Genomic DNA, 72,089 nt, shown 5'->3' with positions numbered 1-72,089 from the left:
TGAATTTGGTCGAAATTTCTAGTGTGACATTGCCAATACCACCCGTCGCACCCGCTTATGCGATTACACGGTCCATGCTTCAAGGGCCAGGACATATCCTCGAAGAGAGAGATACCGCGTCAGTTATCCAAGCAAAGAAAAAGAAGACACGAAGGAAGAAGTCGCAGAATACGGAAAATTCAAAGCCTAGTTCCAAAACAAACATAGGAACAGGAGATGACCCCGTGTATATGAATGACCTCGAGGATGATTCAGATTCAGTCGAGACAATGGAGACTAGAACCAATACCACAAAGGGAAAGACCGACAAGGAAAACCGTAACATGGGACCAAATGAAAACCGAATAAGAGAAAACCATAAAGAGCCTCTGAAAACACCACAAGTGTTTCCAAATCCAATCCAAGACCCCCAAGAAAAACCGCAGGGGCAAAAAGGGAAGAATCGTAAAAAGAAGATTGGGACGTACCCAAACCCAGTAGACGAGATTGAGCAGGTGAAACATCTAAGAGGTTTAGTGGAGGAGACTCAAAGGAAACTAGAACCAGAACCCATTCATATCAAAATTCATGACACAGTGTTTCCCACGCAAGTTCATCCACCCCACATGAACCATAGACCGTTAGCCATATCTAGTATCATCCAAGAAGGGAGTGAGGACAGGACATCAGAAAGTGAGCATACACCCTTCTTGTTGGGAAGGATTTTTAACGAAGGAATACCTGATCCCATTGAGGAATATGAGATTCCATCCTCACCAGTTCCTAGTCAAGGACCTACACCCTGCAAAACGCCAATGAATGTTGCCAAACTAGTGGACTTCATGTCTTCTGAGGTCCGAACCACGATCATAGCAAAGCTGTATGGAGATCCTGAGTTATTCCTTGCACTTCGAGCATTCCTTAACGGAGAGCTACGAACGGGATTACCGCAGTTTGCGCAACCAAATAGGCCTGACTCGATTATGATTGATGAGGAAAATCATGTGCAATCACTTGACTTAGATGGACACGAGTCTGTGATCGAGGTACCCATTAACGAATTAGGGCAGTATTTTGAAGGCGACGAGTCTAATGCGACCCTACCCATCACTACCAAGGGATTAACTATAAAGGGAATTCTTGATGGTGGTGCGGGAGTTAGCATCGTTACAAAAGATTGTTGGGAATCCATGGGAAAACCCCGCCTCAGTGTTACTAACATTGTGGTAAAGATGGCAAATGGTACCATAGCCAAACCTATGGGGATGCTCAAGGATCTTAAGATCAAAGTTCTAGGACACAAGGTACGACATACGTTCATTGTAATGGATTTCTCTAAACACCTTATGTCATATGAAATGATTTTAGGATGACCATTCATGAGGGAAGCACAAATGGTTCACGATTGGTCTAAAAATCATGTCTATTTGCAATTCCAAGACTCTGTCCTTAGAGTGGATTTGGTGACTGGTAAGGTACACCCCTTAGGGAGTAAAACCATTATTGATCATTGCTCTGACACCACAGTTCACTCGGCCCCACTACAATATTGTTACACTTGTAAGAAGGATACAGACATTGGCCAAGATTCTCCTTACATGGATGTGTTACCGGGTATGACGGAATCAGACAATGTGGATTGGGTCCACCTAGCATCAACCATAGATACCTGGGGAAATAGGGGGACGACCTGGGTAACACCTGAGGGGGATGAAATGCATGTACCCTTAAATATGCTACAAGCAATGCATATCGCTTCTGACAAGACTCATCCTAATGTAACGAAGAAAACATACAAGTGGGTCCCTAAAGCTTCCTTAGTGACCATAGCTAGTGCTAAAAAACAGAAGCCTTGTAAGAAACGTACCACTCGCTCCAAGAAAAGTAAGAAAATTTTGCGATGGATCCCTAAACGACTATTGGAAGCCCAAGGCTACTATCACGGAAATGATCAAATCTGGGTGCCGAAACGTAGATTGTGCTCTTACCTATCACCTGACCCAAGTGAGCCCAATCCCGTAGCTCCAAAACGAATCAATGATCGTGGAAAGAAAAAAATCATAGAATGCTACACACCCGCTCCCGAGCTAGTTTGGGTACCAAAGAAAGAACGATTTGTTCCACCTAGCTCAGGAAGGGGGGAGTCCCATGAAGATTCTAGCTCCTCATGTAATACATCCATAGAGGTAAAAGCTTCTACACAGCCTCCATCTATAGTAGTGGACCTCCATGAAGCTACAAAAGAATCCACACCTCCCAGTGTTCAAGAATCACCTAATGAACCACTTCAAGTTCGATCCTGGGAGAGTACCTTACCACCCTTGCAACTTGACGAGGCACCTAGGGTAATAGAAAACTACTGGCAAAAATCCTCACATATTACCAACTGGAACAATTGGTTTCAAAGGGTGACAAGCTCATTTCAAACGGTATGATCTACCCAAGGAAGGGGGGAGTGTTTGGTGACAGTCATCATTCATTTGTTTCCCTCTCAACCTTTTTCCCTGACCTCTCAATTCCAATCTTAGGGAATGTACATATAAAGCTTTATACTCACAAAAAAAAAAAAGAAAGAGCAAGAGCAATTAGCAAACGAGTATGCACATTAAAAGTCAAAACATTGACTCAGACCTACACATGTCACATTTGGTACAGTGAAACAGAAACCTATGCCATAAAACACCTTTGATCCTCATCACTTGAGTGATGGAGGGTAGGTAAGATTAGTACGATAGGAGTGTTTCTGTTTTAAAGTTGAGTGATTAGCAAAGTTCTCTTTTCCCACTGATGTGCCTCCTAGAGGTATTGTTTTTGTTTCCTAGTGTGTACAGGAACGTGTTGCTAATGATAGGATTTGGACGTTCATGGAACCTTCAGATCAAGCGCGACCATCAACACAAACAGGTGTTTCTTGTCCATTAGCATTGCTGTTATCTTTTTGCATCTATGTTTGTCTGCTTTGATTGTGATTGGTAGCATAATATTCAGCGCATTGGCTTAGTATCAAACATTTAATTCAATGTAATGTTTTGTCATAATCACTTGTCTAGGTTTAAAAATCAAGCAGTCCGACTAAGCTAGTTTGACCAAGCTAGGTATTAGAATCTTCTTTTAATACCATGGGGAATGCCTTCCTAATAAACAATGGTTACTTAGGTTCTTAATCCGATTTAGGCAGCATTGTATGAAATGTACTAGGGCTTTCTAGTGGGCTTAACACTAGTGACCTTTAGCTTAAGTATTATAAAGGGAGTTTACTAATGTGATGAGCCTGGGGAGTGTATCAGTGTTATATGACCCCCCAAAGTTACAAAATTAAAATGCTGAAAATGAACAAACAAAAAATCAAAGTGCCACAATGTAAAATTTTAAGCTGGAAGAGAAATCTCAACTTGATTTGGTACTTCACTCACTTGATTGCCTATGGTACTAGAGCCCTAGAGGTTCCCAGTGTGGGCGCTTTTCCTTGAAAAGCAAAAAACCCAAGGCATACAAAATAAGCACCCACATCATAATTGAATCACTGTGAAAAGACCTTGGGGGGTCAAAGAAAAAGTAATCAGTCAGGCGATGATTTCATGAGAAATTCCTTTTATGGTAGCTTAACTACAAAGTCTTCTAGATATAGCCTCTAGTCAGCCCTTGAACATGAATACTTGGCTCTCGTGATTAAACAACTTAATTGACCACAGAAAATTAAGAAGCTTACTCATGGTATTAATATTCGATCTCTAGTGCTTTTCGACCGTCAAATTAGCGACCCCAGACTTGTTTAATTTTTTGCCTTTACATCTGTTTATGCATTTGATTACATTGCAATTTAATGTTCATTGCTAACAAATTGTTTGAAATTCTTTGACCAATCAATGTGTCTACCTAAAACTGCATATGCTTTTTAAGAGAATGCCATTACTGTGCCAATGTTGTTTGATTTTGCAGTGACTGAAGAAGGCTAAGGACATTCATCTCAAATGCTCTTCCACCTCGACGAACCAACTTCAACTCAATAGCTTCCGAGGACGGAATCTACATCAGGAAGGGGGGCATGTTAACCCTCACGGCACACGGACACCCATCACCTACGATGGACGCGTATTATGTATATGGTAGAGTCAGGTACCGGGCTTGTCGGTCCAATAGGGAAAGGTAGAGTGATCGCCAATGAGAGGCGCACTTTAACTTGGACATTCAAGGGATTAGTTGGTTAAGCATGGGCGCCCAAGTGTGAATGGGGTGAGCTCCTATAAAAGCCAACTAAACCTAATTTTTACTCATTCTCTCATTTGTGCAATTGAAGAGTGCTCTTGCTCCATCTCCATCTTCTTCTTCTTCACCTCCTTGTGTGTGTGTGTGTGAGAGAGAGAGAGAGAGAGGGAGAGTGTGTGTGCGATCGAGCATTACGAAGGCACGACGGCGGCGAAGCGGTTGAGCACGGCACGACTGTAGCTTCTTCTTCATCGCGGCGAGGAATCCACCACGAAGGCGAGCGTAGAGCGGTGAGTGACACACCCTTTGTTTTCTTGAGCTTGCTAGTTTAGGCTTGTTGTGTGCTTGGAGCCGTTTGTGGCTCGCATACGGTGTATTGGCAAGTCCCTTGCTTCGACAGTGCGGCAAGGAGCGCACACACTCGTTTGATCCACTAAATTTAGGTGTCTGGTGTTGATTTGTTTTCCCAATCTCAAAAACATGAAGAAAGTGAGATTTACTGACTGAATCCAAACCTCTTACTTGGAGATGGAAAGATCTTCCAATTCCGGTGACTGCATGGACTGTTACTTGACCGATCTCTGCAAATGAATACATTGGATGGCTATGAGATCACTGTATCATTCCAACTGTCAGCAGATTCAACACTTCAAAATGATCTCAACACAATTTTGCTTGCAGATTATTGACAGTATGTCCAATTTGAGTTTTGACAACTCCTGGTATCTTGTATAACCTAGGTCTATGGGCAGGTCAAAATTGAGCTAGATATGGGCCAGAGGTACACCGATCGCGATTGTACTTCTGAGCCCAAATCAGATGAAACTTCATCAGCTTGTTCACTAGGCTATTTTAAGACTACTTGCCAGACACTTTTGTATTTGGACTCAAAAAAGTCAAGTTTTTACCAATTATTGGTTGGATGTGCCTGTTTTCCCAAATTTATCAGTTCGACTGGATTTTGATGTTTGATTTGGGATTTGAGAGATACCAGGGTTTGGCCTGTGTATGGTTTCTTCCCAGTTTTGATGTGTTTTGGTTTACTGGAAGTCAATTTCTAAGTCAGTTTAGCAATTTTTGACTTGGACCTGTGTTCCGATGGTTTGACTGATATTTTGAGGTTTTTGGCTATAGGTCCTTTAGACTTTTATGTTTGTAGACACCTGGGGATCCCACATATGAAATCTGGTCCAATTCTGGCACTTAGGTACATCGATCGCGATCGTACTTCTGAGCCCAAATCAGACCAAATTTGGCATGCTTGTAGACACTGATGTTTTAAGGCTATCCCCAAAGTCTTTTTGCATTTGGATCACCAAAAGCCAATATTTTGCAGTTTCTGGGTCTGTCAGGCTAGTTTTACCCAAGTGGCATGATTTTCTTGGTTTTTGATGTTTTTTGGGTGTGGTTGCTTTACACAAAGTTGTTTGGAATCTTATCAGGAAGGCACATGTCAAATCTAGTCCAATTCTGGCACTTAGGTACACCGATCGCGATCGTAGTACCTGGGTCAAATCTAATGAAATTTTGTCTGCTCCCTCTGACAAGTGTTTCCTAGTGTTTTGTGCTACCACTTTGTGATTTGAATCAATATCAATCCTGTTTGGTCAGATTTTCAGAATTTCAGAATTTCAGAGTCTTATGGCTTTTTTGGCCAAAGTTATGGTTTTCTGGTTTCTCGACTCTAACTTTTGCCCCAAATCTGATTGGAATGTGATTTGCTTATCCTACTCCTAAGTACAGAATTGAAAAAACATAAGAAAATGAATCAAACAAAACAAACACAACAAATTTCGGGTGAGATTTCAGTACTCAATCGAATTAGAGAAATTGAAGAGCAAAAATGCTTTAACACATTCACTCACAACTCCCTAAATCTCCTAAGAGAGGATCTAGCCGGTCCACTCGCTCTAGACTCCACTAGGCTCTAAACCCTTGTCTAGCAGCCTAACTGAGGTGTAAAATTGGATTTGTGGATTGATCTTTTTTAAGGAGTTTAACTGCGCACTCGGTCACTCATCACCTAAGGTGCATTCCCCGGCAATGGCGTCAATGTTTGCGGGTCGCCGCGACGGACGTCCATAGCATAGCTCTCAAGCATCAACATATTTATCAATACAGGGGAAGCGACTCGGATGAGGCATGGAAACTCACTAGGGTGTCAATCCTAATGAAGTGAACTCGAAGAGACGCACTTTACTAGCTCCACAAGAAAATCAAATGCATTACCGCCAAGTAATCTGCTTATGTCCTCCTACACCGTTCTTCAGTCATCGCGCCCGTTTACAATGCAAATCATATTGGAATCGCACGAAACTTGAAGGGAAGCTTCAGGAGATTATCAGGAACCTATCCTATCACTGTCATAGCATTCTAGAGAGGTACAACAATTGCGATCGTTCACCCCAAAGTCAACAAAAACAGCGAACAGACGATCCTAATGGGTCGTTCTAAGGTCCCTAAAGCCTCTCCTAGGGTCAAAACACGCATATAGACACTCAAAAAAACGATTTAAGGCCTCAAAATTGTATTCCAAAACCTACACCGAATCTTGAATGATTACACTTGAATGAAGGAGCAAGAGGAGAGGAACATAATGCAATAATCGAATCTGAATTTGGATTACCGTAGCCGCAATGGCGAAGATTACAAGTTTGAACGAGAAGGAGCTCTCAAACGTACGTTGTCTTCTCAGTTCTCCATTAAAAAGATTACCCTCAAACTTACAAAAAATGACCTTTATAGATTAGGTCTTTACAAAATGGCTTGTCCGGCCATAAGCCCCTAATCTTAAAACTGGGTCTCTAATATACAATTGCTCCCATAAGAATAATCATACATCCTTGACAATTTCCCGGCTTAGAGATGCTTCTTTACAAAAGAATTTTAGAATGGTTTCTCAGAAAAATATGGTCCTTCTGGCCATGGCCGCCTGTTGCTTCGTCCCCCAAACATGGTGGATCAGGGGTCAACATACTTTCGGAATCGAAATTTCTAAGTGTTACCATATACATGTGGTAGTGATGTGTGTGAACACACTAGGACCGCCGGGGCATTTTTTCCCTCTTTAGGAGGTTTTTTTCCCCGTGCATTGTATATACGCCCATCACTCTAGGGCTATCTATCTTTCCATTGCACACTAAGTAACACACTCTCTATTGTGTGCCTTGAGCTTCTTTCGTCTTCCCCAAGCTGTGTGTGTTTCTCTACAACCCTAATTCCAACAATTGGTATCAGAGCAGGTCACGTCCTCCCGGGCTTAGTCGCCAGCTGCTCCAGCACACGCCTGCTCACTTTCTCCGATTTCAGTGAGCTTTGGCAAGCGTTCGCAGGTCGACAAATATTTCGAGAAAGCTCGAGGAGCTTGGTCTGCTCAGAATTTTGATTTGGGCTCATTTCGGCCTCCGTTTCCACTACGGGCAGTACTGCACAGGCTATTTCGTCATTTTGTGCAGATTTTCTGTCAGTGCCATTTTCTGCATAACATGTGCCTTATAGTCTTCTACGGTTTGTGCTATATAGCACAAGTTGTTCCCGCTCCATTTCTCCTGTTTTCGGGTAGTTTTCACATCAGGTGCAGCATTTACCATGGCTGACAACAACAACACAGATGTGTTCAAGATGTTTGCTGCTGAGGACAGGTTGGATGGGGACAACTACCCTATGTGGGCTTATATGATGCAACATGTTCTTGTGTCAAAATGTGTCTGGAACATTGTGCAGGGCATTGATGTACGTCCTGGTTCTGAAGATGTAGGCGATGTTGAGGATGTTGCAGGTCTTGCTGCAAGGATTGCAGTTGTTAGAGTTGTTTTGCCTACGGCAGAACAAGCTCGTTGGGATGTTAAGGATGCACAGGCTCATGCATTGATTGCGTTGTGTGTGAAGCGCACCATTATTCCTCACATCCGTTCAGCAAAATCTGCAAAACAAGCTTGGGATATTCTAGCAGGTCTTTATGCAAGCCGCAATGAGGCTAAAATTGCTTTGCTGCATAAAGAGCTAGAGTCGAAGATTATGCATGAGGAAGATGATATGGACACTTTCCTTGCTAGTGTCAAGGATATCAATGAGCAACTCATTTCTGCAGGTGAAGTCATTTCGGACAGTTCCCTTGTGCAGACTGTTCTTGATGCCTTACCAGATTCCTACCAGACTTTTGCTAGTACTTGGAGACTCGTGACCCAAGGAAATCCTGAAGTTGTCAAGTTTGATGCATTATGCACATTGATGTTGCAAGAGTCACTTTCTAGAAAAAACAGGACTAGGCAGCGTGCAGTTGAACAGGCTTTTATTGCTTCTCAAAGAAAGGGTGGTAACAGTAATGCAGCCACTTCTTATGGTTCTGCTGCGAGTGGCAAAAATTCTGTTCCTAATGCTTTTGGTGGTAGCACTTCGTCTGGCAATTCTGGTGATAAGGGCAAAAAGAAGATGCGTTGCCATTATTGTAAAGCCAATGATCACTTGATCAAGTCGTGTCCTAAGTTGAGGCCAAAGAGGCTAAGAAGAAAGAGGGTGGTTCCACTGCAAATGCTGGTTCCACTACAAATGTAGCCATTGTTGAGTCTTCTGTGAAAGGAGATTGTGATGCTGATGTTGATGCAGAATGGGCTTTTAGCGCAGAGTGCACTTACAATCCTGCTGTCCATGATGCATGCTTGTCAGTTGCTGCAGATTCACATGTGTGGTATTTCGACAGTGGTCCTACAAAGCATATTACCTCACATCGTGAATTGTTTACCTCTCTCGAGTCTGTCCCTCATGGGAATTCAGTCACTTGTGCCAACAATGCCTCTTATCCAGTTCAGGGAGTTGGAAAGATTGTGCTCACTGCTGCTAATGGCAGTTCCTTCACGCTTGTTGATGCACTTTATGTACCTGGGATCAAGAAGAATCTCTTGTCTGTATCCGCACTTGCTAGACTTGGACTTGTAGTCAAATTTGTGGATGACAGATGTACAGTTCATGATCTCAGTTTTGGTGATGAAATTGTTGCATCTGGGCTTTTGTGCCGTGGGCTGTATAAGCTCACTTTGTATGACAAGTGTGGACAAAATTTTGCAAATGCTGTTGCAGATTCAAGGGCTATTTCAGATGCAAAACTTTGGCATGCACGTTTTGGTCATCTAAATTTTGCAAGTTTGCTGCGTTTGCAGAAATCTGATATGGTTGCTTCTTTGCCGCCTCTTGAAGCACCTGTCAAACATGTTTGTGAAGGCTGTATTCTGGGTAAAATGCAGCGTTCTAAGTTTCCAAAGGATGGTTCAGTTAGGGCCACATGCAGGTTGCAGCTTGTGCATAGTGATGTTTGTGGGCCCATGCAAACTCCGTCCTTGGGCAATTACCTGTACTTTGTGACTTTCATTGATGATTACTCCAGGCATGCATGGGTATTTCCGCTTAAAGCGAAGTCCAAAGTTTTTATGTGCTTCAAACAATTTTTGGCTATGGCTGAAAATGTCTCAAAATGTACTATGGGCACCCTCCGTTCCGATCGAGGGGGGGAGTATATGTCTCATGAATTTAATGCATTTCTGGCTAGTCGTGGGATAAAACACCAATGTACAGTGCCTTATACACCTCAGCAAAATGGTGTTGCTGAGAGGAAAAACAGGTCACTAACGGAAATGGCACGATGTATGGTCAAAAGTCAAGCTTTGCCGCATTCTTTTTGGCTTGAGGCCATCATGTGTGCCACTTATGTACTTAACAGGTGTCCTACGAAAGCTTTGCAGTCTATTACTCCATATGAAGCATGGCATGATAGAAAACCTTCTATTGAGCACATGCGTGTTTTTGGCTGTTTGGCATATGCTTTGGTGCCACAAGTGCAGCGCAGAAAATTGGATGATAAGGCTGTCAAATGTATTTTGTTGGTTATAGTGCTGAAAGCAAGGGTACAGGTTGTATCATCCGCAGACAAAACGTATTCTGGTTTCACGGGATGTAGTGTTTGTGGAAGACTCTGTTCAGCCCTTGCTGTCATGTACTAGAGACAGTAATGTAAGCTCACAGGACATTTATGACACTTTTTTGCCTCTTTCAGTGGTGGAAATACGAATGTAAGTTCCAATGAGGCAAATGTACAGCCTATGGGGGTTTCTGAAAATGTTTTAGAACATCCTATTACTGATGCAGATGTACATGATGTACTTGATGAGGAAAGGGCTGAAAATGAGCAGGCTAGAGGTATGCCAAAATGGCTGGTGCACACTTTGCGTGACAGTAAATTGGATGCACCTTTATCTAGTCGTACTCGTTCAGGCTCTCACCATGCATCTTATGCATCAGATTGTTATGCTTTGGCTGTGTCTAGTTTACATGATGTTGAGGAGCCTCTGTCTTTTGATGAAGCACAGAATTCAGAAAATTGGATTGCTGCCATGAAATCAGAATATGACGCACTTATAGAGAATGACACATGGACTTTATGTGATTTGCCTCCTGGCAAAAAGGCCATTGGTACGAAGTGGGTTTACAAGTTGAAACGCAAGCCGGATGGTGAGATCGATCGTCATAAGGCTCGACTTGTTGCAAAGGGTTATGCACAACAAAAAGGCATAGATTATGAAGAGACTTTTGCTCCCACTTGTCATATGACTACTGTGCGTTTTCTATGTGCATTGGCAGCTCATTTTGGTTGGGATGTACATCAATCAGACATTGTTACTGCTTTCTTGAATGGTGACATATTTGAGGAAGTTTATGTAATGCAGCCTCGCGGTTTTGTCATAAAAGGACAAGAGGACAAAGTGTGCAAATGTAAGAAGGCTTTGTATGGGTTGAAGCAATCTCCTCGTGCTTGGTATGAGAAAGCTGACACTCATTTGGTTAAACGAGGATTTCGTAACAGTCCAACAGAAAGCACATTGTATGTAAAGCGTGAGGATGATGTATTTCTCATTGTGGTTCTTTATGTTGATGATTTGCTGATCACTGGACCAAATGAGAGACATATTGCTGAATTTAAGGCTGATTTGAATGCTACTTTCAAGATGAAAGATTTGGGGCTGTTGCATCATTACTTGGGTATACAGTTTAAGCAGTGTGATGGTGGTATTGCCTTGTGTCAGAAAAGTTACATAGAGACATTGCTACAAACCTATTGCCACTCCCATGGAAACATGTTTGAAGTTGAGTCTACATGATGCTGGCGATCCTGCTGATGTCACTCTTTACCAAACTGCTGTTGGCTGCCTCATTTATGTATGCAACACGAGGCCAGATATTCAGTTTGCAGTCTCGCAGGTCAGCAGATTTATGCATAGCCCAGGGTCTAAGCATTGGCAGGCTGTCAAGAGGATTTTCCGCTACCTTAGTGGCACTTTACATCTTGGCTTGTTTTATCCCAAGGGGGGATCATTGCCGCCAGACTTACATGCTTTTTCGGACTCAGATTGGGCTGGTTGTTTTGACACGCGAGTGTCCACAAGTGGTTTTTGTTTCATGCTTGGCAGTTCATGTATATCATGGTTGAGCAAGAAGCAACCTACTGTGGCCACTTCGAGTTGTGAGGCTGAGTACAGGGCAGTCTTCACAGCTACGGTTGAGTGTGTATGGCTCAGACGCCTTATGGCTGACTTGGGTGTTGGACAGGACACTGCCAACACTATCTACACTGACAGTCAGAGCGCATTGGCAGTTGCGAGGAACCCAGTTTTTCATGCTCGCACAAAGCACATTGAGGTGCATTACCACTATGTCAGGGAGAGGCTCTCAGCAGGAGAGATCAGCTTGGCTTATGTGTCAACACAGGACAACCTTGCAGATCTTTTTACAAAGGCATTGTCTCGTGAGAAGCTTGAAGCTTTCCGCAAAGCTTTGGGCTTACTCCCCTTTGTGGATTGATCCTGTCCTCAGGGCATGGCACTTCCCTTTACTCATGTGCCAGCTCTCGTTCACCGCATCACTCCAGGGGGGATTTGTTACCATATACATGTGGTAGTGATGTGTGTGAACACACTAGGACCGCCGGGGCATTTTTTCCCTCTTTAGGAGGTTTTTTCCCCCCGTGCATTGTATATACGCCCATCACTCTAGGGATATCTATCTTTCCAGTGCACACTAAGTAACACACTCTCTATTGTGTGCCTTGAGCTTCCTTCGTCTTCTCCAAGCTGTGTGTGTTTCTCTGCAACCCTAATTCCAACACTAAGGATGCAAGATGTCCGGTTGGAACCAGCTCCCTTTCAAGTGCGTATGGCTGATCAGAGCAGAGTTCAACCAGTGGGGATGCTAAGAAGGCAAGGAATTATCATTCAGGGATTGCAGTTTATGGTGAATTTTGTAGTCATCAAGATGAACGATTCAAAAATACCTATTCAATGTTGTTTGGGAGGTCATGGTTTCGCACGGCTAAACTGAAACAAGATTGGGGAAAGAATGAAGTGACGGTTAAGAAAGGAAGGAGAGAAGTCACATTACCAATGGGGCCGAAGAAGGAATTGTCAGAAGCGACGAAGCCAATGTTGGCACAAGCAATTAACATGTCTGAAGGATTGGAGGATGATGAAGAAGCATATTTTCTGGTAGCAAATCCAACAATTGTTCCGGTATTTGAGGTAGATGTGGAGCAGATTATTGACAAATATGTACAAAAAGAGAACAATTTGGGAATTGATCAGTTTGCAGGGGAATACAGATGGTGGAGAACAGGAAAATTTAGAAGAGAAGAAAATCCGAGAGGAAACAGTGATTGAAGATTTAGAATTGGAGCCAAAGGAGGCAATTCAGAGAGCGGAAGCTCTGTATGATAAGATGATATAGAAAGTTTCTCGAGTAAAGGAGGATGATTTACAGGATTTGAATTTGGGAACGAAGGATCATCCGAAGATGGTAAGAGTTAGTGTTCATTTGGAAGAAGGCTTCAAGGAGGATTTGAAGGAATTACTGTTGGAATATATTGATTTCTTTGCGTGGGATTATTCTGATTTGAAAGGCATGGATCCTCAAGTAATTTTTCCATCAATTATGGAGAGGGAAAGATTTAGGAATTTTGTTTCTAAAGCTTTCTTTACTTCAATGGTGAGCTCCGGTGGGTAGATACCTTCCTTGGTTATGAACCATTTTGGTTTTTGACAATCTATTCAAAGGATATAATCAAAATAACTAAAATGGGTGGCTAGCTCAATTAACTTTACCCTAGAGATAGGAGACAACATCATCTTTTCATAGTAGTTGTACTCCAATGCATGTAGATAAAGATTACACCAGATGGGTGAACATACAAGCCCCATGGGAATTCCATTAGTCTGCTGGTAGAAATTTTGGTAGCACTGAATGTACATATGGTTAATCAACCAAGTATTGATATTAACTACATCATGCAAAGAGAAGGAAAGTCCATTCTTATATTTGGTTTTTGACCGAACCCCTTCTTCACAAAATGATGGGAAGTTCTAGAAAGAAATGAAGGGGGTGTTAGCAACCTGGAAAGCACAAGTAACGAGATTATTGATAAGAGGGATTAGACCCATATCTCCATTATGAGGGATATTCTCATAACATTTTTTAATGTCTACTGAGTAGAATGAGCTAGCACCTTTTGATAGGTTAATCACAATCATAGATGGATTTAATAATCCACCAAGATTGTATTTTTAAGTTATGGCAGAGAAGAGCTTTTTGGTCAAGAATCTTTGCTCTATTTTTTAACTATGGGATGGCAAGATATCAATAGGCATGCCATAAGCAATGATACTTCTAAGTAAATACTAGAAGAACCACAAGTTAGACAACTAAAACTATTTTTGTGTAATTTGAAAGATGCCATTAGGAAGGGAAAAGGTGCTAAGGCTGGCATGTTTATCCTTTTAAGCATATCCCTAATAATTTCAGAAGGGTCTTCTAAGCATTGAGAGAAGTCATTGCTAGTGAGTCTTTGTTGAATTGCCTCTTGTACTAGTGCTTTACGGATAAAAAGTGGGTTGTTTGGGGTCTTGTCAACATATGTAATAAGGTATTGATTTTTGAGAGCGGTAAAGATGGAATTCATATCCACATTGGGATCATAACCCAATTTACTAGGTAACCAACCAAGACAATAATTATAAAAGGCTAGCTTAACAGTATTGATGTCCATCCAAGGGGGTAAGAAGACAATTTTGTCAGATAGAAGTCTTAACAAAACCGAATAAAGTTCTTCAAAAGCCTCATGTAGATTAGGGGAGCAGGAAGGTATGTGATTTAATCCTAACATAAGTACTTTCTTTACCTTGGGGGGAACTAGCAAGTGATCCACACTAGCCAAAACATGACCAAGACTAGGAACAAAACCAGGGTCGATCGGGGTACAAAACAAGAACAAAGCTTAGCGGTTGAAGTGAACACAAGCTTCTAGTTATAAAGTAATAGATTTAAGAAAGGTTTAAAGCTCCAAGTGAACATACATATCTCCCAAGATGGGGACAAAACAAAGTTTAATCCAAAAAAGAATTACCCAAAAAACGTTCTTAGAGTGGGTAAGTCCATCAGAGAGTTGCAGTACAAGACATTAATAAAAAGGCGATCCTTTTTACTTTGGATGGGGGCTAATGACCAGCGACGACCAGTGGCTTCTTTTGAAACCTGCAACAACACTAATCAAGCATCAATTATAAAGCAGAGACTTAGCACTAGGGATGCAGCTTCGACTAAATGCCTGTTGCACATGTCCATTGGAATTGGCAGATGGTTGTCCAAGGTTTATAAGGAAAATAATAGCCTCTTGCGCTTCAGTAGCAATCCAGCTTAAGAAGGTTAACATAGACTTCTTAAGGGAAGGGGCATGAAAGAATGTTGACAGGTATGCAAAATCATCCATAGGGCATGGTCAAACCATAAGATATTGGCATCTTTGCAAAAATCCCCTTCTCCCACGTGGTCACATCCACATTTAATGAAAGGCCGATGCACATTCCAAAGTTGGGTGGTATAGTTAGAGTCACGGCCCATAGTGCTGATTAACCCTTTCACTTGAAGAAGGCAACCCACAGAGGTATTACATATTTGGGTCTCAAAGCTATTCATAACAAAAGGGCATGCCATTGAATAAGACTCAATGATAGTGGAGCAGTTGTTATGAAGAATCTGTTGTAGCCCAATCTTCACTGCCTCTTTGTCCCTATCATTGATGAGCATAAGCAACAGGCCTTCAGTTAAAGGGGCGAGTAAGGTAAAAGGGTCCATGGCTTGTGATTAGCATCACTCAAGTAGATTTCTAGCAGTCGAGCAGGGGTATATGGTTCAGTATAGGTTTCAAAGGGGTTTTTAGCAATACCAAGTGAGGGGCTATCCATAGAGAAATTTTGTGTAGTGATAGCTACCTCATCTTCATCAAGACCGTCAGGGATTAGCCAATTTGCAGATGCATTGGGAGGTGACATAGATAAGGAAGGGGCCCCTTTGGAGTAGATTCTTCTTCCTTTGCTTGATAAGGGGTTCGTTATGAAGCTTTTTGCCATGCATGTCCATAAACTTCCTCATAATATGAGGGGAGTTCTCCAGCCATTCACGGTGTTCTCTGCCGTCATCATCTTGGATATTACCAAGATTAGTAGCAACATTCAGAAGCCTTGACACAGCAGCAACAGGGTTATCTTTAGCCAAATCATAAATATTGAATGTCATAAAATCCAATATGTAACCAAACCGAATGATTTTCTCATATTAAACTGATCATTTAATGTGGGAGATTAAATGGGATCAAGGGTTAAGATATAGTCATGTGCTTATAGATCTATCTCAACATAGGGCCAATGGTAAAGGGGCCCAAATGAGAGATGGTCTATCAAAGAGCAAGGCAAACCAATGGAGCATAAGACCTTAGGTTTAGATTCATTGAAGACCTCCAATAGTTAGTGTAAAAGTCCTTTGACCTTAGGTAAGCTAGAGTTGAGCTTGAGGTGGGAACTCGACCCAAGCTCGAGGTGCTTGTCGTGCTTGATTAAGGTGCTTGATTATTGAGATTCTTGAGGTGCTTGACATGCTTGAGATGCTAGGGCTGTACTTCAGGTGAGAACCTAGCCCAAACTTGAAGTGCTTAAGGGCCAAGCTTGTGGTGGGAACTGGGCCTAGGCTTGAGATGCTTGAGGTGTCAAAAGTCAAAATTCAATCCCTACAAGGAGGGGGCGAGCCCTACACGAGGGGGATGAGAGGGAACACACACACACACTCACACAAGGCATACCTAGTACAAAGAAAGCAAAGGGGACACTTGTCAAGTTCCTCCTCATGTTGCCCTCATGGTGTGCATGAAGCCTATTGGTTGGCCACCCAAGGGGTCCAATGATAATTTAGGAGATTTAATTAATTGTGTTTGCATTTATCAAGTCCTCTCTCTCAAAGGGTAAAGGGGGACACTTTGTCCCAAGGCTACCCTTGTTGCTTGTAATTCCTCCTGCTTGTGATTGGCTAGGCCTGGAGGGGTCCAATGAGCTTCAAGCATGAGCTACAAGGGGGGGTCAACCAAAGCAAGCTAGGGGGTTGCTTAGGGGGTATACTCACCCACACACACTCACACACACTCTCATTGTGTGCTATGCAAAGTGCAAGAGCTCCATCTCCTTCTCCAAGCTCCTTGAGAAGTTGAGAGCCTACACCAACAATCTTGGCTATGGAGTGAAAATCCAACCAAGAGCCATGCTTCAATGCTTAAGCTTTCCATATTCTCCATCTTCATTACTATGCTATTATGTATGCTAGCACGAAGAGTTATGATAAGTGAGGAACTAATTCTTTCTCCTATGAAATGTTTATTCTTCCTCTTCCCTGCCCTCATTCCGTGCTAGCTCTCTCCCCCTTCAAAGGTGTTTGAGGTCTTCGGACGAGGCTTGGGATAAATTAATATTTCTTCAAATTTTATGTTATGCTTGTGATGCATGAACCTAGGTCACAAGGAGCACAAAGAGTGTATTGTAACAAGTCTCTCTTAATGGGAGAAATCATAATACAAATGCCTATTGGAGGGGGGAACGGCTCCACATAAATCTAGTCCTCAACTGTTGTCATGTTCTCTAAATTCTCTCTCTTGTAAAAGTATTTTTCATGCCAAGCTAACTAATTGCTATGTTTATGTTGCTATCTTCAATTATGTTCACCCGCTATGCTCACAAAATAATTTCTCAAAAAGTACTCTCATTAATTTCCTCTACTCTCAAGTTAAATAGGCCAATTCCATTACATTGAACCAAGCCGGGATATCCAATTGAGAAAGAACTAGTAAATCAGTGGTATCATACAAAGCCAAAGCGGCTTTATCTGCATCCATCACGGTTTTATGAAAAGATGGGTCTTTGATGTAAAGAAGTAGGCCTTGCACAATAGACAGAGGAGCCGGTAGGCTACTATCATACCGTAGGGCTACAAGTGTAACATCCCATCCACAAAGCTTGCCTATAGAAAAAGAAACTTAGCGAGCCAAGAGAGAAGAGATCAACATGTTAAAGATGATAGGTAATTAATAATAATTACTATCACCACGAGTGTGTGTGTGTGTGTGTAGGTTACAAAAGACCATGGCTCTTCAAAAGAGTAACAAATGGAAGAAAGAAAACCATTTCATTGTTAATGAAAAAAGCTTAGAAATTGATCATAATACATAGGCATGCCATTTTCAAACCATAGAGAGAATATTATTGCAGCAGCATTTAGGGTAAGGGGTTCCTCTATACCTGTCCCCATCACAGCCAACAAAAGAAAACAATCATTAGCTAGTGGAAGAAAGGTGTCACAAAGGAAGCCCACATGTTATGAATGTCAAGCATAACTACAATGCATAAAATATTCTTTATAGTAGGAGACCGGCACCTAATTGTGTGTGTGTGTGTGTGTGTGTGTGTGTGTGTGTGTGTGTGTGTGTGTGTGTGTGTGAGAGAGAGAGAGAGAGAGAGATTCTTCATGGTAGAAGACCGGCACCTGATTGTGTGTGTGTGTGTGTGTGTGTGTGTGTGTGAGAGAGAGAGAGAGAGAGAGAGAGATTTTACCATTTAGTGAAGGGTAGGATTTGACAATGTAAAGTCAAGAGACTTTTTACTCTACATAGAATAAATGTACCAGTCTAACTGCATATAACAGAAAAAACATAATTTAAAGGGAGATTTTGTTATTTAATGAAAATTTGATTTTTGAAGATATGTTTGAATTTATCTTTTCAAGGGGATTTTCTCAATACCAATATTGATATTTTTCTAAAAATTTGTGTAAATTTGTATTTCTTTTAAGACAAAGAAAAAGGAGAAAGCTCACTTGCCTACGCATTGACTTGGCATTGCCTTGTTGAGAGACTATCCCAATCCATATGTGTCTGCATACGTGCGTGCGTGCGTGTGTGTGTGGGTGTGTTTTTATGATTGAGTTCGTAGGAACTCTGTCTCTTCAAAGGCACCCTTTCCCTTCAATATTCGAAAACATATGATTTTCTTTGCATTATAATGCATTTTTTAAAAAGTAGCTAGCATTTTGCACATGTAGGAAATGGGCAAAATGCTTTTAAATAGGTAAAAATGCCCATGGTCCCATCCAAATGGTCTATTGCTGCCTCTATGGATGTATTTGAAGATTTAATGGAGCAGTACAATCCTTATCTACTTTTTTTCCTTTCCAATTTTCCATTCACAATATCATTTTTCATGCTTAGAAATGTGGTTTATTCCCAATTCCATTTTTGAATGAGGTTGTATTGTGGTCAATTGCCAGACAAGGGGGCTAAACTAGGTCTTGTTGAAGAAAAAGGGTATGGTTTATTTTTGTTGACCCATAGTATTCCATCAAAGGACCTTAATGCCTTATGAAATAGTGTAAGATTCTATCTTCCTATTGAGTCTTGAAATCTCCTTGATATGTATTCATATTCCAGGGAGTGTAGGTAGAGATTGCACCATACTCGTGAGCAATCTAGTCCCATTGGGATGCCATTGATTTGTCTATTGGTTTTGCCATTACATTGGACAATCATATTGCCTATAAGTCAAGAATTGATGAAGATGGCTTGTTGTTTAGTAATGGATATGCCTTTCTTATATTCTGTGTCGGACTGATTCCTAGTGATACAATCCTTTGGTAACTTTTTGAATGATAGGTATTTGTTATGTGATTGGTCATAGGCATATGTAATAAGTTGGGCTATTCTAGATTTTAATTTCAATAGATCCTTCATGTGGGATATTTTCATAGCCTTTTTTATGTCAGCTAAGAAAATGGCACTAGATATTGTAGGTAGGTTCACAGTTATGTCATACAATGAATCAATAATCCACCAAGATTGAACCCTTATGTTATGACATAAAAGAGCTATTTGGTTTAATTTGAACACTCTCCTTTTGAGCCTAGGGATGCATGTTTTTATAATGCAAGCTAAGAGTAAGGATAACCCAGAGAAGCAGCAATTTGCTCCGTTTGTCATCCTCCTGAAGGCCTTTTTGTGGGCTTTGTATGTGGCCATTAGGTAGGGTAGTGGTTGTGTGTTTTCTATGATAAATGGTCACATGAAAGGTATATTCATTGTAGTGCCTCCATTTGAGTTTAATTATGCGGGATAAATTCAATCCCAACCAGTCTTAGCCTGGCTTGTTCCATCATATATGCCTAGCATACTAGGACGGGGTTATTGGGGGCTTTATCTAAGCATGTGGCAAAGAAGTTACTTCTAATATGATCTATCTCTTTTTCTAGGTTTAAGATCTTCTTTCTAGGCTTTGGTCTTGGTAAGTTAATGTGGCAAAAGTCCCAGAAGAGTCTTTTAATGCTATCCATAGGGTGATCTATGGTAATCACTTTTTAGAGTGAAGATCAAAGACCATAGTTCTTCTTTTGCTCTGTCAATACATAAAGGTAGGGTAGGTACAATGTATAACCCTTTATGCAAGAGTTTGAGTACATAGGGATCCATATTAGGAAGATCAAGGATCTCATTAACGTGATCATAAATACGTCAACATGTTAATAACGTTGAGTAATCATATTTCAAAATACATGATCATGTTAAATATTCATGTGACTTTCCCTTAACCTATAGAAATCATCCAATTCGGTAAGCCCGCTCAATTTTTTTCTTTTTCTTGCAGGCATGGTTTAGAATTCACATAGCTTTCCAGTAAGCCCGCCAAGAAAAACACATATGCGGGTGGGGTTTTGGTGGGTTGCCACATCACCACTTACCAGCTTTTTGTAATCACGTTAATTGTGATTATGTGAATGTGATAATAAACATAATGATCACAAGAAATTTCACGTGATCATGTGAGCATTAAATCTTTGAGAAATATCATAAGTTAGTACATGTTTAATTAGTTTATTCCAAAAAACCTTTGTATACTGGTGTGCATCGGCATAAGTGTTGTGATTCCAAGCAAAAAAACTGATTTAGCATTACAGACTTTATCCTTGATAGACTCTATAAAGGACCATCCAAAAGAGACTTGGCACCGTTTGCATACATTCCTAGTATTCAATGCATATACAAAAAGGCTAAGGAAGCTTATTAAAGAGCTTATTTCTAAGTACACATTCAAGTATTTAAGGTGATATATTGGGGGGGGGGGGGGGGGGGGGGGGGGGGGTTTACAATAGGTTGGTGTTGGGTCAATCTTCTTCAACTTGATCCTTGGCTATCATTTCTTGCAATCAAAAATATAAGAAATTTTTAGTTGATTGGGCACATATCAGGGTGTAAACAAAGCAAGTACGATTAGTAGGAAGGTTTGATAGAGTTTCATTTCATAGTGGACATTAAGGGTGGGGTACGATTAGGGGGCATTGAGTTCCGATTGACTGTGGAGTAGCTCCCCGATGATTCAGAGGGAGAGGCTATGGGGGTCTATGCAAGGGTGGAAAGTTGAGTCAAATAGCGAGGGTTTATGTTTCTAGGTTTTGTACCCCTTCCTCGCGTGTGTGGGTCCACCGTAGATTTCTTTCCACCTCTGTTATCCTTCCCCAAGGTAGTGCTGCTTTTTCCAAGCACAACTCTAATTTGCCTCTAGTAGAATTTTGGGGTGGTTGTCAAATCATAGGGCAAGTTTGTAGAGTTGCAGAAACCCTTGACAAGAAAATTAAAGGGAAGTCTGGCTTCATGGACCACATGAAGGAAGTAGAGGTCCTCTACAAAAGCATGAAGCAACACGGAAAGAGACCAAGGATCGAAGAAGAGCCCAAGGATGTACCCGAAGTGCTTGCCGCTTCGGAAGTACCAATCTCTAGCAATGATCCAATGCCGCCCAACATGGGAAGTTTAGACCCATGCAACCTCGTCATCATGCGCATGGCTTGCATTGAATTTCCACAAATGGCAAGCATTGGAGAAGGTAGATATAGCATGGTCACAAAGGAGAAAGTCAATCATGAAACCTTCATAGATGAATTTTACATTGGCAAGCTAATCAAGGGTGATGTCCAAAAGAGTGCCAATGACATAGCGCTGCATGAGGCCACAATTATGAATAGAACTCATAGTGGAATCATTGCTGCTCTAAGATTGGCAAGACATGCCACGCAAGCTCCCACCGTCATCTTCAAGATGTGGAATGGTGGAAACCTCGACCACTGGCTAGAGAGACTCCAAAAGGAGGGGAAGAATGTGGCCTTGAGCAAGGGTTTTAGAGACGCCAAGGGGACCGTTGAAGCCGTCAAGAAGAATATATGGCCTATCATTAATGGATTTCTCCGAACCTTCATCTTCTTGCACGCGAATAACATCACTCACAATGATGTTCAATGTATATCGACAAATCCTCCAGTCTACACGCGCAGCCAAGATATCTACTCCCTTTGTAAATACATTCAAGAACTCCTTAAATATTTACCTAAGGATGATGACACTAATTATATCACTTTCCTCATACGCTTTCAAGAAGTCCTGCACACTTGTGTATCTACCAATCCCACCCAGTGCAAGTCCTCACATGATCTCCTCAGCATGTTTCAAGGCATTAAGCATGTTGGTCGCACACTCCCAGATAGTGCAGGCTTGAGGCCATCCAATGATTGAAATTTAAAATCATACCTTGTAATTTGAAAACGTGTCTATACTTTGCAATGAAATAGTTTTGTCTTGTCTCATGTCCATTGTCTTGAAATTTCATGCTCTTTTATTACATTGATGTTGTCAAATTGATAAGAGAGATGTGAATTTTGAAATTGTGTATGTTGAACATTAATTGTACCATTGATTGTAGTTTTTTAATCAATGTGTATCTATTGTTTTGATCTAGTTATTTATTCACGTGTGATTTGATAGGAAATGGAAGCCCCATACATTATCCCAATGTCGACAGTGAGCTCGACCATGAAGAGTCTCAACGCATCCTTAGAGAGGAGAGCATGCGTTACGGGGCTCAATATCTCTCCTTATTCTTTGTTGAGTCTGTTGAGATGTCGAGCTCTACACCTTGAGCTGGCATCCACTACGGGTCTTGGCCGCTTACGGCATTTACTCACTGGCGCGTTAGGTGACCGACACGGAGGATCTCTGCCAGTGATTCTACAGCTGGACTACACTTATAGTGCCAGCCTATTACGCTTCTAGCGAGTTCACACTTAGTGACCGCATGTACATATGTGCTACTTTTCAGCTTTAGCACTTAGTCATTTTGTACTCTCTTTTCTGTGAAGAAGAAGAAGAAGCTTTCCATCTCTGTGTGCTTTGTGCTTGTCTTGTGTAGCTCTCTTGCATCCTCATTCTTTACATGGTATCAGAGCCTGGTGCAGGCAAGAGAGGCTAAGAGAGCAAGAGCATCACAATCCCTTCGTTCGCAATCCACGACCAGATGCCGAAGGCGCCCCACACAACGGAAAAATTTTTAGGGGTTTTTCGTACAAGTTTCTGAATAGGTCTCCAAGTGTAATACACAGAGATTTACTGTACAAGTACAGTGGTTGTATGTACGTTTGATTGTGGACACTCGTTGAGTGTAGAAAGCGTTATAGGTACCACGATAGTAGGTTCAGCAGATTTGCAGGTTTTTGCAGATTGCACCTATTTTGTCTTAGTGCTTCAAGATGTCTGACGGTTTCAGTCAGATTGTTACTGAGAAGCTTGAGAAAAATAACTACCCTGCATGGAAGTTCAGAATAACAAATTTCCTAAAAGGAAAAGGTTATTGGGACTATGTAGAAGGAGACAATGAAAAGGAACCAGAGATTCCCGAGGCAAATGCTACAGCAGAACAAAGGAAAGCTTTGAGGGACTGGCAACAAGGCCAGAGCAAAGTGATGTATTGGCTGTCTATGAGCATCACAGATGGCATGATGGGCTATCTACAGGATGCTGAAACCCCCGCCATTGCATGGAGAAACTTAGGCAGAGTGTTTGAGGTGAACACCAAGGCCAGGAAGCTTCAACTAAAGTCGGCGCTAAATCAGGTTAAGAGGAACAACCTCTCAATCAATGATTATGCCTTGAAGATCAAGAGTATCATTGAGGCTCTTGGATCTATTAAAGTCTCAGTGGAAGACGATGACATTGTCCGTGCATGCTTGGATGGTCTAGGAGATGAGTATGTACATTTTAGGTCTTCCATGAATACAAGAGACGACATCCCCGTGTTCCAAGATTTGATTTCTATGCTTATTCTTGAGGAGAAGAACCTTGACACATCTTCTTCTCATGGCAGAAATAATTCTGAACAGGCCTTCTATTCTAACTCCAACAGAGGTAGAGGTAGAGGTCGTGGTCGAGGCCTAAGGGGTTGCAGGGGCCAATTTCTGGAAGGTCAATCAAATCAAAACAATACAGGTGGCAGGGGAAACCAGTCTCAAGGCAGGGGGAGTCAAAGAGGTCGTGGTGCAGGATCAAGCAGGCAGCAACATACTCCAAATAGTAGAGAATGTTGGACTTGTGGTGAAAGAGGTCACATGTCACGTGACTGTCCAAAGGGAAAAGCAAGTAGAAAGAGAGAACAGGGCAACTATGCATCTACTAGCAGAGATACAGATGACAGCAAAAACGAGCGCATGTTTGTTATGCAACATGTAATGAATACAATGACTGCAGAGAATTCCACCCAAGATGATGTTTGGTATGTGGATTCAGGTGCCTCTAATCACATGACGTCTCGTGGAGAGTGGTTTAGAGATATGCGCAAACCAGATGTGTCAGGCTATGTGCAGACAGGAGATGATACAGCTCACCCCATTGCTCATGTAGGGGACATACCTCTAAATACGAAGAGTGGGAAATCAAAGTACTTAGCAGATGTACTTCATGTCCCAAACATTACAAAGAATCTTGTTTCTGTTGGACAAATGGTTGAGCAGGGTTTGCAGGTTCGCTTCAATCCAAATGGCTGTTATGTAGAAGATTTCCAGAATGGTTGTAAGCTGATCACAGAGGGCAAATGTGTGGGCAGAATGTTTACGCTGAATGTAGACATGCCTGAGGTAAAAGCTGCATTATTTGCACAGGGCACAGGTGTTGTGGCTGATGTTGACATTTGGCACAAACTCATTGGCCATGTCAATGAGCAGAGATTGCGCAGCATGCAATCAAAACAGATTGTAAAAGGTTTGCCCAAATTCAAGGTGGATGGTATGCATAAAGTGTGTGCAGCATGCCAGTTTGGAAAACAGTCAAAGGGCTCATTTCCACATGAGCGCAATGTATGTAAAAGGCCACTTGAGGTGGTGCACACAGATGTTTGGGGTCCAACCGATACTGCAAGTATACATGGTTGCAGGTATTATGTCTCTTTCATTGATGACCATACAAGGAAAGTATGGGTCTACTTCATGCGTAACAAAAGTGAAGTGTTTGGTCACTTTCAAGACTTCAAAGTCATGATTGAGAAGGAGACAGATATGCAAATCAAGACATTGAGGTCATATGGAGGGGGAGAGTACTTCTCCAATGATTTTTCAGATTTTCTGCGAATGCATGGTATACACAGGCAGTTTACATGCAGATATACTCCACAGCAGAATGGGGTCGCAGAAAGGAAAAACAGGCACATTGCAGAGGTTGCACGTGCATTGATGAATGAGAAGAACATGCCTCATCATTTCTGGGCTGAAGCTGTAAATACAGTTGTGTACATTATGAACAGGACACCTACAGCTGCGGTGCATGATGTAACACCTGAGGAAAAGTTTACAGGTACAAAGCCTAATTTGGCACACTTGAAAGTGTTTGGCTGCATAGCTTACGTGCATGTACCAAATGAGTTGCGTAGGAAATTGGATCCTAAAGCAGAGAAATGTATTCTTGTGGGATATTCCCTTGAACAAAAGGGGTACAGGTGCTACAATCCTACTACACGAGAATTACGAGTGAGCAGAGATGTAGTCTTTGATGAGATGAGCAGTTGGTACAGTAATGCACATGGCACTATTGGTACTGATGTAAAAGATGATGTGGTTGTACAAAATGTGAGGCCACAGTCACAGGTTTTGAGTGGACCACAAGAGTCCTCTTCTCGTGGCTCTGTTGAGAAACCATGGAATGGTAGACTACGTACGCAGGTTACTCCACCAACAGGTACAGGGAATGTATCACGAAAAGGAAAGGAAAAGGTTGATGAACCTCCCTTTATGGTTGATGCATCATCAGGTTTTTCACATGTAGACATGGATTCAGATGGTTCTGAACAAAGTCTTGATGAGGAATTTGGAATTCCGGCTGTCAGGATACCTGGTGTAAGGAAAGTACAAGAAGATGCTAGAGGGCAAAGGAGTGACCCAGGACCGCGCAGATATAATAGAGTCAGAAATCCAGTTCAGAAATTGACTTATGATGGGTATCTAGCGCATCACCAAGCCTACATGGCTAAGGTGATACAGGATGTGGAGCCCACATGTTTTGAGGATGCAGTTGGAAATGTGCATTGGGATGATGCAATGAATGAAGAGATGGCTGCATTGGAGGCAAATGACACATGGGAGTTGGTGCCATTGCCAAGTGGCAAGAAAGCTATTGGCTGTAAATGGGTGTATAAAACCAAGCATAAGGCTGATGGTAACATTGAGCGTCACAAGGCAAGGCTGGTCGCAAAGGGTTATGCACAGACGTATGGCATAGACTATGAGGAGACCTTTGCTCCAGTGGCAAAGATGACGACAGTGAGAGCTGTCATAGCAGTGGCTGCATCTAGAGGATGGATTATGCATCAAATGGATGTAAAGAATGCCTTCTTGAATGGTGAGTTGCAAGAGGAAGTGTATATGGATCAGCCACCTGGTTATGTCGATCCAGGTTACCCAGATTATGTATGCAGACTTCTCAAAGCTTTGTATGGTTTGAAGCAGGGCTCTAGAGCATGGTATGACAGGATTGCCAAGTATCTTGTCAGTATTGGTTTTAGGAGAGCTCATGCTGATCATTCACTCTATGTACGTGAGAGTGATGTGGGGATTGTGGTCATTACCATATATGTAGATGACCTTATTATTGTTGGTGACAATGCTATGGAGATTGACCATGTGAAGGGTCTTCTCAAACAGGAGTTTGAAATGAAAGATTTAGGCGAATTGCGCTACTTTCTTGGCATTGAAGTGATCAGGACTCCAGAGGGTGTATGGCTATCACAGAGACAGTATGCTTTGGACATGTTGTCAAAGTATGGTATGGCTGATTGTAAGCCAATTTCTATTCCCTTGGATGTGAATGCAAAGCCGAGTGCAGAGAAGGGTGATGTTGTTGAGGATGTCAACATGTACAGGAAGATTGTGGGTAGTCTAATCTACTTGACTATCACGAGGCCAGACTTGAGCTACATAGTAGGCTTGGAGAGTCAGTTCATGCAACTTCCGAGGAAGCCACATTTGGATGGAGTACGACGCACACTTAGGTATGTGCAAGGTACTCTTGACTACGCATTGTTCTATGCAGCAGATGCACCATTAGCATTGTATGGGTATACAGATGCAGATTGGGCAGGTAGCATTGTTGATAGGAGATCTACGAGTGGCTTCATGTTCTCTTTTGGGAGTGCTGCTGTTACTTGGAGCAGCAAAAAGCAGCCTACGGTTGCTTTATCGAGCACAGAGGCCGAGTACAGAGGTGCAGCAGTTGCGGCGTGCGAGGTAGCTTGGCTACGCACATTACTTGAGGACTTGGGAGTGCAGGTGGACCAGCAGATTTTCATCCATTGTGACAACCTCAGCAGCATGCAGTTGGCTAGGAACCCAGTGTTCCATGCCAGGACCAAACACATAGAGGTCCATTACCACTACGTTCGAGAGCGAGTGTTGGCGGGCGACATCGACTTGGTCTACGTCAGCACAGAGGAGCAGATAACGGATATCTTTACCAAGGCCCTTGGAGCCGAGAAGCTTCGACGTTTCCGGACTATGCTTGGACTCTGCGACATGCAGAGCTCGAGGGGGAGTGTTGAGATGTCGAGCTCTACACCTTGAGCTGGCATCCACTACGGGTCTTGGCCGCTTACGGCATTTACTCACTGGCGCGTTAGGTGACCGACACGGAGGATCTCTGCCAGTGATTCTACAGCTGGACTACACTTATAGTGCCAGCCTAGTACGCTTCTAGCGAGTTCACACTTAGTGACCGCATGTACATATGTGCTACTTTTCAGCTTTAGCACTTAGTCATTTTGTACTCTCTTTTCTGTGAAGAAGAAGAAGAAGCTTTCCATCTCTGTGTGCTTTGTGCTTGTCTTGTGTAGCTCTCTTGCATCCTCATTCTTTACAGAGTCCACGGAGCCCGAAGGTTTGGAGGGGGAGCCAATGAAATTGGAAGACGTACGCAAGTGTTGTCCCTCTTTTTTTGTGCACGATGTACTATTCAAGGCTCAGGTCGTGCCAAGGCAACGACACCATTGAAAATCTCAAATTTTCAACACAAAGGGCTCGTGTGTGTGTGTTGCTCCTACGCTTCATCCAAAAGGAACAAAGTCTACCTAACAATAATCAAGTTGCCATGTACTTCATCCAACAAGTCTTCGTGCAAGATATAATGAAGAAGCGCATCCTTTGGACAAACCGTCACTTTGATGCTGGTGTCAGACTTGGAAGACCTAAAGAAAGGGCACAAGCACATCGTGGGGAGGCAGATCCACCTGCATGAAAGAGGCCAGTTGTGCTCCTACCAGATGAGCATGAACAAATTGTTAATATTGTGTCTCAAGGGGCTACACTAGCCAGCCAAGGAGAGAGCATTCTCTCTCTACAAGAGAAGTTGGCAGCCAAAGAAGAAGAAGTAGTTGTTTTAAAGAAAAAACTTGCCAGATATGAAGCGTGGTACGATCCTCTCTGTCCCTTGCCTGAGGAGGTAGGACCAAGTCACGAGGCAGATATTCAAGAAATGGTGGATATGCTTGAGGCAGCATTGAACGCAGATCTTGAAGAAGCAGTGGATATCACAATTTCTAAAAGACATTGTAGACTGTAGTTGAGAATTTTAATGGCAATTTATCCCATCCTTTTTTGAGACGCATTGTATTCTCTCTAGATGTTTATGGTAGTGAATTTGTTTTGGAGTTACTAATTGATGACTTTGTTGAGAATGGTTTATAGATGTCACTTTGTTCAGGATTTGAGAACAATACTTATGTTTATGTGAACTCTCTTCAATACTTGACTTTGTTGCTCTTAAATAAAAAAAGTGAGATATATAGCTCAATAGGGAGCTACAATGAGATAGAGTAGATACATTATCATGAAAATATATTTACATTTTGCCATCTATCACAAGCACCAAGTCATCAACCTCTTCATTGTCTGAACAATCTGTATTGGGATTCGAGTTTTGCTGCATCTCTTATATGAATAGTCTCTTCCACCTAGAAAAGCCTTATGTGTCAAGCCATGTGAGAGACCTCTTGTAACCTTTTTAAAGAGAAAGCCATTTGTATTGTGCATTGGCAGCCACCTTTTGTGCTTATGTGTCAAAGGCTGCCTATTTCCAAAAGCCTATATAGAGGCAGGTTCTGCTGAATAATATTAAGCTTTATCATTTGCAAGTATAGTCTATATTGTATTGTGCAATAGTTTCTCTTTCAAGCTCTACACTAACCTCTCCAAGCATGCTTATGCCATGAATGGCACACTAACACATTCACCTTAACCTTACAACTGGTAACAAAGCTTTTCCTAGATTAGCATCTCCTAATCTAATTAGATCCTAGGCATCTCCTCCTATGCTAGATTTTGTGAGTCCCCTCTTCGCTCACAAAATTGATTCAATTTCTATGCATTTGCATTTAGATTAGAACTAATCTATTTGCTAATCGCTTTTGTCTTGGGCAAGTTCATGGCTTAATGTTTAGAGCCACTACCCTTACATAAGTGATTGCAATAGGTTTTGGGCTCAATAAATACATATTATAGCCTAGTTTTGCTCTTTGTACTATCTTTGTGTTGTTTTTGCTTGATTTATTGTATAGCCGGAAGCTCCACTTCGACTTTACAATTGCATACTTTTATTGTGTTTTGGAAGAGCTTTTAGCAGTACCCTTGATCTTTGCTTTTGGAGGTGATTAAGACTATTATTCTATCTTGACAAATTCATGTGTGTATGAGTTTGAGCCTGTAAGAGAGAGAGAGAGAGAGAGAGAGAGACAAAGAGTATGTGTATGTGTCATTTGGTGGACGCTCACTCTAGAAACTACATGGTAGTGAAGGATGAACGTGAAAGTCTATTTTTGACTTTATTGAAAACTTGAAAACGCTTGGCAGCATCGGTAGCAACGTCCAAATTCGGCACTTATTGCTCGCTGTAAACGAGCCACCTTTTAGCTCGCACATGTGGCCAGCTTGTGGCGCCAAAAAATGCTAACTTGCTTCACTGCTCACCCGCCTCACCTCTTCCTATCTTGTGCTATCCAAAAGCATCAAAGGTGAAGACATTAAACCTGCTACCTCGTCCTCGACTGAGTCGGCTCAAAAACTCCCATAGTCCCGCTGCCCAGTCAACCTCCTACCTGCCCGTTCTCGGCTACCATCACAGCTGGCAAATACCTTCAGTCTGCCGCGCTACCCAGTCAACACCGCTTTCTGCTCGCCAACCTCCACCGACCATCATCATCATTACCTGCAAAACGAGGCCTCAACAACTCACCATGTATAGCTTCTCAGCCACGCAACTCTCAACTCGGTGCTCCAAGTTGCTCTGCAGTCCCGCCCCCTTCAGGAAGCTGCCTACCGCCCACACACCTCCGACTGGCTTCCCGTGCAACGCGGCCTCAACTGCAGTTGGTCGCCCTCACTGTAAACCATTGCCCTGCACACAGGCCGTCGTGCCCAACTGCTTCTACCTGCAACACGTGCTCACCATCGACAAAAAGTAAAAGCTCACATTATTTTGCAATAGTTCACATTCAGAAGCCTTCAAAGTCATGTTCCCATAGCACGGACTACCTCAACCACCTCGAACTCACAATTCTGCTAGAAGGGGGCCTTCCCACAGTAGTCGAGCTTGACACCACGCTCTCTTAGAATTTCATCAAAGAGGAGGACTCCGATCCCCCCAAAGCATTGAATCTTGCGGAAGGTTTCGACACGACTTCATCAAACCTTCTGTCAAAGGCTTCCCATCTTTCGTGCTCACCAAAGTTCTCATATTTTTGTAACCATAAATTTGAAATCTTTTGAGCCTCGAAATATACCGCAAATTTTCGGTGAAGAGGTGCTCCATTTTGGAGAGTGACTTCACGAATAATTTGTAAAAACCTTTGAAGCAAGTGCTCACGAGGACTAGACCCTGCCCATTCACCCGGGTAAGACCTTCCTCTCACTGCACACGGCATGGCTTCCACACGTGGCAGGCAAAAACCAAGGGGTACTTGATGCGAAAGCAGTTATGGTCCGTCATTAAGGCACCAAATGACGATGACAGAGTGGAAATGCGACAGAGCTTAGCACAGTTTGCAGCTAAATATGAGCAAGCTCTCGGCATTTTACTCACTTCACTTGACAACAACTTTGTGCATTATTTAGATGATTGCACCATTGCACATGATGCATGGATAACTTTGGAGCAACATTTTGGTGCTATTGCCAAGCATTCCAAAATTGCATTAAAAATGCAACTTTATGGACTGCTTATGGAGCCTGGAGAAGATGTGTCATCTCTAGTCAATAGGCTCAAAAGTATTTGCACACAGTTGACATATATAAAATGCCCTATAGATAATGAAGACCAAATTGATGTGCTTCTCAAAGCAGTACCAAATGCAGATTTTGGCCAAATTGTAACAGTGCTGAAAGAGAAAGACCCGATCCCTAAAATTGAACATGTAATAAACTCTCTTCAAGAGCACGAAAAGAAACTCAAAGGCAGTCAACAACAGTCAAGTGGTGCTTATGTGGTCTCATCCAACCGCTACAACCGCAATCACAAAATCAACTTAAAGTGCACACACTGTGGCAGAACAAATCACCTTTCAAAGGATTGCTATGAAATCAACCCTTGTTGCATTTGTGGCAAAAACAACCATGCTACAAAATATTGCAGACTCAAAGATAAATCTTCACAAGTTACCAATTACAAAGAGCATTTCAAGGATAAACCAAAAGCACAAATCAACCTTGCCACCACTGAAGATTCTGACGAAGATAAAGACAACAATATTGGCTTGGTTTATGATGACGTGTTGTGAGCATTATCTCTCTTGTGTACCTTACCCTCTATTTGTGCCAAGGGGGGCTTGTGTGTGCCTACAGCCTTTGTGTCTAGGGGAGTCTTGTGAATTGTGTGCTTCACCCTAGTGTGTTTTGAGGGGAGGATTGTGTGAGTGATATGCAACCAAAACCCACATAGGGGAGGATTGTTGGGATCCGAGTTTTGTTGCATCTCTTATGTGAACAGTCTCTTCCACCTAGAAAAGCCTTATGTGTCAAGCCATGTGAAAAGCCTCTTGTAACCTTTGTAAAGAGAAAGCCATTTGTATTGTGCATTGGCAGCCACCTTTTGTGCTTATGTGTCAAAGGCTGCCTATTTCCAAAAGCCTATATAGAGGTAGGTTCTATGAATAATATTAAGCTTTATCATTTGCAAGTATAGTCTATATTGTATTGTGCAATAGTTTCTCTTTCAAGCTCTACACTAACCTCTCCAAGCATGCTTATGCCATGAATGGCACACTAACACATCCACCTTAACCCTACGTTCTGTAGCCACTTCCCACTCCATCTCATTGTCGCTACATCTCTGTTCCGCCACAGTTTCATGAGTTTGAAGCACTCCAAAGTGTACTTTGATCGCATACGTGGCTATCTTCGTGGGTGCATGAAGGAGACGCATGTTACAAAAGACACACACAAGGTCTGCGGGACAAGCAAGACTTAAGTGCTTTCTGTGCTTTGAGTGCACAAAGTCACAAGAAGACCAATTGCGCTCACAGCTACCACTGGATGCCGCGATCGAAAGCACCCTAGTGGCCACGTGTTGTAACTCAACTACGTCTCCTACATATTCTTTCCACCATATTGGGCCTGAAATATTTTTTACGCTATTAAGAACCCAAGGATCTCCAAAAGTTCCTTCTCTATTGGCATAATCCACCCTCTGTTGGAATGCATCCATGCCATTGTTGTTTGGCAACAACTACAAGCAGACGTTTCTAAAGTCTCTCATCACCTGTTTGTTGGAGGCTTGTCCGTTCATCTGAAACTTTGGATCAAAGACAAATGCAGTACCATGCAATGGTGTGTGCATTTGAGCCCATCATTTTTCCACAAGATGCACGATCTGTGATCCCTCTCTTGCACTGTAGTAGTTGTATTTTTTGGTTTGACGCAACGCCTCAGACATGATCCAATAAACCTTACCAATGAAAAATTTATCTGTGTTGACAACCCTTAGTACTTCCACATAGGGCTTACTAACCCCAACAAGTTTGTCAATGTTTCGCCAAAAGAGAGGAGATTGCACCAAGGACACACGTTTTTGAGCTGCTTTGCGATGGCTTGGATACTTACTGAGCCAAGCCTTTCAACGATGATCTGCAACAGTTTCTGTAAGAGCCGCTCGTACTTCAATGAGAATATTCAAAACATAGTATGACGTAGCAAACCGTGTGGCATAGAAAATTTTAAGTGCTTTTTTGGTAGACTTGGAGCGAAATAAAGCATATGTAAACTGATGTTCACGCATAAACTTGACTATGTGATTGGCGTCAATAAGAACCTATTTTATGAATGATAATCTGCCCATATCCTTTAGGAGTAAATTTAGGGTATGAGCTGCACATCCAATCCATGTAATTTTTGAGTACTTTTCCACAATGGCTAAACCCGCTTCTTTCTAGTTGGAAGCATTATCTGTAACAATAGCTGTCACATTCTTTGGTCCACCCAGTCGAGCAATAGCTCGCTCATATACCTTTGTCAAGTAGAGAGATGTCTTTCCTTTCAATGAGGTATCAATGGCCTCTAAAAACATTGCACCTTTGGGACAAATTACCATGACATTAATCAATGGTTTTTTTTTACAGTTGGTCCATCCGTCAAGGGCTATGGTACAGCCAAACGCTGGAACAAAGTCAAGCACAGTTCGCTTGAGAATCGCTTTTGTACTTCTCTTGACTTTGTCCACATACTCTGTTCGCATTTTATTATAATCAAGATAGATGAATTATTTTTTTGCATTTGACATTAGGGAATCTTTGAAAATAGGATTTCTTATGACATTAAATGGGATTCCACAAGCCATGAAGGCTTGTGTCCACTTTAGATGCAATTCGAGCATGTCCTGTTGAGTGAATGCTGCCTGTAGAGTCCTAGGCGTACCGGCTCTGCTGAATGTCCCGAGACTTGCATCTATCCCTCCCATGGCACCATTTGGAAAAGTGTAAGGACTTTGAGGTGTTCGGGTTGTTCCCATTGAACGTACTTGGTTAGCTCACATGGTCTCTTGATCTATACTCACTTATTCTATGTTGACAGATGACACACATGTCATACCCTTCTGTCTCTTAGGAAGAAGTCTTGCCTGTTTGCATCTTTGTACATACCCTGCAAAATGGACCCATATGTCGTTAGGTGGTGCTCCACATTCTTTCACATTGGGACTATTGCCGAATAAATGTTCTTTGATGCGAGTTGCCTTGCCATGCCACTTATGCCCACAATGTTTCCACAAACGAAATTGTTTTGCCACTCTCTTTTTCCTCCACATACAACCACTCTTTTCCTCGCACCATGCTTTCTGACTTCAACAAAATATATCCTACAATCAATAGATACACTATGATTATAATTTTTCACCGTAATAGCGCAAAGAAAGATAAAAGGTTATAGATATGATTTGCTAAATTAAAATGATGAATGAATAGTGTTAAGATAATATTTTAGGAAAGATCACCAATGGATATGTCATTCCTAGCTAGTAGGAGGTAAAGAGTGTTTGCTCAAGTCAACCTAGATGAGTGATGGAGTCATCTCACATTCCACTATCTATGTCTCTTGGAGGTAGGAGCTACTGCTCAAACACAACCAATCGACTCTAAAATAATTGAGGTCTCTAATTTCTATATCAACATAGAGGTAAGAGCATGATCTCGATAACATCCATGTGACTCCTATGTACTATGCATGACTAATAATCACTAGGAGGTAAGAGCTTTCGCTCGATCACAACCTAGTGAATTCTATAGGTAATCCACCATATTCACTTAGAGGTAAGAGCATAAGCTCGATAACAACCAAGTGAATCCTACTGCATACCTTAATTAAACGTCACTTGGAAGTAAGAGAATCATCTCATAACAACCAAGAGGCACTAAGTGGACCTATTCTATGCAACCAAGTGAATCCTACTTCATACCTTAAACCTCACTTGGAAGTAAGAGAATCATCTCAAAAGAACCAAGAGACACTAAGTGGACCTATTCTATGTCTATATGGAGGTAAGAACATTTGTTCATGACAACCAAAAGATTCTACATGTATGTGTATATGTTCCAAAATGTATGAATTAACACTATATCTATGCACATATTATAGCTATGATAGATATTAACCATCAAATATCACTTTTAGTATCTATTCTAAAACAAATAGAGCTAAGAGTATAGCTTCTAATGTTTAGAATTATACATTTGCACTATAGCTAGAAAAGTATCCTTTAATGAGTAAATTATTTATTTATCTATTCTTAAACAAGTAGAGCTAAAAGTATAGTCTATACGGCTTAGAGTAATTTGTGACTATAGCAATAGACTTAAAGAATAACTTCTATTATTAAGAATTATAGGTGATTCAAATCTATATATTTATTTTATATTTAATGTAAAAACACTAAAAATAATCTTTGCTGAAAAATCAAAGATTTTTAAATTGACAACTCAACCTTTCTATGTCGGAGGTAACCTGACACTTTGGTGAAGGGAATTGTAGCTAAAATACGCAAATTTGGGCTTTATATACTGCTACTATACCGATCGAAATCATATCGATCGATTTATATTATCGATCAAAAGCCTATTGATCGATATGTAAGCAGTAAAACTTAAGAAAAAAAAAAAGCTGACGTGGCAACGAATAATACGCATGAATAAATCTTTAGAGCGTATTAGTCGATCATTATTCACGAATAAAACGAATGTCGAATAACGAATCATGCAACCCAGGGCTGCATGCTTTATGTAGCCTCCTGCACCTTTGTAGTGACCCACTTTAAAAACTTTAGAGTTGACTTTTTTAGGAGTCAGTAAGAAAAAGTCATAAGACATGGTTGAACCATAGGACATTTCCATCTTTGCAAGATTCCTCCATTAACTCACAACCACATTTGATGAATGGTCTATGTACGTTCCATAGCTGATAAGTGAAGTATTGGTCATGACCAGTGAGTGAGATAACTCCTTTTACTCCCAGTACACAACCCAGATCTTGTGAACATCTTTGGGTGTGTGTGTGAGTGAGAGAGAGAGGGAGAGAAGGAGAGAGAGAGAGATCTCAACTTATGCGTGTCATTTTTGTATCATTCCAATTTCACCAAAGGCTTCAAATCTTTGAACTAATTTGGGATTCTTTTTATAATATTGTTCTTTATTGACATTAAAAGTTTCCTAAGCTCTTGGTGTGTCCACATGTTTTCCTCCTCTTTTTCCCCTCCATAGTGCTGACAAGACAAGATGCTCGCAGGCCAACGTATCAGCAAAGAGTCTCCACCCCATCTCTCTCTCTCTCTCTCTCTCTCTCTCTCTCTCTCTCCCCCCCCCCCCCCCCCCCCCCCCAAATCCCTTGAGACCCCTCTCACACTTGCTCTTTGTAACCAAAATGGCCTTTTCATTGTTAATATATATGCAATGCACATTCTCTCCCCATTAAGATGCACGCTGAACGTAGTAATAAAATTTACAATAACATAATTTTTTGACTATTTTTATCCACTTTGCTTCCTGTTAACCCAATTTAAAACCGGTTAATCTAAACTCTCAATCACTAAGCTCTAGCAAGCCTTTTTCTAAACACTGATGGCAAAGAGTCATCTTGTTTCATAGCTTAAATGAGAGAGAGAGAGAGAGAGAGAGAGGGAGGAGGAGGAGGAGGAGGAGGAGGAGAAGAAAAAGAAGAAGAAGAAGTAGATCAAAATAAGATTACCCAATTATTAGAAATTGGATTGCTAGTTAGAGCTAGTTGGTTTCTTGAATATACATATACAAAGCTTCCTCTTTGTCCAAAGATAAGCCTCCCTTTTATACTAACATTATTATCTTTTATACCTAGAGATTCTAAATGGCCAGTGGCCATGCTCACATGTGCCTTTATAAATATAATGAAAGAATTACAACTCATAGAGAAGATCTGTCACTCTGGAATCAAGACTTACAGATAGTGTAGCTACACTAGCTCGAAAATAATAGAGCATAAATACATTAAAAATGTGGCGTTCGGTTAGGTGGGCGTCTATATGCCGAATGGCCAACCGACAAGTCGACATGGACAACAAATAACAAAATATTTGAAGATTTGAAGTAGACATTCATCTTTGACTCCCAGACATCGACGGAACCCATTTAAAAGCACCATTTTGACTTTGACCTACCACCTAGTTGACTACTACTCTTTAGGGGAGGTGTTTTTTTTATCTACTCTTAGTATTAAATTCTCTAGGAGAGACATTTGATTCTACACCCTACTATTAAATTCTCTTGGGGAGAATACTTTGTACCCTTGGGTGCTAGTTTGACACAGATAGGTAGGGTTGTTGGGGTGTGTGCCACATCTGCACCACCAACTAGGAGAAACCCCCTTTACTCTAGAAGCCTACATTTGACATCATCACTTATGTCACTAGATGCTCTCTTTACTCCTATAAAAGAAGCCCTATTTACACACTTTGTATCTAAGCATTGCCCCATTATTTGAGCCACATTTGTATCCACCATTTGCATTTAGTTGATCAATCTACTTTATGTTTTGCTACTTGTATAGTGTTAATATTTCTCTCTAACCTCTCTTCTATAACTAACATACTAATTACATCATGAACAGCTCACTACCGTTTCTATCATAGCCAATTACCTTTCACAACGAGCAAGCCTAGGAGACCTCTAGATTCCAAATCCTTCTATAGCTTGTGAACTTGAGAGGAAGGAAGTATCATAGAGGGCTTACCTACTTGAGCTCTCCCTTGTTGTAGTTGAGGAGTTTTCGAGCCTTGGGATTTGACATTCTTCTTAGTAATACCTATTACACTATTTTGGGAAACTCCTCCAATAGAGTCATGTTGAGGTCCAGGTGGGACTTTGATAAGAAAAGGCCGATAATGTTGGCGTTGAAGTTGTTGCTGCAGAAAGTGTTGGCCGGCAACAAGAGCATTGTGGATAGTATGGACGTGATCCTCGGGAGGAACCGAAGAAGAATGGGGTCTATCTCATCGTTAGAAGGATAAAACGACATGACATTTGACAAAAGGAGGAAGGTATAGTGAGGGAGAAAATTTGTGAGATCCCACGCATTATTAGAAGGGGAGGGAAGTGGGTGAAAAGACAGAGGGTGTGGGAAGCCTAGTTAAGCCAACTTGGCCTTGACACAAGGGTAGGTAGGGAGGGACGAAGCTGGGAAACCCTGGGCCATAGCTAAACCTTAGGCTTCACCCTCGGAGAGTCAAGAAACATTCACAGGAAGAGAACACAATGGTTGCATTTACCCTTGCGGAGTTGGGACGTGGTCACAGATGCATAGTTATCCATAACGATAACTAATACACAACTAGGCCTTTTGTTAATTGTTGCGTGAAAAATAAAAATCATGAGTGGTCACACAAGGTGAAGTTCTGCAACAGATCAACGCTTGGAGGTGGAGGATGTGCCGAGTAGGGCTTGTTGAGATAGAGTGAGCGCGTGCAATTGCTGGTTGCCTACTAGCGACTCTGGCCCCAACACCTGCACGACTAGAATCACCACAACCCTCCACGTTGCAGATTGCAAGCATTTAGCGACTGTGAACAACGAGCTCCTTAAAAGCATGGGCCGGTTACAAGCGCAACTATGCGGAAATCACCATAGTTGCAAATCCGAGTGCTTAGTACTACTAAGCCTCGCAACTATGCATTGCATGATTGTGAGGCACCGAAAAGTAACTAACAAGGTCGTCTAAACTAGACGAGGGCACTGCCCATAGTAGCACAATAAAAAAATAAATCCTACACAAGACTGAGGAGCTTGGTGACAAGACGGTTTGACAGAGGAGAAGAGTTGCAGTACGCGAGAAGTCACCACTGCTGGTCACTTATACTTCACACGCCCAAATTCTACCTCGTTGACCCCATAATTAGTTAATTCCTTCCATGCAAGCCACACAAAAAAAACACCCTCACACGCCAGTTTTTCATTGGCCAAAGCCCCTATACAAATTTCCTCCCCTTAGACCTTGCCTTAACAGCAGTGCCAATAACTATGCCTTGTGCGACGATTGCCTTGGATGTGATTGGACGTGTCACTCCTCCTAGTTGAGTGTCCAAATATGTAAAAGTGCCCTCAAGCTTTCTATGGTGTCCAGCGCTCCGACTCAAGCGGCAGCCTACCAGGCTACCAAGTTCCCGAATCCCAACTTCCAAGTTCCCACAAGTGTGACAGGTCCCACTAGTAACTTCACAAAAAAGTCGTTAGGAGTAGCGATGCTAGTATGCTGGCGAGCTAACAAGGGTTCCACTTGGCAGTCTGCGAAGAAGGGGGGCGCAGTTTCTCGAAGGGCCCATTGATCTACAGCCTCCGGGGGTGGGGGGGCAGGGAGGGGGAGAGAGAGAGAGAGAGAGAGAGAGAGAGAGAGAGAATAGATGGTAGGGTACATGATGAACATTGTAGCGCTAGCATATCTAGCCTCTTGCCTCGCAGGCCTGGTGATAGTGGTTCCCCCGGACTCCCTTAATGATGCCCATCACCAGCATCCTGCGCACAGCTATGAAGGCCCCGGCCACCTTCTTCACTCTGCAAAAGAGGCAGCCAAACACGCTGCCCAACATGTTTTATGCGACCAGCCGCCATGCCCGCCCACCACCCTCGACATCCTCAAGGATAGCGTCCACCATGGCTACCAAAAGACAGGTACATTTCTCCTCCTCTTCTTGCCTTCTCTTTTGCCTGTTGCTCCTTGTTAGCACTCTGTATGAAGTTCTTATGGTGATTGCCCCCCTCCTCTCAGCGAAATCCTTGGAGGGCGCGAAGGACTTCGCGAGCTACCGCATTGAAGCTGCCAAAGAGTCCACCGAAGATGCTTACGACCATGCCAAGGTTAGAGTGCATGACTCCGCTGAGAGAGCTAAGCATGGAATGCATGAGGCTATTGAGAAAGCAAAGTTGGGCATGCATGATGCGGTTGAGACAGCTAAGCATGGTGTGCATGCTACAGCAGACAAGGCTGCGTCTCTCATAAATGGGAAAGATAGAGAGAAAGAGCCGGACCCTGAATCATACATTATGCCTGGCGTGGAAAAAACAATGGAGGCATTGAAGCAGACATTTGAGGAAGGGAGACATGAGATTTTCACACTCATCAAGGACTCATCTGCCATGGATGCTTTGAAGAGAAAAGCAGACCAGGTTTCTGGTTACGTACCGAGTGGCAGGCACGTTGAAGACGGCATCAAGGGTGTGAAGGGGACGATAAGAGGAGTGCAGGATAAGGCGTCTCACTTGCTTGATTGTGCATCTGGCATGGCTCATTGTGCTCGAGATAAAGCTGGCAATTTGATAGGTGAGGTAAAAGAGAAATTCACATTGCATGCACACCCAAAGGAAGACGGTGATGGTTTAGAAATGAAAGTCCACGAGATTTGCAGCATGTATGGAGTTGATCGAGGAAAGCAGGAAGGATGCAGACAACTCGTAGACACGAATGCTGTCCGTGAAAGCTATGGCTATCTCATGGAAAGTGCAATTAGGGCTGTAGATGGTGCTAAGGAAATTTTTGAGAAAGCAATTGCAGGAAAGGGCTCAGAATGGAAGGAGAAATACATGTATTTAGTAGAGTCAGCCAAAGGTGCTCTTGAGGGTGCAAAGGATGTGTTCCAAAGGGTGGTGACAACCATGGAGTATGATATGATGCAGAGGCAAAAGGAAGCTCATGATCATGCAAAAACCAGCCTAAGAGAGGTGCTGACCAAGAAGACGTCTCGACTTAAAGCAGTGGCAGCTCATACAAAACAGCGCCTATCCATGACAATGTCCTCACTTGTGCGCACCTTCTACCTTGCGTCATTTTCTGTCGCATTTGGTGTCAGTCTTTGGACTACATTCGGGGCGGGTTACCTCCTCTCGCGTGCTCTCCCACGCCAACAGTTAGCTCTTGTGCAGAGCAAGCTTTTCCCTGTGTATCTACGTGTGCTCAAAGGCTGTTTGCTAGTTTGTGCCGTTTGCCATACAGCGCTTCACCCGTGGCTGTCGGCTAAGTGGTGGGAACACTTGCAGAGTTGGAATTTCTTACTTTCTCTTGTGGTTTCACTTTGCAACATGTTTCTGCTAGAGCCAAAGGTCACAAAGGTACATCGTTTGCAACTTCTCATTTTCGTGCGTGTCGGTGTGCACACACTCTTGAGGCACATAAAGGCATACACTTTCCAATTTAGGTCTATCATGGTTATGATTGCAGCATGGAAATTCAATCAATTTTGCACCAATGTTTCTTTCCATGATTGCTCAGGTTATGTTTGAGAAGCTCAGAATTGAAAGGGAAGAGGGCCGCGGTCAGAGTGGAGATAGTACCGATGGAGATGGGTCGACACTCGGTAGTTCAACCTCTGTTGACACAAAGCTGAGGGCCCTTCATCAAGCTGCCTCTTTTGCAAATTTGGTGATTATTGCTGGGCTAACATGGCATTTGTGGTACCTAGCCCATAGGCTAGTGATGTAACATGTAACATATGGTCTTAACTCAAGGTAGTACACTTTATGTACAATACAAAGTTAATGTTTCTTTAGATACACAATAGGAAAAGTGGTTAGGTATGCGAGTTTAACGTCGAAGATGCTGGGTTCTGCCTCTTTTCTTATTAGGTGTACTGACTTTTCTTTAGTAGGGTTATTGACATGGGTATCACCGATTACCTGTGGTATGTTTTTCACCTTTGCCTTGCCCAACACCCAAAAAAGTGAATTTGGAGAATACTAATCACCCATAATCACTAGATTTCAGATTCATCTCCATAAAATGACTTCAATCGTGCAGAGTATTTTTTGTCTAGTACGGAGTTGTGGGACATTTGAATTGTCCATGTTTTACGGTTGACAACGGCTCTATGCAAATGTCATTTTAATACCATCATCGATGCCCTCCATGGCAGGAATCTTGTATGTCTACACAAGGTCCATCACTCATATAAGACTTTCTCCTTGAGTTATAACCCCCTCTCCCGAAATCGATGATGCAGAAGCGTAGAGCAGTGGGGAAAATAAGAGAGAGAGAGAGAGAGAGAGAGAGAGAGAGAGAGAGAGAGAGTTGAATCAACCAACCTTGGCAATGAGTTAATGGTAATACAATGGGGGTTAGGTCAGCTTATATAGCCACCTCAATAAATTTTCCTACCCAAACTTTGATAAATAAGTGAAATAAATACTTGAAAGTCAAAATAAATAATGGGATCACATTGGAGTTCACTTGAGGTGCTAACACTCTCTATGTAGGTCCTAGTGGACATAAAAAGTGAGACCAAGTCAATGAAGAAGCTACCATAGGCACCTGAGTAGTACGTTTACTATCGAATACACCTCGGATTTGCTACCCTCACTTTTTACATTGGAAGAATGCCATCTTGAGCATCGGTTGCCTTGTAAAAGGTGAACCATAGGTCACACTACGCCCAAGGATCCCCATTCGTGGACTCTAAACACATTAGGTTAAAAATACTCCCAAGGTAATGAACTTTGAAACACATCATGTCCATGATCCGACCAACAACAATGGATTGGTGCACTCATCCATAGTGTTTTAGATACACGTGATTGGTTCCTTGCCAGATGCATGTACCTTGAACTTTGACCCACGGATTCAAACACTGGTAACTTACACCAGGGTCCAAATTATTTATAGGGAGCATTCCCCTCTCTGTTTGCAACTCACAAGCCTCTCTCTCACTGGAGCTAGTGGCGACAAGTGCCTCATGACTAGAAATCTTGAATCGTGGCCATTGTGGTCGTCACCACGTGCTCCATGCCAAATCCTCCTCTATCAATTCTAGAAAGTCAGCTTGTTTTGCAGATGCTCTCCTTTATTCCCGGACCCATTCTTCCCCCCTCCACGTCAGCCACCCTTTCCACATATGCACGTCCACGTAGGCGCTTTGGGTCCACTGCCTCGCCTCTTTCCATCCCCAGCCCCTACCTGCACTGCAGTAGAGACACCGCAACTGCTTGCCTGGAGAGAGACAGAGACAGAGAGAGCCACCCGGCTCCCTCTTCAAACCTGTCTCCTCGTCCTAGACCTGTAACGTAGACACACACACACACACACACACACACACACACACACACACACACACACACACACACACACACACAGAGAGAGAGAGAGAGAGAGAGCCTTCTTGCCTCCGCCTCAGTCCTTCCCTCTTCTCCTCTGCCGTCTTTCCTCCTGCCTTGGTCCTACTCTCTCTCACTTGCCCTCTTTCCGTGCTGCTCCTCCCTCCTTACGCCCTTTGAATCCCCCCTTTGCACCCTCATAAAAAAAGAGGATGTCTATAGTAGTCCTACCTGTGCGCACGCACACACATACACACACACACACAGGCAACACCCATAGTAGACCTGTGCTATGGGTGTGCGACAGAGAGCTGCAAGCATCTCTCACACACACACACAGGCAATCGCCCACAAAAGGTTCCAAAAAGACACCATGCCGCCCCCGGGTCAGCGTGCTTCACCTGCCACATACTTGCCTCGTCGCCACCGCCTCTCCTTTGCATTCGTGAAGGCACCATCTGGAGATTTTCATTTCTTTACCTCAATCTGGACCCTCTCCCGTTATCATTTGCTTCAACCGCTGAATCTTCTCCAGATTCCACCTAATTGGCCTTTTTCCAAAAACGATCACACATACTATATCATTGTAATCTCTATTCAACTCTACTTTGTCTGGTCTTCCTATGAGTTCCTGCTTTTGTCTTTGGTTTCAAACTCTCGAGCTAAACAAAGCGTCATGTCACATTTATAACAACGGTTCTCGGATCTCGTGGATATCGAGGCAACTAATTGAGTACTAGTTTGGCCGTCCTTGTCAAGCTTGCATTTTTCTTTGTCCTCTAGCGAACTCGTGCATTTGCTTTTGGCTTCACATTCTCAAGCCAAACAAAGCAATGGCTTCCTTGAGAGCTTTATCCGTGCATAGGCTGCTAACTAGATGGTGGTCGATACACTTCCCATAGCCATGTCTTGGTATTGGTCATTTGAGGTTGTTGGTTCACCTTCATTGCTGTCGTAGTTGTGGGAGGCCACTGGATGCTCACATGATGCCGATGCGGAAGGTTGGACTAACAATCCTGTCCCCTTTTGTTCGGAAATGAGTAGACCTGCTGCCAGACCGCAATTCAAAACACAGTCCAAGGGAGTCCTTCCAAGGCCGTTGGCATGTCGAAAACAGGGTCGCCTCTCAAAACGCTATGCACTGGACAGCAGGTAAAGGCAGCCATATGCAGTAGCGCTTCAAAACGCAGCTTCCCAAGGCCGTCAAGATCCGCTGCCTAAGAGCTCGCCTTTGAAAACGGTCGCCTTCGTTGTCGTCCTTGCAATCTCCAACTACGCAGCAAATTAGCAATGCTCCCGTCTACATTAGCCTTTCAAAACGTTGTAGCGCATGTAGTATTCTCTCTCTCTGGTAGCTTCTTCAACTTATTCAATAGTCACGAATATTCCATTTCCACACGTAGGTATTTACCTCTTCATCTAGTCTGAAGTCACTTTGTAAAGGAGTGATTTTTGTAGGGCTCGAACGCAGGTGGCCAACAACGACAGTTACTGCTCTAAGCCATGCAGGTGAATGGCGTGCATGATACACACTGCGTTGAATATATTTTATAAAAACTCATGACCCCCCCCCCCCTCCTTTTCTTTCCCCCTTGTGGCATCGCTCACAGCTGTGGCACTGTATTGCCTCTCCAGAACAGAATTAAGCCAGTGCATCGTCGAGCTCGTTGCTCATTTCCAGGCAACTACCTTGCCTCTCCAAAGGATTTTGAAAGATTCAGGTTATTAAGTCTTTTTACGAAATGGGTACGACATACTAGACTCCTCTTCACCATGAAATTTCCCTTCACTGCGAGCGCTTCTCCTGGGATCACAAATCCACAGGGCTCTGATATCATGTCAAAGTCGACGATGTAGCGTAGAGCAATGGGGAGAATATGTGTGTGTGTGTGTGTGTGTGTGTGTGAGAGAGAGAGAGAGAGAGAGAGAGAGAGAGAGAGAGAGACTTAGAAACCAACCAACCTTGGCAAATGAATAAGTGATAATACAATGGGGGCTAGGTGTGCTTATATAGCCACCTTGTAAATTGCACTACCCATACTTGGACAAATAAGTGAAATAAACACCTAAAAGCCAATATAAATAATGGGATCACATTGGAAAGTCCACTTGAGATGCTATAAATTTAAACACCACCCCCCCCCCCCCCCCCCCCCAAAAAAAAAGCACCCTCCTCCTCCTCCCCCATAGCCATGTGTTGGTATTGGTCATTTGAGGTCGTTGGTTCACCTTCATTGTTGTCGTAGTTGTGGGAGGCCACTGGATGCCCACATGATGCCGATGTGGAAGGTTGGACTAACAATCTTGTCCCCTTTTGTTGGGAAATGAGTAGGCCTGCTCCTAGACAACGTTTCAAAACGCAGTCCAAGGGATTCTTTCCAAGACCGTTGGCATGTCCAAAATAGGGCCGCCTCTCAAAACACTATGCACCGGACGACAAGTAAAGGCAGCCATATGCAATAGCACTTCCAAATGCAGCTTCCCAAGGCCGTCAAGATCTGCTGCCTAAGAGATCGCCATTGAAAACAGTCACCTCGTCCTCTCTTGCAGTCTCCAACTACACAGCAAATGGACAACGCTCCCATCTACAACAGTATCTCAACAAGCAGTCGGCTAGCGTTTCAAAACGCTGTAGTTCATCTCTTGCAGTAGCGTTTTAAAAATGTTGCAACAAATCCACTACCACAAAAAAATATCGAGGGCATAAAACGCTGCCTTGTGAATGCAGGTTCCCTTGGCTCCACTTCACCATGAAATTTCCCTTCACCGCGAGCATTTTTCTTGGGATCAAAGATCAACAGGCTCTCATACCATGTCAAAGTCGATGATGCGAAACCGTAGAGCAATGGGGGGGGGGGGGGGGGAGAGAGAGAGAGAGAGAGAGAGAGAGAGAGAGAGAGAGAGAGAGAGAGAGAGAGAGAGAGAATGAAAGAAACCAACCAACCTCGGCAAATGAATAAGTGATAATACAACGGGGCTGAGGTGTGCTGATATAGCCACCTCAGTAAATTGCCCTACCCAGACTCGGACAAATAAGTGAAATAAATGCCTAAAAGCCAAAATAAATAATGGGATCGCATTGGGAAGTTCACTTGAGATGCCATACATTTCTCTCTCTCTCTCTCTCTCTCTCTCTCTCTCTCTCTCACACACACACACACACACACACACACACACACACTCACAAAAGAGGGAAAAGAGACCTATCTTAATAAATTTCTCTCTCTCTCTCTCTCTCTCTCTCTCACACACACACACACACACACACACACACACACACACACACACACACACACACACACACACACACACACTCACAAAAGAGGGAAAAGAGACCTATCTTAATATGCATCTTATGGCATCTCAAGTGAACTTCCCAATGCGATCCCATTATTTATTTTGGCTTTTAGGCATTTATTTCACTTATTTGTCCGAGTCTGGGTAGGGCAATTTACTGAGGTGGCTATATCAGCACACCTCAGCCCCGTTGTATTATCACTTATTCATTTGCCGAGGTTGGTTGGTTTCTTTCATTCTCTCTCTCTCTCTCTCCTTTAGCGTTTTGAGTTGCTCTCAAAAAAGACTCTATTCAAAAGCAAAGAGAATAATATTCGTTTTTAATCTCAAGATATAGCATTGAAAATCATCCAATGACTTTCAGTGCTATAGGTCATATGGTTGGCTTAGCACAACCCTCGCCATTTGGTTGTGCCCTACGCAATAGTAAGCTACTAGGTACTTGCCACTAAGCTCGATTGTAACCCTCTGTCCCTCAAGGCTCGGCTTGAGCTTGAGGATGATTTGTATATCTATTGGTGAATTTGTAATACAATCATGCACAATTGTGAGTTTTGACAAAATATATATATATATTCATTTAACGGGTGCGTTCTTTCCACTGCTACTTGTCAACAGAGTGATAGAAGGTCTGGAAAATATTATAATGTCGGTATGTGAATCTACTTTTGAGTGGAAAGCTTGGAAATGGTCCATGAGTAGCAAGTTCTTTAAACCTCATACCAAGGACATTTACCTAACGTTAATACATGACCTGATTGGTTCGCTCCTTTGAAGAAGCAGTGGAAGAAACAATGGTTGGAAGCTCCATGGGTGGAGGTCAGAAAGAACATTTGGAATCCACAGTGGCCTCATTTTATGAAGATATTTTTGTGGAAGGTATTGTGGGGGGGTTTGTCGATAGACGTCAAGATTCAGGCACGTGGTGTTCAGGGTGCATATTGGCTAGGGAAGACCTCAACCCACATTTTCATGGAATGCACGGCAATTCAAGGCCCATCATGAAGGTGTGCAAATGGATACAAAGAACATGGAAGATAGGGTTCTTCAAGAACAATCTGTGTAATGGAAATTGATAATTGTTTTTTTCTTGCACCTGATAGGGGGCAAACGCTAAGGCTAGGCGAGGATATCACATTGTGCGTACATTTATTATTCAAGTGCTCATTATGAGATATGGCCATTTATGCGCGTCCAACCAATGTGTTTATTTTTTTAGCATTGAAGAGTCTATAAATATATACGTGCAAACTTGGAAATGCTCACTCTTGCACGGGGGGAGATTACACCCAGTGCCTATGTACTTCTTCTCTCCTCTCCCCTCTTCTCTCTTGTCGTGCCAGTATGCACCTACACGTGCTCTCTCTCTCTCTCTCTCTCTCTCTCTCTCTCTCTCTCTCTCTTATCGCGTACAGTGTGGATTATGTGCTCGTGCGATACGTCAGGTATGTGAATCTACGGTTTTATGGTTTAGAGCACATTATTTTTGGTATTTTTGCAGGCTCTCCACTCTTCGGTTTGTAGAAGTGGTATCAGAGTTGTGGCTATTCTCTCGCGCTTATAACAATGATGGCTATGGATATTATTGTAAACAAAGATAAGTCATGCTTACTTGCACTTAATTTTTTCCATTTGAAATTAATTTTTGATTAGTTTCTTTCGAGGTAGTAGTAGAAGAAGAAGAGTAAGTGGAGATTACATTAAAGGAATAATCTCATGAGACCATGTGGTTGTGAGGAAAGGGAGAGAAGAGCTACATAGGGAATGGGATTAAAAAATCATAGAATCAATCTCGATAGAAAAGACCTATGGACCGAGGCTTGAGCTATAGGCATATTGCTTGTGTGAAACGAACGCTAAAGAGGAAGTCATGGGAAACATCCCCAACAACGTTGAAAGAAAAGCCACAAAACATTAGAAGCTATGTACAACATGGCAAGGAAGTATGGGGCAACCAGAGGTCCTGTCTGCTGGTTGCGACAATTGGGACGCCAACTTTGACGTGCGGGTTCAAATTTTCATGCCACCGACAACCCTCATCATGATTCAAGGTGCAACCCTTGGCGTTCAACGATGGACACGCTATAAAGTTGCTTCTGAGCCACTGTGTAGCAGGATCACCAGTCAATGCTCTTGTTGGCTTGCATGCAAAAACTACACATTGCCCTAACACCCCTCTCTAAAGCCAACCAACTACTCTCAATGCTACCAGTGAGCCGCCTAACACCATGAGTATAATTCCCCCAAAAAAAACATTTGCCAACACGGGAACATCACAAAAAAAGCGGGACAAATTTGCAATATCCATCTCTCCCTCTCTCTCGATTAGTCACCTGATGACGCCTACCACAACTACAGAATTTAGCAGCAATGCAGGGTTGCATGCAAGGGCGTTTTGCATGGCCCTTTTGGGAATTGCAATCTCCCTCATTTTTTTTACCCCCACCACCTGCCAACCAACCCTGTGTGTGTGTGTGTGTGTGTGTGTGTGTGTGTGTGTGGAATAGTGGCGTTAATAACTACTACAAACGGAAGGCGGAGCCACTTTTGCAAATAGGGATGGAGAAAACACATCTTATACTCGTGTGCACGTCCTTCTAGATCGAGGGTGCCATGCACACACACACACACACACACACACACACACAGAGCATTGGGTACAATCATCCCCCCATTCCTAGAGTGCTAGCTTTAGAAGTCTATTGCTGCCTCCATCACCAAGTGCTTTTGTCTTTCTTCTCTTCTCTCCTCTCTTCTCTCTCGTTGTGCCAATGTACCACTCTATTGTAGGAGGTACATCTGCATGTGCTATCTCTCTTCTCTTTCTCTCTATCTCTCTTTGATCGCGTGCAGTCTTGATTATGTGCTATGGGATTCGCCAATTATGCAGAATTTTTAGTTTGATGGTTTGTAGCTTCTTATTTTCGTATTTTGCAGGGCCTTCCCCGCCTCTGTTTGTAGCAATGGTATCAGAGCCTTGAGCCTTGAAAGTCGAGGGAGATGGCATGGAAGCCTGCTACTGCTAGCCTGACCATCCTATGTCTCCATGAATATCAAATCTTGGGAAACCTGCTAAGTAGCAAAACCACATGGCTTGATTCGAGCTCCACAATGTGCATGCCGATGCCAATTGTATGCACCCACTGCTAAAACATTCACATTCATAACAAGCTGATCCTGGCCATCTTTACCAATCACATCTGGCACTGTGATGGCCTTATAATGAGCCTCTGAAAATGGCCACATTTGTTCGAGAGGGGCTCGAGGGGAAGAGAGGAGGCCCAGTAAGCTTCAACCAAGCGAGATACCTCATGCAAATTGCCCAAAACTACACCTTTTTTATTGTTTGATTTTGATCGAGACATGTAGTGAGTGATGTTGGTGTTGTAATTCTGATATTCTCTTTAAGCTTAGTCTTAGCACAGGCTATGTCTAAGACTAGGTAGAATTCTACAATTCCGAGTGAGTACAACTTGTTAATGTGGACCCGTCTATGGTGTGCATACATCTAGCAATCTCTACATTGCATCTCAATTCTAATCATCTACTTATCCTACCTCAATTTCACGGATGGGTCATGCTTTCTTTAGTTATCACACGCATGATGGCATTTTATCAACAATTTTAAGTCACAATTTTGTTAGTCGTTGGAATATATTCATTTAAATGTTGTATTTAGTGTTTTGTAAAGATTTGTTGCCGCCAAATATCTAAAATGTTGAATTATTTTTATTAAGTATATAGTACATTTGATTAATTAAAAAATATTCTCACACTACAATATTGCAATTTTGTATGCTTAATCTGTGAAATAGAGTAGATTTTTCCACCGACGAGCGCAAAGCGCGACATGAACCCCGACGGCCTTGAAAACGTCAGGAGCCGATGCACGCCGTGAGCCGGTCATGCTGAAGCGAACAGGGGGCACCACCTAGCTTTGAGTAGCTAGGACGCAGACAACGGTGATTGGAAATATCACGAACTCTACACACACACACACACACACACAGGTGATGAAAACCCTCGGTGTGTGAGGGAGAACTATTTTCTTGCAATATTTATAGCAAACTTATTTCTAGCAAGGTGGCAATCATGGTGATAGAGAGATAGAGGGAGAGATAGTGAGCCTACTAGTGCGTTCCCTAGAGATGACTCACGGACACGGAGACCTTGCTAACATGAGTGTACGTGTGTTGACCATTGGAGTCGACACTAAGTCCCCTCTCTCGTGATCAAATGTTGCCAATCCCTCCCACCAAAATACTACCAAGTGCTGACCTTTGATGAAATTGCACACCCCCAATCTCCCAATCTCTGAATCTCCAATCAATCCCCCCTTGATAGTGACCACTAGGTGCCCTTTTATAGGTGTTGGTTGCTTTAGATTAGGGTAATTTGATTAGATTAGGTTTCTAATCAGGGGACACAAAGCAAGGCGGTGGGTCCTGGATGGTTGACCCTTGCTTTGTCTTGGGGAATATTATAAAGGAAAACTCCTAGGTGGGCCTTGGTGGCCATCACCTAGAGAGAGGTGATAATTTATAAATTGGGATTTTTTACAAGGTTTGGTTTAAAACTGGAAAATTTAACGACAACCTACGGATTTTACTGAAGAGGGCGTCGTGGATGCGATGCCGATGAATGGCGGCTTAGCTGGTGCATCGGTGTAGCACATTCGTCATTTTCGGGGGCCAGGACATGCCTTCGGCGTCTTTCTTTGTTTTGGTGTCGGTGGTGCGCGACTTGGCCTCTCCTTTCTTTTTGTTGATGACGTCGATGTCATTCATGTGTTTTTTTTTGTTTATTTTTTCAGTGCGTGCGTATATGCGTGCGTGTGTATGTGTATATTTATGTGAGTGCGTTGTTAGGAGTTTTTTGGAGCAAGTGATTGCGCATATGTACATACCCATGCATGGTGCATCAAATAAAGGATTGCCCATTTTCCAGAGCCTGGTGGTTACGTGGGGCCCACATGTGTACAGGTAGGACAACATGTACATAGTGCATCGCTTTCCATCGTTACCAGTATTAGTGTGTTTTTTCTACAATAATGAGGAGTTGGTAGCGTGTAAAACTTCTTGAGGAAGCTATCCACGGGTCGATGACATGAGGTAAGCAGGTGCGTCAGATGGCATCTAGTGGCGTCAGGAGGTCGAATGGGGTCAAGACTTGCAGGTGGATAAGTACAGACACGACGTGGGTGTTTTCTTGTGATAATTATGTAAAAATGTTATCATGAGGACCATCTTTTGGGGCCACTTCACATGGTTGCGGGATGCATTATTGGAAAAAGCTGAGTGCCAGGTGTGCGGACGGATGCAAAAAGGTGACAACTATGCGCTGCGAGGTCAGTTTTTAGCCTGTTTGGGGTCCGTTTGAGGTCAACTAAAAGGCCAAGGCTGCCCAAGTAATAAAGCTAAGTGTGGGAACTGAAAAAACTGAGAGAAGACCAGAAAAAACATGGAGAGAAGAGGAGGAACAGTCGCAACTGTATTTTTGCTGTTGTTGGAGCCTGTTTTGGCCGTAAACTGCTCATCCGAGGTCGGATTTGAGCACTTTGACATTGTAGACTGGGGTTTTGGGCCGTTCTGGACGCGATGGCGCAGTCCATTTTGCCAAATTCCTCATTGTTTTTCTGTTGTTTTGGCCGTGTAAGTTTCTCCTATTGAGCGAAGCTTTTGCTCCAATTTGTGATCCTATCTGGCATATTTTACCCATATTGTGTGAGCTATTTTTCCCATTGGTGTTGGCCCAAGCTCATTTGTACCTAAATATCAGAAATTATCCTCTTTTGAGATGAGTTTTTTGGGTGTGTGTGTGTGTGTCTCTCTCTCTCTGTGGAGTGGGCAAGTGGATAGTTTCTCTCCTCTCACTCTGTCGGTGTGTTCTCTGTCTCGGCCAGGTGGGTTGTGTAAGCCGAGTGGTGCCCCATAGTGTGTGTGTGTGTGTGTGTGTGTGTATCATCCCAAGAGTGTGTGTCGAGTCATTATGTGTGTGTTTCCATCCCGCTCACATTCTTTTGGTGCCCCCACGGAGGATCTTCTTCGAGTACCTTCTGCTTCGAGCTTCGGGATTACAGGTTGCAAACAACAGGTTACAGGTTACAGGGACAGGTATAGGTGATTCACACAGGTACATGTAGCTGGAGTACAGTGATATACTAGCAGTGGTGACACTTGAAGTTGTTGTGGGTATGCATCAGTAAGCGTCTGTTTGAGCGCATTGTCTGTTGGTATTGTATGTTACTTGTGGAAACTGCCATTGTACGCCTTTGTGGAGCCATACGTGGTTTTATTTGGCAGTCCCAGCCATTTCTGAGACTTGGTATGGAAGATAGTCATTTTTGAGACTTGACTATACGCGATTTGCATTAGCCTTCGTGAGAGGGTCGATAGCGTGAGGTTTTATTGAGCTGGGGGATTCTCAAATGTGGAGATCCTTTTGGTGATATAGGTAGCTGGAGCACCCTTTTTGTGACCTCACCATAGGCTATGTACTAGTGATTCCTAATTGATGCTTGGGTCCTATTGTTGGCAGTTTATGCATACATATATAGTCTATATTTTGGGTTCACACTGCTCTACTTTTGCGGAAATTCTGCCAAAATTTTTCCAAGTTGTGATGGCTGTTTTTTTGGTCTTTTGAGCCATTTATGCTGTTATGCTGCTGAAATTTTGGCAAAATCAAAGGATAAGACAGGTGTGCTTTCTTGGGAGCTGCATGGTTGACTTTAATGGATGATCAAAATGGCCCTCCATTCACTCCTTTTCATTTAACTCAAAGAATCCAGATAAATGTTCATGTGTCCAGGAAGATTTTTTTCCAACAGCGCGTAGTCTTTATGTTCGGACCAAGAAGATTAAGAGAGATACTAGAATGTCCTTTGCCTGTTGTAATTCCGATGATCAACTATGAAAACTCATTTGATGTGCATGTGTTTGTCCTTATCTAAAGTTGAGCTCCATTGGATTTTCTAGGGATTGAGTCAGTCAAAAGTTTTGGGTTCTTGCACGTGTGTTAGAAGGGGTTCTCAAAGCATTGTAACTTGGGTAGCCATGGATTTCTCTTATCCGGAGTTTCATGGAAGAAGTGATGAAGATGTGGAAGACTTTTTGGAAAAGATAGAGGTTGCTTGCATTAGCAACTAGATTCATGACCCTGCGCAGATGTTACGTCTTCTCCAAATATGTTTGAAGAGTGATGGACGAGTTTGGTCCAAAGCATTTGAAGAGGAGTTGCGTGGGGCTGATTCACCCGTAAGGTTGAGTTGGGACAATCTACGTCATGGGTGGGAAGTGGAGTTTATGAAGATAGAAGATCCTGACAAAGTGTGGCAAGAAGTACAAGGTTTGGTGCAAAATGAAGGTGAGCGAGTAGATGCGTACATACGTAAGTTTTCATTGGCATGGGAGCGAATGTAGAAGGCCTTAGCACCACAGGTCCCCCCACCTGACATGATGAAGAAGGACAGGTTCTTGGCTGGTCTTTGGGAGAATATACGTTGGAGAGTGGAGATAAAGAAGCCTAGAACATATGAAGATGCACTAGAGATAGCAAGTAACAAAGAGTGGAAGATGAGGAAAATGAGCTAGTTAGGGGTGGAGTCTTTGCCCATGAGGTCTGAATTTCAGCCTATGGAGTCTTTATAAGGTCGCGTGCCAGGGGTTCATCATGAGCCAGTGGTTCCTGTTACTCCTCAGGTTATGCCAGCAGTGGTCACTACAATAGTGCAAGATGATGGGCTAAGGCAAGACATGAGGCAAGTGGTAGATTTAATGAAGAGTCTCAGCCTAAACATGCTAGGTCAAATAATAGAGGTCGAGGGAGGTTTGCAAATCAGCCAGGAGGTGAAGAAAGACCCAGAAATAGTGTTGGACAAAGCAATGATAGGTTCTCGAGGCAGACGCCCACATGTTATAATTGTGGAGAGTTGGGCCACATTAGCCCGCAATGTGATAAGCCACCAAGGATGGGGGGAGACATGTATCCTTTGCCAAGACAGGTGCTAACTAGGTCAAATGATTATGGCATGAAATTAAGGGAGAAGAAGGAACTAGTGGATTAATCCAAGAGGAAAAGGGAAAGACAAAAGTGATAAGTGTAGTCACTTTGGAGAAGGAATCAAAGCTAGAGGATACATTAGTGATGCCTATTGAAGAGGACCACGGAGGAAAAGGAAGGAAGAAGTACCCCAGGTCCTAGTAAGAAGAAGGAAAGAGCCATGAAGGCGAGGATGTCAAGGCCAAGAGAAAAAGAAGGGCTCGTCGCAAGTTTCATGTTTCAGATTTTTCACTAGGGGATGGGCAATTAAGCTATGACTTGAAGGAGGATCTGACAAGCAGGAAAGCAGATGTTACTTTTGGACAGCTTATAGATATGGTCCCTGAGCTAAAGAGACAGTGGAAGAGGATGTTTAACCCAATGGAGAAAGAGCCAGAGAGAGGTTCAGTAAAGGTGTTGGCAATCGACGTTGAAAGAAAAGCCACAAAAAATTAGAAGCTATGTACAATATGGCAAGGAAGTATGGGGAAACCAGAGGTCCTGTCTGCTGGTTGCGATGATTGGGATGCCAACTTTAACGTGCGGGTTCAAATTTTCATGCCACCGACAACCCTCATCACGATTCAAGGTGCAACCCTTAGCCTAATCGACATTTTCCCAATAGTATATGTGTGGCACAAAATAAAAAATCTGGGACAAGGTTATGTTGATGGTGGAGCCTAAATATGTGTCATAACACACTCATGCGTTGAAAAGATGGGTCTTACAGTGAGTGGGGTGTCAGGATTTTGCATCAGATTGGCAAACCATCAAAAAGTAAAATGTTTGGGTGTTGTAAAGAGCTTAGAAGTGGAGGTGTATGATGCAAAGGCGGTGGTTGATTTTCATGTGATGCCAGCGGGGTTGGGAGCATATCCTATTATATTGGGCAGACCATGGTTAAGTGCAGTGGGAGCTGTTCAAGATTGGCGACATGGTACGATTAGCCTCTATGGAAAGACAGGTGCCAAGAAGCTATATAATATGGACACAAGGAAACGATTGGAGGAACTTTATGAAGATGAGGATGAGTCTAGTGATGAGGACTATTCCATAGTGACTGATGAGGACAATGATAGTACTACCAGCAATGATGAGGATGTTGATGTTGCATTTGTTTTGATGGACAAAGAAATCAAGGAGTCCGGTTTAGTTGCATTTGCAGATGAGGTTGAAGATGAAAGTGAAGAAGTGATTGAAGGGCTGATGCAAACCAAGGTCGAATTGTTGAAGAAGCAGGAATTGATGACAAAAATGATCAGTGGAGACCTCTTAGCTATGGAGAAGGAGATATATTTGCACATGCTGGCTAGTTTTTCGAATTTGTTCATCACTTCATATGAAGAGATCAGAGGGTTCAAGGGCAAAGAAATGCATATACAGATGAAAGAAGGTGCTAGACCAGTACGACAAAGTCTAAGAAGGATGGGTCAAGAGCAGATGGAAGCCTTGAGGGAAGAGGTGGACAAGTTATTGAAGGGAGGGTTCATAATTCCAATGGAAACCACAGAATGGGTGAGTCCAGTAGTAGTCAGTCCAAAGAAAGATGGAAAGTGGAGGATTTGTGTAGATTTTAAACCCTTAAATGCAGCCACTAAGAAGAACCCATATCCTCTTCCATTCATTGATCAGATCTTGGATTCAGTGGCTGGTTATGAGAGGTATAGTGTGTGTGATGGTTTTTCAGGCTATTTTCAATTAAAGATTGCTCTTAAAGACCGCACAAAGACAACTTTTATTACGCCATGGGGTTGCTATTGCTACATAGTATTGCCATTTGGGTTGTCAAATGGACCATCTTTCTATCAAGAGAGGGAAAATTGGGTATTGTCACCATTCATTGGCAGTTGTGTTAAAGCTTTTATGGATGACTTCTGTGTCTACAACAGTAGGGATGAACACCATGAGAAGCTGCAGATGGTATTGGCTCGATATGATGAATGTGGAGGACAACTAAATCCAAAGAAATGTCATCTAGCACAGCCAAGGGTGAAGTTATTGGGCCATATGGTGTCAGAAAATGGCATTGAGGCTGATCCAGACAAGGTTAAGTCTATTATTCTTCTTCCATCACCGACGAGTATGAAGCAATTGGCAACCTTTATACACAAAGTGAAGTACATGGCACGGTTTATTCCATTATCTTCTCAGCTCCTTTATCCATTACAACACGTGGCAAAGCATGATCCATTGGGATGACAAGTGTGAAGAAGTGTTTCAAGAGGTGAAAGAGGTGTTAGGGGGGTTGTCAGCCATGCAGGGTCCTGATTGGGAGAAAGTGTTTTATGTAAATCCATCAGTAGGGGATGATGCCATTGGAGCAATGCTATTGCAAAAGGGGAAGGGCAACCATTATATGAGGCCAGTGTATTGTGCAAGCCGAGTGAAGTTGGTAGCAGAGAGAAAATTCCCGAAAGTAGAGCTAGTGATGGCCAGTGTGATATTTTTGCTTGTAGATGATTTCGTCATTACTTGCTACCACGACCTTTTGTTTTCTTGAGGAGTTATGCATTTTTGCCATGGTTGATTAATGGCAGTAACATGTCAAATGTGGTCAAGAAATGGGTAATTGAGCTGCAAGAGTTTGAGTTCTCTTTCCTAGTGGAAGACAGTACAAGAGCTACCCTAGCCGATTTGTTGACTTACAAGGAGAATCCCCTTCTTGTTAAAGAAGAGGTGGTGAGAAAGGTAGTCGAAGAAGTGCCACAGATTAGCAATGCACATGTTTTGTTCTTTGATGGCTCCTACAGAAAGATCCATGATGCAGCTTCAGGGGGAATAGCACTTTATGATCCAGAGGGGAAGTTAGTAGTACGCAAGAGAGGGTTCAAATTGGATGTGCATAGTAATAATGAAGCTGAATATGCTACGTTGGAAGATGGATTACACATTTGTTTAAAGCATGGGATTAGAAGGTTGATCATAAAAGGTGATGCCTTGTTAGTTGTGAAGCAAGTGCTAGGTGTGTGGAAGAGCAAGAACACCTCTTTGAAGGAAATTTGTTTCAGAATTAAAGGCCTGTTAAAAAAGTTCGAAGCATGGAGCATTAGACACATTGAACGTGCTCTAAATGGAGAGGCACATGAAGCAGCTCAAAGCATGATTTGGGAGCTATTTGTGTTGAGGACCAATTTACCTCTTTCTCATGGCGGGGAAAGTTTGGCTCAAGCAAAAGAGTTTTTGCTAACAGGAATCATTCGAAGGACATTCAGAAGTCTCATATCTCTTTTTGCTGCTACTGAGCATGAATGATCTAGCAGGCTAGGGGATGGGCAAATTATGTCAGGAGTTTTTTGGAGCAACTGATTGCGCATATGTACATACCCATTCATGGTGCATCAAATAAAGGATTGCCCATTTTCCAGAGCCTGGTGGTTACGTGGGGCCCACATGTGTACAGGTAGGACAGCATGTACATAGTGCATCGATTTTCATCGTTACCAATATTAGTGTGTTTTTTCTACAATAATGAGGAGTTGGTAGCGTGTAAAACTTCTCGAGGAAGCTATCTGCGGGCCGACGACATGAGGTAAGCAGGTGCGTCAGATGGCATCTAGTGGCATCAGGAGGTCGAATGGGGTCAAGACTTGCACGTGGATAAGTATAGACACAACGTGTGTGTTTTCTTGTGATAATTATGCAAAAATTTCATCATGAGGACCATCTTTTTGGGCCACTTCATGTGGTTGCGGGATGCATTATTGGAAAAAGCTGAGTGCCAGGTGTGCGGACGGATGCAAAAAGGTGACAACTATGCACTGCGAGGTCAGTTTTTGGCATGTTCGGGGTCTGTTTGAGGTCAACTAAAAGGCCAAGGGTGCCCAAGTAATAAAGCTAAGTGTGTAAACTGAGAAAACTGAGATAAGACCAGAAAAAACATGGAGAGAAGAGGAGGAACAACCGCAACTGTGTTTTTGCTGTTTTTGGAGCCTGTTTTGGCCATAAACTGCTCATCCGAGGTCGGCGGATTTGAGCACTTTGACATTGTAGACTGGGGTTTTGGGCCGTTCTGGACACGATGGCGCTGTCCATTTTGCCAAATTTCTCACTATTTTTTGATTTTTTTGCTGTGTAAGTTTCTCCTATTTAGCGAAGCTTCTGCTCCAATTTGTGATTGTATCTAGCATATTTTACCCATATTGTGTGAGCTATTTGCCCCATTGGTGTTGGCCCAAGCTCATTTGTACCTAAACATAAGAAATTATCCTCTTTTGAGATGAGTTTTTTGGGTGTGTGTGTGTGTGTCTCTCTCTCTCTGTGGAGTGGGCAAGTGGATAGTCTCTCTCCTCTCACTCTGTCGGTGTGTTCCCTGTCTCGGCCAGGTGGGTTGTGTAAGCCGAGTGGTGTCCCATAGTGTGTGTGTGTATCATCCCAAGAGTGTGTGTCGGGTCATTATAGAGTCTTTTTGTGTGTTTCCATCCCTGTCACAACGTGTATGCTCGTGAGTGTGTGTATGTAATTGAGCTCGTGAGTGCGTATGTGTATGGGAGTGTGTATGCGGGGTTATGTGAGTGCTTTTTTATGGAATTATTGTGAGTGTGTGTGTGCAGGGCTCGGAGTTGTGTATGGGTGTGTAAGTGGGAGAGTGCGTGCATGGGAACGAGGGAGTATAAGTTTTATATATATATATATATATATATATATATATATATATATATATATATATATATATATATATATATATATATATATATATATATATATATGTTTAAGGCATACACATTCATAATAGACAAAGTATAGAAATCAGAATGGAACTGGAACTGGAACAGAACACAGAATTTGACAAAAGACTAAATCCGCCATAACTTCCACCTTCACATTCCCAAGAAGATACTCCTTGACAGTTACATAGTTCGATAAAACTAATGGGCAACACCCTTTCCCAAGACACCTCTTGGAATCCCAAAAGTATAAAGGTTCACATTCCAACTTCCATTAAGTAAAACATCCCAAAATTCCTAAGCTTAACACCTGGAACAGCCCGGTGGCTAGAGCCATAGGCTGACCTGGACCCACAATTCCTTGATCAAACAACCTGCTCTCCAGCATCTCCTTCTGTATCTGTCTTTTTTCCTGCAACATCCGAATCCGCTTTCTTTCCCGCTTCAGCTTCCACTTCCTTTTCCACTTCTAAATCTGCTCCTCCTGCTAAAATCCGATTTGGTCCCATAACATCACTGCTCAGCTCTGCTGTCCACTTACTCACTGCCCCTGCATTTACTTCAATCTCTTTACCCTTTTTCTTCAACTCTTGAATCTCTGCCATTAATCTCTCATTTTTCACCTTCAATTCCTCATTCTCTCTCCTTACAGTTTCTTTTCCTGCCAACTGAAACCAATTTTTGAATTTGTCCGTCGACACCTCCATGTGTTCCCTCCAAAGCCTTGTAGCTTTATTCCACATCTCTTGTGTATACTCCAGCACTTCTTGCTTCAGAACATCCGCAGCCGAATTTGCAACTAAAATACCCGTCATTCCCTGGTTCTGCAATGCGGCTTTCTCCATATCTATCAATAGAGTCAATCTATTGATCAAGAAAATATTCTCAGTGGTCATCTCCACCACTTTATCTCCCAGTTCTTTGAATTGGTCATCCACTGCAGCTTTTAGTCCATCCACCCACTTAGTAAAATCCTCTGCTACAGTCAGGACTTCTGCATTTCTCGCCATAGCTTCTGCTGTAATCCGTCTCACTTCCTCCTGCATTCTTTCTTTGTCTGATCTCTCTTTATACAAATGCATCCGAACCTTCTGCATTTTCCACTCCGGGATAGCACTGCATTTATGCTCCTTTTTCTCAGCTTCCATCACCCTCAGAGATGCATCTTGATTCTGCATGAAGTCATTTAGTTGAGTCAAACTCCTAGCTGCCTCTTCCATAGAAAAAATTCCCTTAAGCTCATAACTGTCAGTGCTCCCTGCTTTCACTTTGAAACTATCCAAAGCAGTCTTCTCAACACCTCCTCCCATTCCTTTCATGAACAACGTTACCTTCTTGACCTTGGGCTCTGATTTCTTTGATTCTGACTCCATTGTAAAAGTGTTCGGCTTTAAATCAAAATCTTCCAAACCCTTCCAAGACACTTTGAAAGGTGATTTACCTTTTTCAACTATTGGAGAACCGAATAACAATTTCCTTCTCTTGCTTCCATATGCTATGCCCTCTTGTTTAGTCACATCTACCAGTGTCTTCAAACCTGTTGCTATTGTCGAAACCTTCAGAACATACTTGAAAATTGCATCCAAATAAGGTGCTACTCTGCCCACTGCTGGTGTCTAACGTCCGTCTCTTTTTTCGGTTAACTGCATTAAATCATAAAGAACTGATGCCCAATCCACTTTAATGCCTCTTTCCGCCTGAAACAAAGGAGCAAAAGCCTCCTTGGACATGTAGGCAGTCTTCTGGAGGATACATACTTTTTACAAATACCAAAATAAATTTGAAGCTCTGTTTCCACCCGCATTCTTCACCATGTAATATGCCTTCGTGCCTACAGGATTTCCAAATTCCCCTTTCATCTGAGAATTGATCAACTTTCTCGTCTTGGTCGGCACAGCTAGACAGGGAACCTTGAAGACTTTGGACACCAGCTTCGGTGTCAAACGCACATTCACAATAATCATTCCATTACTTTCCTTTATCATACTCCACTACTGCTCGACAAATTGATTTTCTGCCCATGTATCCCATGGTAGGCATGCAAATTCATACAGACCAATACGCTTTAGCCATACCTGCGTTTCCGCTTCATCAGGGTCAAAAGCTACCGCCGCCATTTCCATGCTACCCTGATCACTCAAAGATTCTGCCTCATCGTTTTCCACCTCTATTGGATCTTCCTATTGCCGTGCTTTCAACAACTCCTCCTTCGCCATCTTCATGGACCTGGTATTCGGCATCGCTTCTGTTGCATCCTCTTGCGTACCCTCCATGAGTTTACCCTTAATATTCTCTGAAAACATGTCGCCCTTCTCACCCAACTTAACACTCACTAAACTACCAGACTCACACACTTGGATGTGATCCTCACCTCCTCTCACCACCTTACTCTTATGATGATGAAAATTCTCCTCGATTTGAGCATGCCATGCAGGATTTGCCAAAAATTTATATTTCCTTAAGTGAGTCCCATCAGCACTAAACAAATTTTCGGCCGTGAAATGAGAACCCGTACTTATTAGCACCTCTGTAGCCTTTTGTTCAATTCCACTTCTCCAACTTTCCAGTTTCAAGACTTCAAATCCGACAGTCCGATTTCTGATTTCCATTCCGCAATCCGAATTCCGAATCCTAACACCCTTGACAAATTTTGAATTGCTAGAACAAATTGGCAATTCTGCCTCCAAACATTCCACTACAACTCCCAGAACATCAACTGTCAACAGTTTACTGCCAATATCCTCAGCCCTATTGACCATCCACTTGGGAACCTCAAGCGCTTTCCCATAAAATTTCTTCAATCTGAATCCATTCACTGGTTTCACAATCTTTGTTCCAAAAAAATCTTTCAACAAAAATGGTCCTTGACCCTGTTCTGATTCAATTTGATAAGGTCCCAAATATCTCAGCTTCATCTTTCCTGGATGTGGTCCCAATTTAGAATTTGTATAACATCACCCAATTCCCTTTCTGAAAATTTTTGAATTTCACCTGCCTAGACATCCATGCTTGTCTCCTCTTCTGTCCAATTTCCACCAAATAAGTACTTTGAATTCTATCCTCTTCCAATTTAAGCAGTTCCTTCTGTCTATAAGGAATTGATTCCTCCGGACTTAACTTATGCTGAACTGACAATCTCAAACTTGGAATTACATATTCCATTGGCACCACAACTTCAATTCCAAAGACCAATTTGAAAGGTGTCATTCCATTTGCCACCTTAAAAGCTGTCCTAAAAGCCCATAGTACTGAATCCAACTTATCATCCCAATCCGATTTGTTTTCTGACACAATTTTCTTCAAAATTCTCACCAACACTTTATTAGAGCTTTCTGCCTGCGCATTTTCTTGAGGATGATATGGGGTAGATTTCTTATGCAAAATCATATGTCTGGATGTCAACTCCTGAATCACAGAATTCAAAAAATGTGTTCCCTAATCCGACACCAACTCAATAGGACATCCAAATCTTGTCATAATGTTTTTATACAGAAACCTTGCTACACTTGCTGCTTTATTATCTCTCAAAGCCACTACTTCCACCCATTTGGTAGCATAATCTGTTGCAACAAGAATGTACGTGGAACCTGTCCTCCTTTCCCTTGGTTTTATTGGACCTACAAAATCCATTCCCCACTTCTGAAATGGTTCTAATGGAAATACTGGATGATCCTGCACCCTGTCCCCTTGTGTAGGCTGCCCCATCTTCTGACATTGAACACATTCCTTGGCAAAACTATATGCATCCTTCAATAACAAAGGCCACCAAAGTCCAGCTTGTAAAATTTTTGGACCTGTAATTTCCCCTGAGAAATGGCCTCCAGCTGATCCCCAATGTGCTTCCTGCAACACTGCTTTCTGCTCTTCATCCGGAACACATCGTCTTATAATCTGATCTGCTCCTCTTCTATATAATGCTCCAGCTATAATTAGAAATGGTCTGCTCCTCAATGCAAACTTCTTCCTCTGATCCGAAGACATTGTCGAAGGTAATGCTCCATCTCTCAGAAACTGAACCATCTGATCATACCAATTGTCAAAAAATTGTCCTTCCACTCGGAACAAATCCACATCAGGCAATTTATCTGATACTCCTGGTAATTCCTCCTTATGTTCCAATTTGTTGAGGTAATCCGCCACTGCATGCTAAGTTCCTGGAGTATGAACAATTATGTAATCAATTTTTTGCAACATGAGTATCCACCTTGCTAATATGCCTTCCTGTTTTGGCTTCTTTACTAGAAACAATAAAGCCTGATGATCCACATGAAAAACCACTTTGTTCCCTAATAGATAATGTCGGAATTTTTCCAAAGCAAAAATCATTCCCAAAGCTTCCCTTTCTGTAATTGTGTAATGATTCTCCGGTGATCTCAACATTCTATTGGCATAATAAACTAGTTTGAACCATCCCTTAATCTTCTCCTGCATTAAAACAACTCCTACTGCCATGTCGAAAGAATCAACATACACATGAAACGGCAATTCCCAATTTGGTGGTTGAAGTATAGGTGAAACTACCGACATCTTTTTGATAATCTGAAAAGCCTTCTCTTGAGCTTCTCCCCAAAAAAATTCCACATCCTTCTTAGTCAAATGACTAAGTGGTGCGCTCACATCCACCAAATACCGTAAATACCTACCATGCCATTTCACATGTCCAACAAACCGCATCACTGCCTTCAAATTTTCCAGAGCTATAGCTTTTTGAATAGCACTGATCTTGTCCCCATCAATCGACATTCCTTCTTGAGAGATGATATGTCCCAACAATTTTCCCTTCTGTACTGATTTTAAAACACTGGGGATTAAGTGGCATCCAAAACATCCTGCATCTTTCAAAACACTTCCTCAAATATTCCAAATGCCTAAATTTTTCCCCAAAAACTGAAAAATCATCCATAAAAATCCTCATGAAATCTGTCAAATGTGGCTCAAAGGTTTTAAAAGCCACCTTAGAAAATGATGGTGGTCCATTCTTCAATCCAAAGCTCATCACTGTATATGCAAAAGCTCCCCATTCTGTGATAAATTTTTTTTTTCCAATATCCTCCCCAACCATTGGTATTTGATTGTACCCTGAAAATCCGTCAAGAAAAGTGTACATCTCATGTCCCGCTACATCATCCAGAACTAAATCAATAAAAGGTAATGGAAATGGAAATGCAACTGTATTATGATATGACAAAGGAGGGCCTCACTCTTGGATGCATTGTAAAAATTCAACAAAGGAGGGGGCCACTGAAGACTTTTTGTGAAATAAAAACAGGCTTTTTGGTGATAATTTTGGCACCTATCTCCACTCTTCATTTGGAGCGGTGGTCAAAAGAGAAAATGTATCCTACGCTTTGAATAATTACCTCAAATTTTTTCATGATTTTTGGAGTAACCATCGGTGAGCTATGATTTTTTGGGTGGACCCCAGTCTGCCCACTTTTCTCACAAGTAGCCCATAGTCTTCTCTCACCTCTTTCCACACACACACACACACACACACACACACACACACACACACACACACACACACACATTCCTCTCAATCCCTCACTCAAACCTGCACCTTCAATGGTTTCCCTCACCTTCTTCACCATTAACCTCTCCACTTACTTCCATAGCTCTCATATGAGCTCCACATGTACATACACTATCTCTATGCCTCTCTCTATTATCTCCAAATTACAATTCCATCTTAACCCTTATATATATACATAAATTCAGCATGTGTACCATGATTAACCTCTGCAAATCAAGAGATCTCATCAACGGAATTACCATTTTCATCACGATAATCAACCTTGGCGGCGGTGGCGTAAAGAAGGGAAGACGAAGAAGAAGATCGATAGTCATTTTGAGAACCTACACAAGTAAGTACAAAACTTCTTCAAGCTTCACCATCACAAGGATTTGATCACTTCATTCAACCATCTTACTTCAACCATCCACCTCATTCTATCCATTGTAAATGTAACATTAACTTTCTAGTGATTACTAACGACTAACATACTAACACAAAATAGCATTGACCTAACCATAAAAGACACCTCACCTCAAGACATGTGTATAATAACTCTCTCTCTCTCTCTCTGTGTGTTTCTCTCTCTCTCTCTCTCTCTCTCTCTCTCCTTACTTACTTTCACCTTATCTACCATCAATAATGCTCTCTTTTGAGCCCACACCCATGACTCAAGCAGACAAAGAAGGCCCGCAATGTTTTGATATTCAAAAAAATCATAATCCTGATTTGTTAGCTTGTAAATTAAGATTTCCAATAATCTTAATGAGGGGTCTCCAAAATATAAATAGGCTCCTCTCCTTCTTGTAAAACAACCTCCAATATCTCACATAGCACCCCAACACTCTATGCGTGAGGAGAAACTTAGGTGTAGCAACCACTTGTGAGCTTCACTCTTGGTGTGAGAGAAGCCTTCAAGCTACACATTGCAAGTGAGAGAGCGTGAGTTCCACAAATCTCAAAACCACTATTGTATATGCTTCTTCATCATCAATAAATTGAGGTTTGGTGCATCAAATGCGTGATTCGACGTTCAAATCTTTGTCCTTCCATTTGTGCAATACGGTTTGGTGAATTCAAGGTGACTTGTGTATTTTGGGTTTTTATCGGTTGATCTTGATTTTAGAAAGTGTTTTAGTGTGTTTTTCATTGCCAGTTTTTTGTCCATTGTAAGAGGGTATTGTGGTGAGAGGTCTCCCACACCCTAAGACAGTGTGTGTGTTTTGGCAATGTTTAGCAATCACTAAGCATTGAGTGAGTTTTGTACAAGTTCTACGATAGCATCATAACGAGACATCTCCATTTGCAAGTCACAAATAAGGTATTATGCAAGATCCTTTCCTCTCTCTCTTCCCTTTTCTCTAGCTCTCTCTGGTCCATTTCATGCGTGTCTTGGTGTGAGGTTGCTTGTGTGTGTTGTGTGGTGCATCTTCTTGGTTGTGCCAAAATCTCTCTTGCGTCCTAGTTCGCATACCATAACTAGGTGGTGACCCTATCTTGTTTGGGTTCGGCTGTGGGTTTGTTGTTGTGTTGTGCTTGTGGTTGCCCCAGCCCCAATTGAGTAGCACAGGAGCCTTGAGGGGTGTTTAGAGGTTGCCTCTCTTGTTGCCCGCCGCGGACCGCCTCAATTTTGGTGCCCCCACTGAGGAATGACTTTGTGCTTATTGTTGTTGTATTGCAAGAGTGCTTGAACTAATCTTTGATTGTTGTATTGTAGTTAGTTGATGTTATAAGAGAAAATAATTGTTTGGAACTAATCTTTGTGTGGTTCTAGCATTGAGAGACTATGACACGCTATACCTTCGATGATATCCCAATCTTCTTCGAAAATCTAGAAGAAGATGTTGATGATTTTCTTGCTGATTTTAGAATGGTTTTCCATATCCTTGGTAAAAGGGATGACATTGAAAAAGGAGATTTTCTGTTGCTATGCCTTAGAGGCAACGCTGAGCAATGGTTTTGGAGTATGTCTTCTCAGATTGAAGATGGATATACCCAAATTTCCAAAGCTTTGAAAGCCAGATTCTCTAAAGTTCCAACAACGAAGAAAGCATGGGCTTCACTAGGGAGACTTCAACAACATGGTGAAGACTACTATGCTTATGAGGATATTTTTTCTCGTCAATGGGAAGGATGTGGATTTAGTTCTACATTTCCTGATTATGTAAAAATGGATCAATTTATTTCAGGTTTGTCTCCTTTCCTAAAGACTAAGGTTACTTGTAGTGGACCCTCTACCTTTGAAGAAGTGGTCACTATTGCCCGAAGGAAGTTTCACAAGTACTTCTACATCAAAAATGGTTTCCATCATGCTGGAAGAACCAACCATCATGAAATTGTTTCTATCAAGGAGTCATCTCCTTTGCCATACTTGTCTCCTTCTACTCCGACAAATGTTGAAGAAGTTACTTACATGCCAACTGATTATTCAAGTGCTAAAGTGTGTGGCCAAGATTCAAATGTGGAATCTCTTTCTTCTACCTTTATCACAAGCATGCAAAAATCGACACAAGATATCTCAAATGGCATTGATGATTCAATAATGGATACATCCAACCTTTTGGCAGAGGATCAATTTCTAGTCCGAGTAGACGAAGCTTTTGTGCAACATGACTCTATGGAGAATGAAGACCTTGAAGGTAACCTTGATCTTATGGAATGTTCTGAGAGTGTATCTTGTCTAAAAGAAGAGAGTGAAGAAGAAGATGAAATCATAGGTGGAGAGATCATAGACCACATTGATCATAAAGAGATGATTGTGTACATGGAATGCCAACTCCAAAACAAAGTAGAAGAGTGTGAGTTGAATCCATGTGAGGATAATCTTGAAGAAGTGTTTGAGGATGTTGAAAAGCATTGGTATGACCCATGTATGTTAAGCATGGAGGAACCTATCATGCAAGAAGCCAAATGTTTCACAAAATCTAACAGTAATCCATCAACCTTTGAAGTGGTACAATGTGAGGAGTTACAACCTTGCCAAAGTGGGGGCTTAGAAGGGAATGAATAACATGGGAGAGTAGTAAAAAATAAAATCATAAAAGGAAACTATCAGAAGGGTATCATTCTCTCCAATGGTGTTTTAGTCGGTGGCTCTTCATTCATGGGACAATCTCTTAGCAAGGAAATCCAAGCTTTTGAAGCCCCAATCATCTTCACATTGGGTTTCACCTCTTCAAGGTCAAATTCTCTTCTCTTCACATATACCTTTCATCGGGGACACCATACCTTCTTAAGTGGAAGAGGACATGAATACTTGGTGATGAACGGATGTTTCCAAACCTTCTTCATTTGGTTCTTTGGTGTATGGAGGTCGCACATTGTGATGCTTCTGGTCTTCATCATAGATGAAAAACTTGTTGATTGCTACATGTGGATATTTCATCAATCAGTACCAAAATCTATTCTCTTCCAATGTGTTGGAAGCAATAGAAACCTTCGTCTATTATCTACTTATATGGTAAACTATTTGCAATACCTTCCAACAGCAGCTAGAAGCATGGCTCAAGATTTCCTAAATCATGAAGGCCATATAATTTTTGACTTGGTGAGCCTACCCAGGTTGAATGAATTTTATGAGCTACAGTTCAAGAATTCGCTCATACAAGCTCTTGAAGATCGTAGCAGATACATCAACTTTATACAGGAGGAAGAGCAACCAATCTTTTATATCACATTCATAGTGATAGATGCAATGATGGACAACAGTAAAATCTACAAGTCTCTTCAATGAAAATCAGTAAGTGATTCCATACCATACATCTCGCTTTGGGAAAGATATTTCAAGATCTTTGATCCTGGGGGGTGCTTATGGAAACTTTCTCGATGGAGGAGGTTTACTCCATCACTTTATTTCATCCTGCTATTGGCTCCGAGAACCTTTCATATCACACAAGGTTTTTTAATCATACAACAAAGGTTCTTCAAAGATGAGAGCAGACAAAGACAGACGTTACACAATCTACATGTTGTATGATCGGATAAATGGTACATGAATGTACCATTATCTAAGGGGGGGGCTAATGATAGCCGTTTTTCGGCTCTCCTTAATTGCCATAGTAAGCTACCTCACCCTACCAAATTCACCCAAACACTATGGCTATCCCTACCATTTCACTGTACATAGGCGTGTGTGAGTTACGAGACTTTTTCCATATCTCCTTAAAAACCCTCAATTAGCTAGTCACTGGGCTAGTTGAGCCAAAAAAAATAAAAAAATAAAAAAATAAAAGTATATTATGACCTCTTTGTGTGTAAATATTTCATTGTATATATGGCCTAAATATAGGGATTTTTTATAATTATTTTGGTATATCTATTTAAATATTTCTACTTAGGTGTGTGTTTTATTAAACCTATGTACACCTTTTTTCATCCTCTTACACCATAAGTATATTTTTTGCCAATATGTACATACTATAACCTTATATTTTTCCTTTATAAAAATCACTCCCACATTTTCACCCTCACCCTCGTGAAAACAAAAAATTGATTTCTACTGATTGGTCACGTTTATTATATTATTTACTTGCATACCTTTTCCTCTTTCACCCAAAATAATTCAAAGAGGGACCATATCATATGATTCCAATATCTTTCCATATCCATAACTCCTCCATATTTTTATTATTATTTTTACTCATTATTCTAACACCATGTGCTCATTGAGCTAAAGTCCATGAATAGTCCATACACTAGTCCCACCATGTATATATTTCTTTATTCACCAAAAATCCTCCTCCATGCATGTGTCAAGGGCAACATGGATGCTTTGTATTATGATATGACAAAGGAGGGCCTCACTCTTGGATGCATTGTACAAATTCAACAAAGGAGGGGGCCACTGAAGACTTTTTGTGTAATAAAAACAGGTTTTTTGGTGAGAATTTTGGCACCTATCTCCACTCCGAATTTGGAGCGGTGGTCAAAAGAGAAAATGTATCCCACGCTTTGAATAATTACCTCAAATTGTTTCATGATTTTTGGAGTAACCACCGGTGAGCTATGATTTTTTGAGTGGACCCTAGTGTGCCCACTTTTCTCACAAGTAGCCCATAGTCTTCTCTCACCTCTTTCCACACTTCTACACACACACACACACACACACACACACACACACACACACACACACACACAAACACACACATTCCTCTCAATCCCTCACTCAAACCTGTACCTTCAATGGTTTCCCTCACCTTCTTCACCATTAACCTCCCCACTTACTTCCATAGCTCTCATATGAGCTCCACATGTATATACACCATCTCTATGCCTCTCTCTATTATCTCCAAAGTACAATTCCATCTTAACCCTTATATATACATAAATTCAGCATGTGTACCATGCTTAACCTCTACAAATCAAGAGATCTCATCAACGGAATTACCATTTTCATCACGATAATCAACCTTGGCGGCGGTGGCGTAAAGAAGGGAAGACGAAGAAAAAGATCGATAGTCATTTTGAGAACCTACACAAGTAAGTACAAAACTTCTTCAAACTTCACCATCACAAGGATTTGATCACTTCATTCAACCATCTTACTTCAACCATCCACCTCATTCTATCCATTGTAAATGTAACATTAACTTCTAGTGATTACTAACGACTAACATACTAACACAAAATAGCATTGACCTAACCATAAAAGACACCTCACCTCAAGACATGTGTATAATAACTCTCTCTCTCTCTCTCTCTCTCTCTCTCTCTCTCCTTACTTACTTTCACCTTATCTACCATCAATAATGCTCTCTTTTGAGCCCACACCCATGACTCAAGCAGACAAAGAAGGCCCGCAATGTTTTGATATTCAAAAAAATCATAATCCTGATTTGTTAGCTTGTAAATTAAGATTTCCAATAATCTTAATGAGGGGTCTCCAAAATATAAATAGGCTCCTCTCCTTCTTGTAAAACAACCTCCAATATCTCACATAGCACCCCAACACTCTATGCGTGAGGAGAGACTTAGGTGTAGCAACCACTTGTGAGCTTCACTCTTGGTGTGAGAGAAGCCTTCAAGATACACATTGCAAGTGAGAGAGCGTGAGTTCCACAAATCTCAAAACCACTATTGTATACGCTTCTTCATCATCAATAAATTGAGGTTTGGTGCATCAAAGGCGTGATTCGACGTTCAAATCTTTGTCCTTCCATTTGTGCAATACGGTTTGGTGAATTCAAGGTGACTTGTGTATTTTGAGTTTTTATCGGTTGATCTTGATTTTAGAAAGTGTTTTAGTGTGTTTTTCATTGCCAGTTTTTTGTCCATTGTAAGAGGGTATTGTGGTGAGAGGTCTCCCACACCCTTTGACAGTGTGTGTGTGTTTTGGCAATGTTTAGCAATCACTAAGCATTGAGTGAGTTTTGTACAAGTTCTACGATAGCATCATAACGAACCATGTCCATTTGGAAGTCACAAATAAGGTATTACGCAAGATCCTTTCCTCTCTCTCTTCCCTTTTCTCTAGCTCTCTCTGGTCCATTTCATGCGTGTCTTGGTGTGAGGTTGCTTGTGTGTGTTGTGTGGTGCATCTTCTTGGTTGTGCCAAAATCTCTCTTGCGTCCTAGTTCGCATACCATAACTAGGTGGTGACCCTATCTTGTTTGGGTTCGGTTGTGGGTTTGTTGTTGTGTTGTGCTTGTGGTTGCCCCAACCCCAATTGAGCAGCACGGGAGCCTTGAGGGGTGTTTAGAGGTCCCCTCTCTTGTTGCCCCCCCCGGACCGCCTCACTAGCAATGAAGCAAATGCCACAATTGTTCCATAAATGTCCATACGCTTTGCAATAGGTACATTGTGGACATTCATTGGAAACATGATCTTTATATTTGCACCTTGAGCACCAAGTTTCTATTCTCCTAACTGGTTGTCTCATTTGACCGATTTCAGCAATCTGTCAGGCCAATTCATCAATTTTTCTGGACCAAGACCCCTTCTTAGCCTTGTCCTTTCTTTTCTCATCTGAGCTACTGTCAGAGCTTTCGGAGGTTGCACTAGAATCATAATTCTCAGAGGAAGAATTGCTACTACTGGACCTCCTCTTCTTGTGGCTTCTCTTCTTCTTAGCTTGTTGTTCAAGTTTCAAAGCTCTCTGCACCAAATCATTGAATTTCTTTGTTGGTGTAGGTACCTCTTGTTCTCCGAGCTTCTTACTACGAAACCCATTTAGAAACCATGCATGTAGCCTCTTTTTTGATGGTGGCTCCTACAACTGCGTGGTTAACTCCTTGATCTTTTCTACATAACTTCTCACTGACAACTTACCTTGTCTAACCTTATCTAGCTCGCAAAGGATGTCCTCATCACCCATGTTGCTTGAATACTCCAATCTGAAAGCTTTGAGAAATTTTCTATATGATCTGAGTTGGTAGGCTGGGCAATGGTAGTACCATTTCCTTACTGCATCTTTGAGTGTCAGAGGCAAATATTCCCCCCAGTCATCTTCAACAATATTCTTCAACTCAGCATACTCTTCAAAAGATTAAATATGAACATCTGGGTCATCTTTCTTTCCTCCTTTGAACATTGGGAAACAGATCTTCCTCTTCTGCCCTTGGGAGAGCG

The 72,089-nt window shown here is 42.2% G+C and overlaps 3 protein-coding genes and 1 pseudogene across 3 annotated transcripts; 2 read left to right on the top strand and 2 right to left on the bottom strand.

Annotated features, from left to right (window-relative positions):
- Positions 1–12,611: 12,611 nt before the first annotated feature.
- On the top strand, positions 12,612–31,712 carry LOC147433071 (uncharacterized). The gene is made up of 4 exons (XM_086492030.1): positions 12,612–12,737; positions 12,817–12,909; positions 12,952–13,137; positions 30,786–31,712. Exons 1-4 carry the CDS (start codon positions 12,612–12,614, stop codon positions 31,704–31,706), a joined length of 1,326 nt encoding a protein of 441 aa, XP_086348156.1. The 3' UTR covers positions 31,707–31,712.
- A 311-nt stretch (positions 31,713–32,023) lies between these two features.
- On the bottom strand, positions 32,024–34,225 carry LOC147433070 (uncharacterized; annotated as a pseudogene).
- A 3,831-nt stretch (positions 34,226–38,056) lies between these two features.
- Positions 38,057–41,501, top strand: LOC147433069 (uncharacterized). The gene is made up of 3 exons (XM_086492789.1): positions 38,057–39,602; positions 39,700–41,036; positions 41,197–41,501. The coding sequence occupies exons 1-3, from the start codon at positions 39,335–39,337 to the stop codon at positions 41,404–41,406; spliced, it is 1,815 nt and encodes a 604-aa protein (XP_086348915.1). The 5' UTR covers positions 38,057–39,334; the 3' UTR covers positions 41,407–41,501.
- Positions 41,502–61,191: 19,690 nt separating this feature from the next.
- On the bottom strand, positions 61,192–63,754 carry LOC147433068 (uncharacterized). The gene is made up of 4 exons (XM_086492029.1): positions 63,229–63,754; positions 62,633–63,150; positions 62,059–62,308; positions 61,192–61,931 (listed from the first exon to the last, which is right to left on the bottom strand). The coding sequence occupies exons 1-4, from the start codon at positions 63,752–63,754 to the stop codon at positions 61,192–61,194; spliced, it is 2,034 nt and encodes a 677-aa protein (XP_086348155.1).
- Between the last annotated feature and the right edge of the window lie 8,335 nt (positions 63,755–72,089).

The sequence above is a fragment of the Adiantum capillus-veneris genome, chromosome 20, assembly GCF_014529385.1.
Source record: "Adiantum capillus-veneris isolate H3 chromosome 20, ASM1452938v2, whole genome shotgun sequence".
NCBI classification, from domain to species: Eukaryota; Viridiplantae; Streptophyta; class Polypodiopsida; order Polypodiales; family Pteridaceae; genus Adiantum; species Adiantum capillus-veneris.
The sequence above is the reverse complement of the archived record's forward strand: the minus strand, read 5'-3'. Positions and strand labels throughout refer to the sequence as shown.

Excerpts from the sequence above, each read along its gene's own strand:
- LOC147433071 (XM_086492030.1), top strand. The coding sequence starts at position 12,612 with ATGGGGCCGAAGAAGGAATTGTCAGAAGCGACGAAGCCAATGTTGGCA. Across the intron at positions 12,910-12,951 it reads TAGAATTGGAGCCAAAGGAG|AAAGTTTCTCGAGTAAAGGA; the intron begins GCAATTCAGAGA and ends AAGATGATATAG. Across the intron at positions 13,138-30,785 it reads TGAAAGGCATGGATCCTCAA|CAAGTGCTCACGAGGACTAG; the intron begins GTAATTTTTCCA and ends AAACCTTTGAAG.
- LOC147433069 (XM_086492789.1), top strand. The coding sequence starts at position 39,335 with ATGGTAGGGTACATGATGAACATTGTAGCGCTAGCATATCTAGCCTCT. Across the intron at positions 39,603-39,699 it reads CCATGGCTACCAAAAGACAG|CGAAATCCTTGGAGGGCGCG; the intron begins GTACATTTCTCC and ends CCCTCCTCTCAG. Across the intron at positions 41,037-41,196 it reads TAGAGCCAAAGGTCACAAAG|GTTATGTTTGAGAAGCTCAG; the intron begins GTACATCGTTTG and ends ATGATTGCTCAG.
- LOC147433068 (XM_086492029.1), bottom strand. The coding sequence starts at position 63,754 with ATGTCGATTGATGGGGACAAGATCAGTGCTATTCAAAAAGCTATAGCT. Across the intron at positions 62,309-62,632 it reads AGAAGTGGGGAATGGATTTT|AAAATTGTGTCAGAAAACAA; the intron begins GTAGGTCCAATA and ends AGAATTTTGAAG. Across the intron at positions 61,932-62,058 it reads GGAAGAGGATAGAATTCAAA|GAAAGATGAAGCTGAGATAT; the intron begins GTACTTATTTGG and ends GACCACATCCAG.